The following is a 72,089-nucleotide window of genomic DNA, read 5'->3' as shown; positions in this document are numbered from 1 at the left end:
ATCAATAATAAAAAATCCCTTCCTGATCCCCACGGCTTAAAGCCTGTATACCAACCCCCCATGATGATATTGTCCATTACACTCCAGCACACGGTTTTACAGGATTTTACAACACACGTCAAAAGCATTTGAGGTTTGGGATTTCCACTTGTTACTATTTATGGTTTCAATGTTCACATTCCGTTGTTTTTTTTTTTCTCCTCTCCCTCTCCAAACCTAAATGTCAATTGTAATCTAAATTAATTTTCACTTGAAGTTGGCAAGGTGATAACTTCAGTCCACGTAGAGAAACCACAAAGCAGAGCAGAAGACTTTAACTGCAGTTCTTGATCCATCTTCCTGATACTTCTGACATCCCTCTTCAGTTACCCTAAAGCCAGTTAGATGCTTGTCATTGTCATCTGGGAAGCAGATTTGCGAGAACTGATACGTAAGTACGTAAGTTGATTTTGGGTTTAGAAATTTTATGTCCAGATTTCTCATAGAAGAAAAATTATGATGAATTTCCCATTGATAAACATGCATAAAACCAATTTTGGGAAGCAAAATATATACCTTTACTATGAAAAAAAATGGACATTGGAAGTTACAGGAATTTATTGGGCACCTGGATCTTGTGCTTTTGGCATCTTGAATCTCAAATACATGGCAGAGTGCCTGAAGCACTGAAGATACTTGGTAAACAAGTTGTAGACTATGTGAAAAAAATAATAATAGATGGAAATAAAAGGTGCCTGTCTCTTCAAATCCGAATGTGCAGTGCCCAAACAGACACTGTGAAATGGTATCACACGATCTCTTCAGAGACCAGGGGAGATACTGGAGACCAAGAGAGGGTCTTTGGACTTGATACCCTTTGCTGTGAGACAATGAGTAACAAGGGAAGATTTATAATAAGCTCCAAAGCATGTAATATAAAATATAAAGAGGCTAGGATGATAAATTCACAAAAAATGAGATTGAGGAATGCAAATGAAAGTAATATGAACTCTTGAGGCAAATGAGATGAGGGTGATGACGTAGAAAACTAGGAATATCACATCCCTGTGTGTGTTGTCCTTGACTTTAGATATTTTAAGAGAGCATGAAATGTTCACCTTGGTTTGCAATTTTTCCCAATGCCGCCTAGACACACTGACAACTGGTAAACTTAAGATTCCAGAGGGGGCTTGCAGCTTAACCACTTCCTTGGGGAAGAGAGTGGAGCCGGTGAAGGCCACTGGGACAGAAGAGGGAAGGAGGGTAAAATAAAGAGGGAGAGAGAAGAACATGAGAGTGGGCTCCCTGGGAAGACCTGGGAATGGGGCTCCCGCACCTCTGAATAGTGTAAGAAAGCAAAATCCTTAGAGTGGGAAGGAAGCTCATGCCCCATCCACCCACCCCAACTGAATTTAGTTTGTAGACTGTAAGGAAAGCCTTCGCGCCTGCATTGCTCTTAAGGTAGTGAGACTGCTGTTGTTATAGTCAGATGCTGAAGGGCGGAACCTAGGCGAAGCAGGTCGATGCTGTCCGTGAACAAAGTCTACGCGTTTACTTGTAAGATTCCAGCACAACGTCAGTGAAGCCGCAGACAGGCACTTGGCACCATTTCCCATCACAGATCCTTAAGTATGGCTCAGTGATGGTTACATTCGGGAAGAGTTAATGATAATTTTCAGTCTGGAGGTCCCAAGGAAACCTCTGAAAATGAAAGTCAGGATATTTTATAACATAATGAAGAATAGGCAGAAAGTGGACAGGAAGGGAATCTTTTTCCGTTTCCAGTTGTGGATTAAGGTCTGTGTTCTTCCGCTCTTCAAATAGTCCCCAGCTCTCATTCATATCTAACCAGACGTGAGGAGCTAGGTAAGAACAACGCTCCCCTGCGCACCAGGCTGCACCCCTCGGCCTCTCCAGGGTGCGTCAGTAGCAGCTGCTAAGGGAGGTAATTGCAGCCCCGGGCTTCAGCCGCCCTCTGGCCGGGGTGGAAATAAAGGCTATAAGGTTTGTCATTTGCTATCTGCACGGGATGGACACCTGAGGATTTGAGCAGAAGAGTCTGTGATCTTCCCTGTACCCTTGTGGGTCTTCCTACTTGCCAACGAAAAGCCAATTAGACAGTAACAAAGAGAAAGCGTGCCACCCTCCTTCGCATGATCATCAGTGGCTTCTGAAGCGCTGGCATCCTGGTACCACTTTTCTTATAAAAAATTTCCCTAAGACAGGTTTTATTGACCTAGTGAGAGTCTCAAAAATGCCATCTGTGGAGGACCATACTATTTAGTTCCCATGCTTTTAAACTCAGTCTTAGGTATCTGAATTTATTGTCCTTAGGTTAATTTAGACAAAATAAAGGTTGTGAAAATGGTTTGTAAACTGAGGAGCTCTGTAAAATAAAGAGAGTTTTCATGGGTTTTGTTTGTTTGTTTGTTTTTGTTTTTTAATGAAGAGGACAGTTTCCTCAAGGACGTCAGGGTACCATACTGAGTTGCTCACATTCTACAGTATCATCAGTCTAGACTGAGATTGTCTCTTATTTGACTTGATTTCCCTTCCTTTATTCTACATATGCAAACCTATCATCTTCTCTGTCATAGAAACACTCCCTAAAACATTTAAAATACATCCTTCCAGTCCAGATTCCATTTTTGTGAAAGTTTGTATATGTTTCAAAACATCTTATGGCTGTTAATTTTTCTGTCTTTGGTGCAATGCATAAATCTGATCAATTCTCTCAATCAACGTTTTGCATTTTGTTGATATGTATAGATCCAGTCCATAGCATCTAATTACTGTAGAGTATCTCCTTCAATGAATATATTTCACTCTGTGTATTAGTCTCTTCATTTCCATGTCTATTATCTAGTTTTATATATTTTTTCTACTCTGATAGTTAACAAAATTATTTAATTTTTAGTTTATCTGTTTTATCTTCTATTTCTGACTGTTTTCCTAGGAATAGGTCATGAGTTGCCGAGAGATAAGTGAGTTGCATGAGAGGTACCCCCCTCTATTCTCTCCAGCATTTCTAGCGTTTTATTAAGGGGTAGGATCCAGGAATCTGTGCTGACTCATCACCTCATGTAAGCGGAGAAAGTAGTTAACTTAAAAATACCTAAGATTCATTAGTAGGTGCTGTGATAACCTCCTGCTTCCTAAAGAGCATCCTTCAGATGTGCCATGTTTGTACTTTTCCCCAAATATCTGCTAAATTTAAAAGATCACAGTACAAAAAAATATCTAATGTGTTGACAAGAACGTAACTAAAGTATAAATAATTTGCTTTGGATGTTTACCCAGATATTAATTCCTTAGAGTGTTCTCTCTTCAAATAGACATGTACACACTTAAAATAGTTATTTACCCAATAAAACACACATGCATCGATGCAGAGGCCTTCAGCTGGGGGTGCTCATTAAAACGACTTTTGGTTCTATTTCCTAATGCCAGTCCCAGTGACACAAGTGTCATTGCCATCACTTGTGCAAACTAAGCTGAAGAGTCTCCCTCAAGAGAGAAACAGAAAATCGGGCAGGAAATGCTATCAGCATTACCAAAAGGGCCTGCTGACACAGCGGCCCTGTGCCCAAGGGCGTGAGTGGATGAGACGGCTTTCTTTATTATAATTATAATTATGGTCCTCACCACTTTCCCACGGTGCAGATGAATATTCCGCCCCGCCATATATGAGAGTTCCTTCTTATCCTTGATAACTGAATACTGAATTATACTTGGCCTTCCAATGTTTTCTGTCCTCTGTCTCTACTTAGAGAACTTCTGTTCTTATAGTTAACTACTCAGCATGAAGTTAAGGGCTCTAAGACTTTATCTCAAGGTCTGACCTCTCCATCAGCTCTGACTCAGTCCAAAGGGGCTTCTGAATTAGAACTCCCACTGTAAGTGCAAATGAATGTATGCACAAGTCAAACCCGTGAGCTTATTGTCCCAGTTTCTTGCCTTGGACAGTGACTCTGCTGTCTTCACTGTCCTTCAGTCTCAGTATTTGAATATATTTTTCTCTTTGCTCCATCTCCTTAATAGAATGCATCATTTTACCCTTGAAATGTATCTCAGGTGCGCGTTTTCTTCATCCTGACCACCATTTACCTGCATGGTTATGCTTGAACGAACGTGATGTATTCCTACACGTTATGCACAATTCTTCCAAATTCTTTATTGCGAAAGAAGAAGCAGGATGGTATAGTGCTTAAGACTGTGGGCTCCAAGGAAAGATGCCTGGATTCCTATACAGTTTCACTTCCACAACACTGTGGAGATTTGACAAAGTTAGTTAATGTTTCAACACCTCAATTTCTTCATCTATGAAGAGGGGGTGGTGATGTTGCAGCATAAGGTTACTTGCGGGTTTATCCACATAGCCCGCATTCGGCTAAGAGTAATTCAGGGTCTGCTCTAGAAGTGACAGCGATGATATTTGTGTGACTTTGAGACAATACACAGAACAAAATGCCACCCTGTTTCCTTCAATATCCGATAAAATTCCTTCTGCCAGCTTTCATGGCTTCTGCAGATTGGCCCCATCCTATGCTCAACACCAAAATTTGTTCTTTTGTTTCTGATTTAATTAAGTAAATTATTAAAAAGCTAAAATAATTGCTTACATCTTCTTAGTGAGCCATGCTAGCTAGCTTACTTTTTTTTTTTTTTTTTTTTTTTTGCATAGTTGATCTCATTTGATTCTCACTACAGTACGAGCTCATGTTGGGAGAGGAAAGAGATTAGGCCAATTACAGGCAGTTAAAAGAAGATCTAAGTCTTTAATTGAGAAACCCTGAGTATTTGATTTTTCTCCCTACAAGAGCATCCTCTTTTAGCAGAAGAATTTTCAAAACACTTACTATTATGAGTTTTGAGAAAAAAACATATAATTAATAAGGGATTTCTGAGAGCCTCTATTTGGAAAATAGTGAGTGTAGCAGTTTGAGTTTCATGCTCCGGGATGAGATAAATGCACTGATGTAATTCTTGTGAATATGAGTTAATATCATGCAAAGAAAGAAGTGCTTTCTCAAAACTTCAAAACAAGGAGAAATCTAAAATAAAACAAAAATTAATTGAAAAGAGAGATTACTTTTGTTTTCTGGGATGGGAAAAATAAAAACACTTGCACACAAATAATTTTAACATAATGTATTGTTTTACCAGGTAACTTGTGTATAAAATGTGTTCTTTTTTTTTTTTTTCAATTTATTTGGCTGCATACTCCTGGCCTCTTGATATAACAGCTATTTGTAACTCATTTTTTTTATAGGGAGATGGAAATGAAATTCAGTCTTCAAAGACATTTTCATGCAATTTATTTTTCAAGTTTAGATGAAAAGCTGCAGTGAAATTTTATTGTGACATTGAAAAAAATAATTATACAAGTTTTCAAAGAAACAAAGTGATAAATATAATTTTTTAAATAAATAGAAAAGAAAGATGAGACGCCAGATACTAGCACATGTCATAAAGAAGATGAACCTTACAGAACAAAAGCATGTGTTTAGTATTTCTTTATAACATAAAGTATAATGTGGTCTCCTGGAAAGATATATCATAAGAATAATTGGTCAAAATTAGACCTTACTATATATATAAATATAAAAATGGAAGTATCACTGATACTATAATGTGGAACATTAAGCAAACAATTCTCTTTCAGGTCAAGTGACTTGAAAAAATTTAGTCAAATTAGACCCTGAATTTACGTGGTAGACCAAAATGTACTGCAGCTCTACTTAATTCTTTTAAAAATAATGACATGCTATACAACTGTTAGGTCTGTTTTAATAAAGAAAATTAAAGGAAGTAATGATGGAAAAAATCCTGTCTGAAAATATTTTACACAATCATAAGCAAAATAGAAAAGCAAAGAAGGGTACAGGTGATACAAATGTAATAAAAATCTATTATTTTTATTACAAAAAATCAGGAAAATTAAAGGAAACCTGGTAGATGGAACATGCTTCAATTCTGCTCAGGCATTAAACCCCACTAAAATGTAAAAATACTTACAAAGCAATCAAAAAGGCATGAAACTATACGGACAAAAGAGACAGGATAGCAGATAGCAGAATCCAAAAGAAGTCAGCAAAACTTGGCATTACGGAAAGCGGTGGCCTAGAGGGGGCGGAGAGTTGACCTAGAAAATGCAGGTTGTAAAGGGAAAGGAGGTGGAGGAGGTGAGTCTTTATGGAGAAGGTGGTGTAGGAGAGAGATACGCTCAAATCCAAGTCTTGCGCCTTTGGTGACTGCCTGCTTCCTGGATCCCACATCATCCTTTTCATGGTATAACCCCCCAGTTTGGTGTAGAGCATCCTCCAAACACCCCAGAGGTAATGACCTCTAAATCTAGGGTGAATGAGCTCCCATTATATCTGCATTCAAATGGAGGCCAATACTGTACAAGCTGGTATGTAATTTGGGGGAAGCTTCTATTTATCTGTATCTGAATATTTGTCATATACTAGAAGCATATTGTATTTTATAATTAATTTTATGTCTCAATTTTAATAAAAGCCAAAAGTCAAGATAAATTATTTTTTCCCTAAGTAAACATCTTCTAGAAGTCTAACAGTGTGCTCTGAATTCTGATGACTTTTAAAACTACAAATAGAATGCACACTCTTTGCTTTTGTGAACATACATTGATCAGAAACTATTTATATCCTGAGGGAGAATGGATACTAAGAAGTCTAATTCTCTGCTTTTCTTTGTGTAGACACTTTATTCTTTATTTTTTTTTTAGCTCAAAGGAACTTCATGTGATATTTCAAATTAGAACTAAAATTAACTTATTCCAATTAATTTATATTTGCTTTTTTAAATTAGTCTGATAATATGTAAAGTAAACTCACATTCCCCAAGTGCTCTGAGACATTTCAGAGAGATGCACATTTCAGGAAAATACTGAACAAATAGTCTTGGATCACTCACCATGAAAGCATCCTGCCTTCAGAGAGAAAACAGAGCTGGAGAGATCTTAATACGATGACATCAAATGCTTTCAGTAATTCATTATTTGAATATATATTACTGAAAGCAGTTTCAACTGTATCTTACCTTTTTAAACAATAAATGGATGCCAAAGAAAGGTCCTTAAGAATAGGCCTGCTACCAGAAACCCTGACTCAGTGAGGGGCACAAGGTAACAAAAGGAAATTCAATTTCCCAAATGCCAAACAAAGCACGTCTCCCCGAGTGATCTCACACATCCACAACAATCCAAAGAGTGAGAAACAAAAATGAAAGCATCATTATGGAGAGTGCAGGCACCCTCATCCGTGTGCTCTGGAGCACAGCATTCTCCAGTCCAGACAGCAGTGTGTTTCCCTAGTCTATCTCCCAGGACAGAAGGATGTCTGGACAGCAGAAAGTGGCACCTCAATTCTGAGTCTCCTTTAGGCCCCTGGGTTTGGACATCTCAGAGCATCGTTTACCTCTCGTCATTATCTGATATGGCTTCATCATTGACCTTGAGCCAATCCACCCATCCATATTCTCTCTCTCTCAATCTTTCTTTTTTTTCTTTATTTCCTGCAGGTATTGGCTTGCTTAAAAAGCTGTCATAAATTCATTTCTAGTTTGATCTCAAGGGGAGAAATGTACTCATCACATCCAAACCCGTTTCCTTAGCATCAGATGGATAATAGCAATAATAGAGGATATTTACCCCAAGGCTGCTTCTGGGAACTTCAACAAAGTCATTCCTAAAAAACATGTCAGACAAAGACATGTTCAAACCGAGCTGCAGATAAGATAGAACCCACCCTCTCTGTCTCCCACAGAGTGAAGTCATGCAGCTCCACACTCTGCCAACTATTAGCGTTAAAGCTTGACAACCACCCTCAGTAGGAAAAAGTAAACAATGGTGCTTAACTCGTGTGGAAGAACATTGTCTACCACTCCTGAGACGACACCTTGAGAATATCCCGCCCTATGTGCACCACACACAAGGGCACATCGTGTTACAGAAAATGATTCCTGTAACTTGGCTATGTTTTAAAAAGTAATTTTTCCCCCACAATTTCACATCTAAATGCTCAGTGTATTATTTGGCCTGAAAGAGTTCAGTGACCTCTTTTCTTCTTTAAGCAGCTTTCTTAGAAAACATCCATTATATCAATAACAGATTGCTATAAATTATATGCATTTACTGAAAGCAAATGAAACAAAATTTATTGCAACTCACATTGTAATTTCACTATGTGTGCTCATAATGTTTTCTACCATATAATCTTCAGTTACAACCTGATAGCTTATAAAAGTGTATAGTTGAAAAATAATCTTGACAGTTGGAAGTGCATTAGGTTTTTCTAACCTAATTTGATTGGAGTATGTTTTTACTTTCTTTTAGAAATTCATTTTTAAAATTGATCCCCAGATCAGTTGTGGGTTCTTTCATTGCACCCTAAATTCAAACTTCAAAACATCTGCTTCTTCAGTTGGCCTTATGAGGGCGAGAATCGTACCATCATGATACCTTGAAGGAAGTTATCAAGTGTCATAAACAACTTAATTTAGATCTTAAGCTTGACTGTCAAAGAGAACGAGTGATTCAACTTTGCTCCCACTTGAAAGCTCCCTTCTAAGACCCTGGAGATTTATGTGGGACAGGTTGTTATACTTCACTTACTAATCAGAGCTCTCATTCCCTTGGCAATCTGCATACTTTGTTTCCCCCACACCAGCATTCCTGGGTCCCCCCTCCCCAAATGATTTATTTCCCTATTGCTACAGCCCATGGGCACACTACATACTTTAAAACAACACATTAATCTATAGTTTTCCAGCCCAGACAGCAGACACCGCCATCCTTCTTGATAACCACCTCTGTCTGTTACAAAGGAGCATTCCTGATTTAGGCCACAGTCAAGAAACTGTAGGGGAGGACGTGTCACACGCCAGTCCCCAAACTTAAGTTTAGGCAAATTGCCAGGTGAGTGCAAAAGCCACAGCTGCAAATTTTCACTGAAAACACCCTACACAAGTCTCTGATGCCTGATTTTGACTATTTGTGGCTGGCCTTCTTGGGAATTAATAGAAAATAAAAGGACCCACATGCGTAATGGTTCACGTTTATCAGATACAGAGGTGGATATGATTTAATGTGTGGTCCAGACCTTTCTCTCTTCGCCTCGGCTAGCATCAGTGAATCTGATCTCTTGGATCTCTGGTCTTCACCCCAGGTACCTTTTATATACACAGTAAAACCTTAAACTAAGAACTTTGGATTTATTTTCCATTTTCCATACACTAATTTGGGGGAAAAAAAAACCCCAAAACCTTTCAACTTTTTGCCAGAATAGGAGCAAATATAGTTAGTCTGTCTTTAAAGAAAAGCAGACCCACTCCAAGCACAAACATTCTTCTATGTTCAAATCGTTCTTTAACGTGTTTTATTCAGAATTATTTCATTGCCTAGAATGTAAGGTACATGCTCAGGGTCTCACACAACTCTCATCAAGCACAGATTCATATTGATTACAAGAACACACGGCATTTAAAGGAAAAATAATGAAGACATTTTCACTTCTAAGTTTTACTCGTCCACACTGTATCCACTGAGTAAAAGCAGCATGTGTGTGTGTGACAATTGATTTCATTCTATTGATATATATTTTTATGTTATTTTCAGAATTCTGCAATTCGGCTCACCAGCTTTCTTTTTTTTAATTCCTTCTTTATACATGTATATTTTAAAAAATGAAACATCATAATAAATAGCAAAAATGCCATTATCCATCACTGCTACCTTCTTCCTCTCTCTGCTTAGAGATAATCACATTCTTAAAGTTTTAAATGTTTCTTTCATGTCTTGAAGTTTTATTTTATGTTTGAAGTATGTATATTTACACATGAACATATTTGTATATCCATGTGTGTACATCCATATATACACATAATTTTAAATGTTTTAGTGTATATATATATATATAATTCTATTCCTTATTATTCTTCATAAAATGCTATTTTTTAAATTAAGCATTCAAATCTAAATTCATTTATTTTAATTAATTGCTGAATAAATGGCTCCCAAGGTCAGCCCTTGTAATCTCTATAAATAAAATTGATTTCAACAATTATATCTAAAACCAAAACCTTACAATATTAGGTCTGACCTACTTTAGAGGATTAAGAGTCTTTAACCAGGAGTCTAGAACCTGACTTCCAAGTTCTAATCACATAAACCTCAGTGTAATCCAATTAATTGAAATACTCCTGTAACCTAGATTGATGACCTAACACTTACCATTAACTCTAGGTGGCTGATGGTGAATGCTCAAGAAAAATGAGGCTCATAATTCACCTAAAGTGTGTAACACTAGACCAGAAGGAATTTTTCCTTCTGACCACATGTACCTTAATTTTTCACTCAGCGTAAATTGTGGGAACCTTCTTAGTCGCTCAGGCTGAGCCGCCACTTGACTTTCATGTTTCAGTGTTTAAGTCACTAAAAGAGTCATAGTTTTGCTCTGACTACAATTTTCTTTTTATAACTAAATTTCACTTACCCCAAATGGGCTTGTGTTAGTTTCTTGATACTTTCCTGTGCTGTGGCCTGTCTAGGTAGCTTGTAAGACTGAAAGTGTTTTAAAACACTTAAACTCTGCAGCAAAGGTGCAGTAAAAGAACATCCCTTACTGCTAATACCTGGAAGATTCTATCTTTGCAATGGGGGCTTTGCACAATCAGTGGGTTTTTTCAAGTTATTCAGGTGGAATAGGTTCATAGCTTACTTCCCATTGACAAATCACTCAAACAAGGATGTGAAATCATGAACACACAGACACACCACACAAGCATGACGTCAGTAAAACCAGGATCGCGGTGTGTCGTGTGTGTGTGTGTGTGTGTATGTTTTGTAATTTCTGCTTATTGGAAACCCTGCAAAAGCATCTTCCGGGTGAACAATTAAATATATTTGCAATGTGATTTCTTTCCAAATTTTGGACATTTCTTCTATTGCATCCATCCTAAGCTAGGCAGAGTGGTATAGCATCAACAAACATCCTTAAAACTTTCCAAGGCTGGCTTCAAGCTCTGCCTGATGTACTATTTACGGTTTGAATGGCGTCCAGTAAACTGCTTACCAAGTTGCTGACTATCGATCCCTCCCCAGCCCACTCCATCCAGTGGTTTCACCGACGACGTATTGCTCAGGCCAAGAAGGAGCGTCATCCTTGACGCAGCTCCTCCCCTCCTCCACCACCCGCAACTCACTAGCTCGTTCCTCCTCCAAACTGTTGTGAACGCGCTCACTTCTCTTCACAGCCACTGCTAAAACCCTGGCCCCAACCACAGCCGTCCTTTGCCTGGGCTTCTAGCTCATCTGTTCTCTTCAGTGTTTCCATGCCTCCCCATCTTCAAAAATCATTTCTCCCTCCAGCAGACAGACGGAGCTTTCTTCAGGCCACGTGACGGCCCTTTTGAAGAACTCCCAACATTTTCTCATTGACTTAGGAAGAAAATCCAGTCTCCTTTCATGGCCCAGCTGCTCAGCTTCCTGCCTGTGTCTCTGGCATGAAGTGCCTCTACTTTCCCATTTCTTATTGGGTGCAGATGACACCCTTTCTGCTGATCCCTGAAGCTTGACAGTTTGGTCTCCTTTGAGGCCATTTCTCTTTATTTCCCCACTCACTGTCATTATCTGAATGCAGACTTTCACACTGTTGGCTGTTTTCATTCAGGTCTTAGCTCCAAAGTCAGAGACTCTGAGTCCCGTGATCACCCAGTCTAAAGAAATCCTCCCTGCTCTGACACGATCACAACAACACTGCTCTATGCTCTCCATCACACTAGGACGCATTGAAACATTTACTTATATGTTAATTATTATATATGTACATGTCTTCCCACATTTATATGGTACGCATCGTATTTATATATTATTCATACACTGTGTGTCTTCACCCATTAAGCTCTATGAGAACAATTACTCAACATCGTTCCCACAGGGCCAGAATATAGGAAGCGTTTAAATATTTCTCGAATACATGCAGCTTTTGAGTCCTGGTGCCTTCATTTGTAACATGTGGTATAAGAGCCTCAGTGTTATAGCATGACTTGTAAGATTGGCTCTGCCTCAGAAGTACCTACTGTAAGGAGATGCTGCAGAAAAGAGGTGCTACATATGGACTCCTTGTTCCACAGTCTTCAGCATAAAGTCTTTACCAGGCCTGACCCTCCGCTCCTGAAGGCTGTCAGTCTTCCTCGGTCATCATAATCTTCATATAAGAGAGTAAGCGTACACAATTTGAGTGGCAAAACTCAGGCTATCTTCCACATTTCCTTTATTTTCTATTAGTGTGGTAGAGTTTATTTATTATTATCTGCCAGCCTTATCTCTAGTGAGCCCCGTGGGAAGGTGCCCTAACTGATGCTATTTAACACTTTTATTTTTACAATTGAATAGAAAGTAAGTACTTTAAAATAAACATTTGCTTAATTTATGAGAAAAATAACACCTGCAAAATAAAAAATTGACTAATGAAAAATTTTACGCCAGGATCTCTTTGAAAGGCCAGCTTCATTAAAGCATGTAAAAAAAAATTTTATGAAATACAGCAATGCAGTGATTCTATAAGAAAGATATATTTGTACTAATTAAGGCTCCAACATAGATAGTAGGTCCTCAGGAAAGCAAACGAAGAGGAAGATCATTGGACTGGCAGCAAGGTATTTCAATCACTCAGAAAAATGAGGGTAATAAGTGTGCCCATCCCCTAAGGATTAAGAGGATGACATCAAATAATTTTTTTGTACTTTGCTTAGCACAGTGCGAGCTCATGGTAAGAAACCAGAAATCCAGCAAGATAATTTAGCCAAACTGAAAACTACCAAAATGTCAAACACATGGGCATATAAACGCTGGGATGGTATTAACAGAATCTCCCATTTCTTCCTGATACCCATCATCCCTTTTGCTCTTTTCAGATAGTAAAGAAGCTTCCTATATATATTGATCCAGGGCAAACGAAAGAAAAGATAGCTGAGAATAAATATTCCTATTTTATTTATTTTTTTGTTTTGTTTTATCTTTCTGTGGGGTAAACATTCCAAGTAGGCACCAAAACTCATTACAAAGGCAACGCAAACACTCTTGATGTGACAGAGAAGTTTGTGGTAGAGACTAGTACGTTTCTCACTATCCCTGTCTCTTCTTCCTCCTGGGCACAGACATGGATTACATTCTCTAGCCTCCCTTGTCATTAAGTATGGCCCGGTGACTGACAGAAACCATCTGAAGGCTGGTCCCTAACCATGTTTCTTGTGATCCTCTACTCTGTCTTTATCACATACCAGCCAGCAGGCTGGATGGCAACACCTGGGGCAAACGTGGGAGCCACATGCTGAAGAAGGGAGAGCTGCCACCCGCTGAGAGCCTAGACCCTCTCCGTGAGTTAGCGGCTCCCTTGCTTCTGGACCCCCTCACTTCCCTCATCCTGATTAGACTTGATACAAATTAGAATCTTTCTATGTATCTTAAGTCATGGGGGTTTCTGGGTTTGATTGCCACTGTTGGTAACATTGCCTTGTGCACTGGGACATAAAAAATCTGTTTCTCTTGGGAGAGTTAAGCATTTTGGAGAGCAAGCAGCAAAGCTTTGAGTGCTCAGAAGAAGATGGTATTGATACGATGGGAATCTATGTGACTAGAACTCAAGTACTAGTTGGTGAGCAAGACCTGGTTTAGTATTTCACCCTGCAGAGTCAAGCTAAGAAAGGCGATAAGAATGAATTTTCAGAAAATTTGTGTGGTTCTATAGCATATAAAAGCACATATTAAATTTGTGAGGTATAGCCAAAAGACACAAGTTACTTCTAGGTGTCCCGTATCCAGCACTCTCCAAGATGGTAGAGGATCAGTGGCTGGGGAAGAATTTTAGGTGGATGGGTCCTACCTGGGGTGGCTTCTCTGTGCCTCATGCCCTCCATAGCAGTGGGAGAGGCTGGTTGGAAGTGTTCTATGTCCTGAGCAAGTTGTGAAGAGAGAGGTGTGTTGGCCAGATGTGGCTTAGCAGGAGGGGCGGACAGATTGGGACGTTCTCTACGTGGGAGGAGACGGGGGTGAAAATTCTGTGCTGCGGTGCTTTGAAAGTGCCGAGGAGGGAAGCACCTTTCCAAACAAAAGGGAGCGTAGCCTCCTGCCAAAGTGAGAAAGTGTGTAGTTAAATGAAATTATTCATGTAGGGCCTTTCCGTATGATTTTTTTTTTAATATGTTAAATCATTGGGATGACCATGTGTTCATACCCTTTGCAGTTCAATTCTTAACTGAGGCAACACTGGAGTACTTTACAGTTTGTTTAAAAAATGAGAAGAGACTCCACTGCCCTGTTACATAGTATGTGGTTTTCACTTAACAGTTCATGGTGTACATGGTACCTATTCCCCTGAATGTCTTTTATCACTGAAACATGAATACATTCACTTCCCAAGTAAAACCACACGTTTGGGCACATCAATATGGGGAATGGAAAGTCTCTAAACTAAGCCAGTAACTGTGGAACAGAATTCTCGAACCAAGTCCTAAAGTTGCTAAACATGAGCTCCTGGAGATGGCCAGAAGGAAGAGTAGACATAACATGGGGGCCTTACTCAAGATTACCTTCGTCTTTATTTAGTAATTCTTGGCCAGCCTGAGTCAGCGGCTGCTGGAAATTCTTCCAACGTAAGGCAGAGGAGTGTGCGTAAAAATTAACCATATACCAGTCTCAGCAAAATTCTCTTTGTTTTTACAAATAAACTATATCTCAGAAAATCAGGGTTTCTAATTGAGAGTTAATTTTGTGTCATTTTAAGGGGGGAAGAAAAGCCTTTCATTTGATGTGTTAAATGATGAGCATTTGGAGATATCATTGCTCAGCAAGGCCCTAAGTGACATGCAGACTTCTCTCCTGGTGAAGTAAGCCCAAAATGAAATCCTGAAGAGCAGATGAGCATTTTTAGGGATAAATTCTTATTAAGGGGTAAGTTTAAGGGGTGAGTTGGCTGAACATTGAGACTGGAAGGACACTTGGAAGGTACTTGTTAGAATTAAATGATGGCAAAGAGAGAAAAAGACTAGACATGACTAGATTTTGAAAACAGAGAAGCTCTTTCTTATGAACGAGGGAAATAAAACGCAAAAAGATGAGCTGCTACCGAAGAAGACAGACTGGATGTATGGTCATTGTGTTTTTAAGGGCCGAAAACTGAATGTCCATCCTGTGGATGCTTCTGGGAGGTGGAGGGCCAGAAGGGAGGCTGATTTCTGCTTCATACTGAAGCAAGTGATAGTTTGCATAGTTCTAATGGAAATGTCTATATGTGCTGGTTTTCCAAGTTGACTTTATTGACAAGCCCTGTGTTGATTCTTCACTGTGACTTCCTATGCAGCAGGTTACAGTTGGGAGAAATAAAGGTGACAGGTGAAATAGATAAACTCTATAGTGTTGTGCCTGGCATAAAGTCAGTGATAAATACACAGTGGTTCTCTTCTCTCCACCCCCAGATTCCACTAGATCCTGTGTTTGTAATTTCAAATAAAGAGAGTGATGGTGATTTTACACTAGACCAAACCAAAATTTAAAATCTACTTATTTCAAGTGGTCAAGTAATGATCTAAAGACTTTTCTAAACAACACTTGGAGTTAGCCACTTGTGTTTACTTAGCCTTCTCCGAATCCAAGCCTGCTGCCTTCAAACTTGATGACAAAATGAGAAAGAACAGTTCACCCATAGGTTGAGTGAGTCATCCTTTCTCATTGAAGAAGCAACTAGGTGGGAGTCTTTAGGTATTTTGGGAAATTATATCTACGCCTACCTTCACATTTAATAATAAAATGTACTAATTTCTTTTTTCCAACTGTGCATCAAATAGGTGCAATTTTGTTGGAATTTTCCAAAGGATTGTAAAGATCTATTTAATCTGACACTGAGGGGAGGATAAAACTCTAAATTAGCTGGGATATATTTTAAATAATTGACTCCCCAACTGTTACAGAAGGGCAACAAATTCTGACCAACCCAACAAAACAGGCTGGGATTACCAAGCCCAATAAAAATGCCCATAGACTTCCAATCACTGCCTTCACCACTCACAATGCCCGTAAACATTATATACCCAACGCTTTTAGAAATAATAGTTTTAGAAGTTGTTCTGTTAAGGATGAATTTATTTTGTCTGAGTTTGAAAACTTAAATATTTATGGATCTTTGAACTTAGTCAAAGGACAATGGGGTCAAACTAGAGGCAGAGCCATGTACCTTACTAAGTTTCTCTCTTTCTGTGGATTCAATTGTATCCAGAGTAATTTGTGTAGATATTCCTGGAGAATTTTTGTTTTTAAATAAGTAACGAAAGACAAAGAGGTGTAGGAAGAGGGCTTGCAATGGTTCTTTTATCTACAACCATTACCCACACAACTGAATTAGAAGGCTGCATTACAAAAATTCGCTGTCAAATATACTAATAGTGACCAGGAAAGTGTTGATTAAAATGTTGTTTAATTTTCCTTTTCTCATCAGGATGGGTAGTTTTCAAAATATGGTTGCTTTTTTTTTCCCCCTATGCCTATTTCTTTATTTTCAGTCTTAGTTGATCTGTTCTGGATATTTTTAGATCATAAAAAAAAAAAAAAAGAGAAAGAGAAAGAAATTTAAAGTGCTCGGCAGGCAGAGAGTTCACACAGCGGCATCTTATTTCATCCACTTCTTTACGTAATTTTTAAGTTAGGTTCCTGCTGCTCTCATAAGTGTTTCAACTTTAGAATTCCTGCCAACACAGACAGACTATTGACAAGGAAATACAACAAGAACGTTTCTTCTTTAATTTACTTCCTAATAATTGGATTCAGGGTAGAGGCTGGAAAAAAAGTGAAATATGGGCAGAAACGGTGCCCAGTAGGGAAAGAGAAGTGAGAGAAAAAACTATTTTTTGCAACTCTCTAGCTTTCTTTATTATATATGCCAAAGATTTGAGTTCTATCCTGGCTTCATTTGGCAAACATGGACCTGTTGCTCATAACAGGAAGATACCAGGATAAAGTTCGTCTTTCTGTGTTCCTGGGAAATTCCCTTACTTGTTTCATTGTTGTAAAAATGTGGTTATTTACTCCGTAGGAGTGAGGCAGAGATTATTAGCTGTTGTTTGGAAAGCACTGTATAGTTATTACCCTAAAAATTCCTTCATTGATTCCCTAAGTCAAACAAAAAGCTTAATAGAATTAGTTTAATACCCTGATATTTAATACTCTTACTATTCTTTCTTCTACTCAATTCATAGTTGAAATGACAGCAAATTAAAAAGAAGGTCATTTGGGGACCATGTATACACTAAGGGGAATTTCCAATTTACAGCTGTTTGTGTTTTGTAGCTCAATTAATTGAAACTCGGAATATATAATTTTAAAAATGAAGTGGTGTTATTTCACAAGAAGTTAGCTTCCCCTTAATAAATCACAGCACCGACTCCAAAGGGAATCTAATAAAGGGAAAATGTCTCTAAAATGCTAACACAGAAATATCTGATGCCATTCCAACGTGGAATTGGGGGCCTCACTCTAACATAACCTTTTTGAGAGCTTCTGAGTGATGACCTGGGGATTTGGGGTGACCTGTGGATTGGAACCAGAGTTTGCAGAATGCTAGCAAATCAGAGAAGAAAATCCACACCTATTTTGCAGAGGAAGAAACAGCCCTGGACCACCTGGTGGCTTTCCCTCTCTCTCTCTCTCTCTCTCTTTTTTTTTTTTTCTTTTCTTATTTATCTTTTATTTCTTTAATGAAGGAAATTGTATTCGTTTTTCACTGCTGTTGTATCACACTGTCACAAGTTCAGTGGCTTAAAACCACCACCATTTATGATCCTCCAGGTAGGCAGGTCAAAGTCCAAGATGTTGAACCTGGATTCCTGGCTGAGAGTCTCATGAGGCTGAATTCAGGGGCCAGCTAGCGGGGCTCCTCACTGGGGCCCCCAGCCTTCTTACAGCTCTTGTGTGTTACTGTCGGGACTCAGATTCTTGAGATTAGAGGGCTGAGACCCTTGTATCCTTGTTGGCTGTCAGTCAGGGAAGCTCTCAGTTCCTGAGACCGCCCTCTTTCTTTATCAAGTGGTCCTCTCCTAACAAGGCAGTAGGCAAACGCCTCACCCTTGGAATCCCTCTGATTTCTGCAACCAGCCGGGGACAGTCTGGTCCTCTCAAGGAGCAGCCTGATGGGGCTGTGCGCAGTTCGATAATCTCCACACTTTAAGATTAAGTCATTTGGGACCTTAATTATATACGTAAAATTCCTTCCCAGAAACCCCTAGATTAGTGTTTGAATAACCCGGGAGAACCTTGGAGACCATTTTCAGGTCTTCCCACCGCAGGAAGTTAGCGCCCCCTGTGGACGATAGTTGCCTTACCTGCTGACCTTGTAAGTGTCCTTGCCTGCTGTTCCCTTTGATCTTTTCCAAAGAAGCAGTATGTCCTCTGTCCTCTAATCTTGAAAAAAAATATGCATAATCTTCATGATATCCTCTAAAGCTTTTTCTTTTCCTGGAAAAATCAATATAAACCTCCTAATAAAGGCTGTCCTTGGTATTTGTTAGCACACCAATAAAAATTTAAGTAAATATGGTTAGAGTCTAGCCTTTCTTGCTCCAGTCCAAGATTCTTTAGGCTCATTTTCCAAATTCCCAGAGGCCTCGCTTTTCTCTGAGTAGCTCTAAACCCTAAGTTTATCCAAGACAACTCAGGTTTAGAGAACATTCTCCCTTACCTCATTTTTGCATTTCCAACTTTTTAAGGAACATCCACAATGCAATAAGCAACATGCATCCAGAGGCAGGGCCAGAGTGTCTGACTCCTTTCCTCACAGCTTTTCTAACTTTTTTCTCATTCCTTTTTCAGGGTTTCCTCCAAAAGAGCATGTGGGGGAGGAGGCACTGCCCCCATTCCTGGAGCAGGAGAGCAGCTGGATAGACTTTATAACTCCAAGTCCATCATCTTTAGCTCTTGTCCCTTCATTTACAGACCCCATGCTTCCTTTTGCTCAAACTGGGAATTAGAAGAAGAAGGGAGATGGCTCAGCAATTATTAGGCCAGAATCTATTTCAGGTTGAGGGTAGATTAGACTAATTTTATTGACATTTTTGGCCCCCAGCCTTGCCCACCCCCATTCTGGACACTTCTCTAGGGCAGCCGCTTATTAATCATGCTGTTTGATTGAATAACCTTTGTCTTCAAGGGTGAGGTTTCTAAGGCAGGTGTGAGGAATTACACGCTGCCCCACCTACACCCCCTGCTGAAACCAGCTCACCATCTCCTGACACACACCCAGCACGACTTCAGGAAAGTGAAATGGGAGCCCACACCCTCTCCACATGACCACCCAAGCCCAACACAACACCCCCAATAGGATCCATTTAAATTGGGAACTAGAACAGTTCAGAAATTTAACATTTCCACATATGATTCATCTCTGCACACCTCTTCTCTTTTTTCTCTATTTCTGTTTTTTTTTAATCCCTTACTTTCCTTCCTGTTCTCATAAGTCCAAAAACAAAAATTCTGAATTCTGATACTGCGCAGTTTGAGTAAGGGAGCTTCCCCCAAACTCCTGAACTAGAATAGGATAAAAGTTGGAGGAGGTTAAAAAAAAAAAAAAAAAAAAAAAGGCCTCTAAGAGGGAGAAAGAAAAAGAGGGTGAGTGTGAGTCATGTGCTGTCCTGAGTGGCCTCGGGCTGCAGAAAAGTTGCTGTGAGGCCCTTTTACCTCCAACTGGCAAGGACCCGGTTTTGACAGTTAGGGGAGAGCTTGGGGGTAACTTTAAGTTAGTTTTGTAACATGATCGTCTCGGGAGATTGCCATTATTACAGCCCCTGCTTCTTTGGCTGGCAATATCATTCCCTTCTGAATTTTTGTGCTTTTCTTTTATGATCACATAGGGCCCCCCTACACACACACGCACACACATGCACACAGCGCACACACACCGGGAGTTCTGCAGAGCCCTGCCCCTGCACTTCAGTGGCTGGAACTCACTGTGGAGAGGAGTAACGCAGGGAAACACTTAGGTGAGGAGCTCCCACTGGTGGTGGAGAAAACCTCACCGTTCTCATAGAGCGCTGCTCCTTGTTAGTGCTCTGAGAATGTGTCTCTGAGTCACAGATGAAGAGCGTGCCAAGAGTGCTGTTTCACCCTGTGATGAAACAAACCAAAAGAATGCCATTGTTCTTTGAGGTGGTCGCGGGGATTAGTCACAGCTGATAACAACCGGGAGGCGCGGGCTGCGCCGCCAGCACCGAGCGCGCCCTCGGGAGCCTGGGCGGGCTCCCCGTGCGCCACTGTCAAGTGTCTCCAGTGCTCGCAGGCTGCGAGGGCTTCCCGAGCAGCGCCCAAGCCCTGCGGTCCCCTGAGCTCAGCGCGCCCTTTATCGCTTTTATTGCTAGTTCGACATTGAACCAGAGAGAGCACGGCTTTTCCAAGTGCAAGCTTCTCTAAACTGCTTTTGAGGGAGAACGGGGATTTATTGCATTTGAGATAAATTGTCAGATATTCAACTTGACTATGGAATCGAGCCACGTGAATTGGCAGGAACAGGCAGCCTGCTTCGCTGAGGCAGACATAAGCGGCTTCTTTGTTCCAGGGCCCTCCCTTTACATCATACGTTCCCACAAATAATATTTCAGCAGCCACATCGCAAGTGACCGTCGTGATGGCAATCCGAGAATGTGTTCATTAAAATCTGTGAATATACGTGGAGCCCAAGTTACCCAAGTAATAGAAGGGAAACGGCGGTGGTGTATGGGAGGAAACGCAGATTCTTCTTTTAGCCGGTGTCTTAGATGAAGGTATTTTGATACACCTGAGCAAACAGACTTTGACAGCAGGGAAAGCTGGGGCTGGTACAGACTGAAAGTAACAGGAACCATTTCAAGGAAAGAGTGAAGCAATTAGGTAATTAGGCCAAAAGTGAAATTCCATATATATGCAACTTACTCTCAAATCCAGAGCGCAGGTCCTTTTGTAATCAGAGCTCGATACAAAATTTCAGTTGGATAGCCTCGTGATCTGGGTTGGGTAAACCTGGGATTTCTGAAACAACTAGAGAACTAGACTTCTGTCCTACAGATCACACCTGCAGTGACACTTCATCAAATGTACAAAGTATTCTGCTCTGTTATTCCTAGTGCCTGAAAGTCACAAGCCTGGGTTGCATAAGTAGTGACTTAGTTAAATTAACTTAAGGTGTAGTTTTAAGGGGAACTGCACCGGCTCCTTAATCATCACTTGAAATTTGAGCGCTCATGTCCCATACCATTTTTTGTAAACACCATGTCTAGCTCCTTAAGTCACTTAGATCAGAAAAGGCAAATCAGGAAGACAGAAAAGGCGAGGCAGACCACGGTGAGGAGAGATCTGTTGGGAAGACTTAATTGGAAAAAGAATTTTTTTTTCTTTTAAAACATATTTTCTGGCACTGCCTGGTGTTTAAAAAGCACCGAATGATGACCTTGATGCCCTCTCCTTTTTTAAGTCGGCTCATTTGCTCATCGCTTAGTTCAAATTCCCGTGATGAGTGCGATGCTCAGCGTGTCCGCGCGAAGCTCGTTACGCACCACGCGCAACTGGCAAGGCTGTTCGGAAAACGCTGCCCCAGGACTGCGAGCAGGGCCCTGTAGAGAGTCGGAAAGGCCAAGAAAGATCATGTCTTATTCTTTGATTCTTCCTGTAGTCACCGAAACACAAAGGGGAAAGCAGCTGCAAAGGCACCAGCTCCTTTCCCCCGGCGGGCCTGCTGCCGCTGGGTGGGACGCCGGCACATCTCTCCGCGTTGCGCGCTCCCTGCCGGGTGAAACAGGCGGCCGAGGTCTAAACTGTGGGGAAGTGGGTCACAGGGCAGGCTGGCTTTCCCGGGCAACTGGCTTTACTCTCAGCAGTGCCCTCTGTTACCCAGAAAGGGCCACATGGTAGCAGCTTCAATATCCGTCATAGAGCTGTAATTCTGGGTGCCTTTTTTATGAAATGGTACATTTTCCGAAGGTTTTAGGATGTACTAAAACTTGATTGAATCTGAATTGGGGTTCATGGACATGCACACATGCACACACAGGTATTTTTTATGTATATGTTATTTTAATAGCTGTCACTTGAGTTCTCAGGAAAGAGATGTCTTTGTTTAGGCAAATGCACTGCCAAGCACTTAGAAGTTGGAAAGGGTGATTCTAAAATTAAGGGCTTAAGGGAGACAAAAAAGATGGTCAAATTGAACAGAAATGAGGGGGTGCCAAAGAGAAAAGTGGAAAAAAAGGGGTAGGCAGCGTGGCAAGAGACTGGAAATTACAGAGTCAAGTGCCCAGAAATAACGTCCCCTTGGAGGAACAGCAGAGGGATGCTGAGAACAGTGAACCCTGCGACATGGACACGTGGCTTGTATAGAATGTTGTTTATAATATAGTTTGTAACAGGCAAGGTATTATGTTTCAAAGTAAATGTGAAAGTACCATTTGTTCTGCTGTCTTGGAGGCAATGGAGGAAAAGAGGCTCAGCCCCAGTTCTGGGCTGGGAAACAAACAAGAAAATAGCTGGAGAGAAACTCAGAACCAGAGGTTACCTTGTGCGTGTCAGCTTCTGGGAAGCTACAGAATCCTTGGGCAGGGCAATCCACTTGTTCCCAGAATTGAGGTAGTGGGTGGTTTCAATTAAATTGACCTGAATCCCAAAGGACTAGAAAGCCATTGCTGATATCTGGATAATTAATGATTTCCTAATATAGATGGTATAAATATTTTAAATGAAAGCAGAAACCAATTCATCATTTTATTGAGCATAAAAATCACTCCCACCCTCCCCTCCGAAAACCCCCACACCCCTACACCCTAAATTGACGGAGAATGTTGTGCTTCTTCCATCTTCTTTCATTCTTAGGGCCATGAGGTGGGTTCATCTGACTTCCTGCATGTTTAGCCTATTACATGGCATAACCTAGAACCCGGTGCTGCCAGAACCAGCAGAACAGGTTACCAGAAGGTGGTGATTTCTACACAGCACGTGGGATTTTTTTTTTTATTATCTCCCCAAAGAGGTCAATGAGATGGGGATAGACTTTGTAAAACATTTTTCTGTTTAACAGGAGAGAGCAAACAGATTATTTTCTCTGCAAGTCTTTTTTATATATAGTCAGACACATCCATAAAAATGGAAAAGTACTTAAGAAATTATATGGCCAAACCTCCTCATGTCAGCGATGAGAAAGCAAAGGCCAGAGAAGTTTACTAACCCGTTCATCCAAGTTTGGGAGTTTGAGAGGATTGTATAGTGAGACACGTGGAGAGCTTTAAGTTTATTGTGATTTATTATTTTGCTGCTCTGACGTTTTTGTGAAATACAATGTAGCTATCCAATACAAACTTATTTGTGATTGCAAATGTAATTCAACTTGTTTCACAACAGGGTTTACTATAAAGCAGGGTCTGTTTTTCACAGTGATGTAGAGACTCTGCTTTCGTACGCACACACTTATCCACATGACTACCCACGCGTGTTCCACCTCCCCTGCCTGACGATCATTATCTCGATGGAGTAATTTAGGAAGAACAACTTACAGAAGATCTCAGAGTTAAGCACTCTACATGGATTGTGATGGATAAAATTTCAGGGACATACAAAATAACTGGGGAAAATACAAGTAGAAGCTTTATGAAAGTATATTCTGGAGCTTTAGTCAATAAAATTAAAAGGTGACTCATTTATTCCCCATTATGAAAGTCCCCCTCTGCATGGGTCTTGTTTTTTGTTCATGCCCCCATGAACTTCACAAGAGCTGATTTTTGAGACCCCATGTACCTGTCTGTTATTTAGATTTCTCACATTCCAACTTCCTCTAAGCATTTGTTAAATACTGTTTACTTTTCAAAACAACAACAACAAAAATAAAAGCCACCAAAACCAAAAAGACAAAACAAAACACAACAAAATCTACTTCCCTTGTCTCAATCAAGTCCTTTTGCTTTAAACCTGGAACATCACAGTAGAATTCCCACCAGCACACCCATCTCTGCATTCTTCCTCCTTTAGCTGTTCCATCTGGGAATGGGGATCACTTTGTGTTATTCACTATTAATTCCTGGGTCATATACACTGTCTGAAACAGTTGGAGGATCATTATTTCCTTAACATGTGATTTTATACACACTTGCCTGGTTAATTCTTCTAAATGTCTATAGCATCAAACTATAGATTTGGTGCCTACAAACCTCCCATTGGTCCCCACTGTGGATGTCATAAGCTACATACTTTTTTATCTTGGAATTTTCACCGTCCCCTCTCCTGTCTTGTCAGGGTGGTCTCAATTCACTTTTCCTTTAATTGTTAAGATGCCCTTAGTCCTTGCTTTCAAATATAAATATATATATTTTTTTTTTTTAACTGAAGTATAGTCAGTTACAATATGTCAATTTCTGGTGTACAGCATAATGTCCCAATCATGCATACATTATATATATATATATATATATATATATATATATATATATATATATATATATACACACACATGTATTTGTTTTAATATTCTTTTTCATTAAGGTTATTAAAATATTGAATATAGTTCCCTGTACTATACAGAAGAAATTTGTTTTTACCCGTTTTTGTACATAGTGATTAACATTTGCAAATCTCAGACTCACAGACATAGTAAACAAACATGGTAACGGGGGGGAATGGGGGTGGGGAGGGATAAATTTGGAAGTGTGAGATTTCCAAATATATCTTTGATGGTGCCATTTTGTGCACGAGGAATGCACCCCTTACACTTTACCTCTCTCGGGTCGGGTCTGGTGACACCACCTACCTCCGAACTTCCTCGTGCGCAGGCCCCCCAGGCTCACACCCTGCACCTCTGCTCTCCCACAGGTGGCTTTCCTGCTCCGTCTCCTTTCGCTTCTTCCCATCCTGATGTGAAGACTTCTGCTCATTGTGTTTCTTCTCTTCCGCCCCCTCCAGCCACCCACCAACGCTGCTCTTTGCTACCTGAACTTTCACTTTTTACAGGTTTGACACCAATTCCAGTCTAGATTCAGGGGCTCACCGTGTGCTGCCTGCAGTATCAAGCTATCTTTAATCTCTGCTCACTGGGGACCATTTCGCCCTGTGCTGCTTAGCACAGGTCAGGCCCTGGGAAACAAAGAACGAACTGAAGCCATTGCTCTGCCCACCAGGATCTTAGGTGCTTTTATCACAGAAACAGCCAAGCGTGCTGGTGAGTGTTAGTCACGGCCTCTCCAACGCCAGCTCCTTTAATCTATCTTCTGTCCTAGCCCCAGTGCTACCTTCCTTCAGTGAATGCACTCTTAATGATAAATGTGTCATTTTCTGCATCTAGACGCTGGTGGAAGGTGGGTATTCACCATTGCATAGTTTGAATACCTATTTGAGATCATAATGGATACATTTTTAAATTGACAATTTTTTTGCAAATTATGATTACAATGTTAACACCTGGAGGCAAAAACTTTATTATATAATGAAAAAGAAGGAATTGGAAACGCCTCCCCTCCCTCAGGAAACTTTCAGTTGGATTGCACACCCAAAAAGGTGTAGCCTACAAAATCTAATCAGTGATTTATAACCATTAGATCTTGGTATTTTTGGTTTGTATGTTTTTCCACGCTTAATTCTTTCAAACAAACAATTATTGATATATTCCCTGCCAGTCTTTTTCTTTTCTTTTCTTTCTTTCTTTCTTTTTCTCTTTGTTTCTTTCTTCCTTTCTTTCTTCCTTCCTTCCTTCCTTCCTTCCTTCCTTCCTTTCTTTCTTTCTTTCTTTCTTTCTTTCTTTCTTTCTTTCTTTCTTTCTTTCTTTCTTTCTTTCTTTCTTTCTTTCTTTCTTTCTTCCATTTTAAATAAGCTTCAACAAAACATGCTTTTTCACACATTCAGAAAACATCTAAAGGATGGAGAAATTATTTTCTTTTCCTTTGCTCCAGCATCTGGAAAAATATGGCTAGAAATCTGTATCAACTGAAAAAATTATTTTAAAAATACAAAATAGTAAACAAATGAGAGGAGGAATGTCATGATATCTTAATTTAAAGGTTCCGGGGCAGAGTTCTGTGATCTCAGGTGAGCAGTTTGAATGTAAGGAGAGTTAGTTACAGTGCACAGCCTACTCAAAATCTTGCCAACACAACCAAACAAAAATTTTCTTCCTTGATCCTGAACAGGGGACAGAGTTTGTGTTTAACAGCTATGCTATGAACTGATGGAATTCATTAAATATTTAAGCCCCACCTGAAGCTATTACAAGACAAACAAAATCCTTGTCAGTGGTTCTAAAACAGAACTAGAAGGCGATGGAGAGGCATTTCCTTATACGAGGGAACACACTTCTTATTACAGCTTTTGCAATGTTGGACACCAGGGCTGATCAGGGAATGAATATACAAGGATTCCTCTCCTTTACTTTATGGAAGAGATTTTCTCATACGTGCTGCCTAAATGTCTGCGCTCAGTGACCGTGTGTGCTGGGGCAGAGCTTTTAACAATGTGTACGTAAGTGCCTAAGAAAGTGATTTTCTCTGAGAGTAAATAAATGCTCAGCCTCAGCAGATTCTTGACAATCACAAGGCAGGAGACTCTCTGAAAGGCTTGATTGAAACACAAATTAGTCTGTAAGGCTAAGAGGATGAGGAGTAGACTGTCCAGGCTACGGCTGTGGGTGAGACCCAGGATTTTGACTCTGAGCTGATTTCCTCTCCAGGAAGAGACAGGGACCAGAACCCTGCGGCATCTCCATCACCCCCACCTCCGTGCATGGGGCCAAACGAGTCTTGAAGGCGGGATATGATGAAGTGACTCTTTTCAGCATTGTTGGAGCTCACTCCCTGATCCCTTTTTATAGGCCGCCAGTGAACTGGTTCAGAGCCAGGTGACAAGGAAGGGAGGGTGGAGAGGCTTTAGTCTCAGTTTGGTCAGACGTTAGCTATGTGACTGTATAATCTGTATGAAATAATAGCCTTTTAAACTAGTTTTGTTTATGAGATAATTACTTCTTTCGGACATCAGTATTTTACAGGTAAGGGTTGGATGCACCAGCGAGGGTGAGCGACACAGCCCAGCTCACCCAGCTAGTGGGCCCTGGAACCTGGTTTTTCTCTGGTTGGTGAGTTGGATAGGCACCTGTTGGTCCCTGTCCCAGGAACAGTGACCGTCACATGTTACCGACTTACAGCAACTTGTAGAAACACGCAGCAGAGCTCATTGGGAAGCCCTGATCCGAGGGAAGCAGGTATGAAAAACAAAGGCTGGTTTGAGGACTCAAGGGCACGGTGTAAACAGAAATTAAAAAGTGATCAAAATGTGAGGAATCCTCAGTAGAAAACTCTTGTGTACAACTGGGATATGACTTGTGTTGGATGTCTCACCAGTTACTGTGGGATGAAATCACAGCAGGTCACACTGAGGAAAATTTCCTGAAACTTAAAAATGTAAAGTAAAATCAAAAGTATTAATTTTAAGAAAAAGTAGTAATTATCGCATCCCTTAAACACTTACTTTAAGGTGGTAAAATTCTAAATGTAGAATCACATTGCTATGTATGAAATTGTTCAGTTTTGTTTTCCTTTGTGTTCAAGTCTGATTTCCTTAAGGTAGAGATGCTCTGAAGAATCTCATAATACAGAGGAATCTGAAATCAGAAACTGCACGTGTGAAGATGGCTGGCTTCACATATTATAGAGTATTTTTATATTACTTTTCCATTACAACAAGATTTTATATCAACCCTTACCTCACAAACCGTTCTCCATCTAGAATTTTCTCACATAGAGCAGTTTGGTTCAAATATAATTCTACTCATGTCTCCTTTCCATTTTCAATTTGTGCATCAGAGGCAGTACTCCAGAACCACGAGAACTATATTCTAAGAAAAATACATGTAAAAGTTTTAGCAGAAATGTAGAGGTTAATACCTGGAGTGAGATAAATAGGAAAAGAACATTTGTTTTAATGAAATCGTCCTGGACATTGGCAGACCCTGCTTGCTGCTTACTGATTCTCTGCCATACAATACCAGGCTCTTTTGCTTTTATTTTTTTAAAAACAGACTATTGGGGGTAAAGTAGGATTCTACCCTCTTTCCTGTTGCTTTTCCCTTTAGTAGTGGGAGGGGTTAGCTCAGGATGGAGTAGCTACTTGAAGAAAGTCATACATTTAAATCCAGTATTTCTATTTTCCTGAGAACTCTTTTGTCAGTTAAATATCTTCTACCATGAAATAAAAGGGGAAAATAAGTAGATAAATCTTCACACTGACTCCAAATGGATTAAAATGTTTTCTCACTCTCCTGTGGATAATTTCATGGGAAGAGAAGATTGCTGTGCAACGAGGAAGAGCAGTCCAGAAAGGAGGTGAGCGGGACCACTGCAGCCAGTGCCTGGGTGCAGCAGCTGACATCAGAGAGGCTCCCAGTGAGGAGGGCAAAAGGCCACACACAGGAATTTCGTGTCCTGTGACACCTACCACTGATTCTCATGTTCTTTCATTTTTCCATCAGAAGGAGTTGGGTGTTTTTAATGTTATATAATCTATCCATTCTATTTGAGGATGCAAATGAATTAGTCAATATTTCAATAAAATTTCCTAATATTGCTTAAGTTTTAAATTAATAATAATATAGCCTTAAATTATTGAGTACATACCATGTGTCAAACACTATCCTGTGTGTTTTGCATGCAACTTCTCATTTATGTTGTGAAATAAACCTGATAGCTAGGCAGTCATAATATACTTGTCTACACATGGAGAAATTGAGGCTTAGAAAGGTTCGTTAGCTGGAGGCAATACAGAGTCAGGATTTTAAACTAAATAGTCTAACTCTGAAGCCCATCCAACTAGCCATTAGACCCAGGGCTGTAATTTATTTTTAATCTTTCCTTTTAAGTGTAAATTGGTGTTCGTAAGAAGTGCACATACAGGACAATCTTGAGATTTATAGAGTCTTTATTAAATTCACCTAAATTCATAATGACTGAAAAAAAACAAAAAATTTGAGGATTGGGTAAGAAAAAAATACAAAAGATTTACTCTTCTGGAGTAAATTCTGTAATATGGATACTTTTAAACACCTATTTTAAGCAGGGTGGTTTGGCACTGAATAATTACCTAAGTTAATTAAAGCAGATTAATAATGGGCCCAAGTTACCAATACCTGGGCTCTGATTATGTGCAGCAACATGTAAGCTATGAGTTACACAGGGCTGTTGGGTTTGCATGCACGTCTTGTGCACTACTCAAGGGCTCTTGACTCATGAAGCTGGCAGAGCTGAAACCCAGCCGCCTCTCTGTTTATCAAGCCTTATGACTGAAGGTCTATATCCACTCCAGCAAGGTGCCTTTTGTTTTGCAAGAGTACCAGTTTGGCTAGTAGCCTCCTGAGGTCACAAAAGAGCAGAGCTGGTGCGTTACAAAGTGTAGCGATGGTGATGATATTCAAGAAACCTCTCCAATGGGCCATTTGGTGGGTCAGCTGAGAGACAGGTTTTTACAACAGCAAGCATAAGACAATGCATGAATATGAACAGAACCAAACAAAGGTTAGGTTAGTAAAGGTAGAGAAGGATGAGTCAGATTGAAGCAAGGGCATTCATACAATGGGATTTGGAGAATAATTTGAACTGAGTATTTCCTAGGGTCCATTCTTTACTACCATAAGGTTTCATTATTGGAGTAGCTTTCTCAAAAGTCAGTACTGAGATAAATCAGGTTTTAGTCATGTATTGTCATAGGTTCCTCATTAGGACGGCTGTTCAATGACTTTTGTTCAGGAAATTCTGTCTCCCGATATCTAAGACTTTCTAACAGTCCTTGAAAGCACAGTGCTAATAAAGGAAACACAATTTATTATATACACACACACACACACACACACACACACACACACACACACACATACATACACTTAACATAATATTAAGGTTAGACTCTGAAATACTGCAGTGTATTTCTCAAGCCATCTCTGTATCCTCAAATTGGAGTGTTATAGGTAAAGTCAAAGTGTACTAGACAAACATATACACTGATTTTCTACTCTTAAATTCACTTTCCATATTCATATTTAAATAAATGTTTACCAGCTCTGCTGTATATACAAGAAGGCTAAATATAGAAGCAGTCAGTAATATAGAAAAATAAGTCTTTCATCTCCTTATATTCTGCTGTAAGTAAATTCAGGAAGAAAAATATTACACTGCAATATGTGTTCGATAAAATTATCTAAACACTGTTTAAAATCATCTGTTTAAGAAGGAGGGATATGAGTACTCCTTAAATTAAAGAAGAATAATGGATGAGAAAGTCCAAGGGGACCTCAATTTGGAAATGTGCACAAAGTAAATGACTGTTCATTGATTTTTTATTATAGTGACTCACCGGTGGTCTGGTGGCTAGAATTTCTTCTTCTTATTAAAACTCCAGGATATTGCAACTTTGAAACATACATCTCAGCAAATAACAGTAATTTCAGGGAGAATCAGAACAAGTGATTTGTTAAAAATCAAAATATATCATGTTTGTGCTTCAGTTTTCTCAGTGTCGCTGTGCAAATAATTCTTCTTTTCTCTTATTATAAAACTGGCTTAATTCCTTTAATGAACTTAGTACCAACTGGGTTCCCATAGGGAAGGAAATCTTTTTTCTATATTTTTTTCATGTTTCTTTTTCCTGTAAAGAGAGAAACAACAGAGTTTGTGATACATATATGTTTTTACTAATTATGGCTTGTAGATTCGATTCCAGCTGTGGCCCAGCTGGATATGAAGCGATGTGTGGTTCGTTAGGTTCTAATCGGCCTTTCCGTATGACTTTCCTGTAAAGCCCGGTATCGACATACCTGATTCCCCATGGATGCTTTCAGTTAAATAAGTAAGCAGACAGAAGTCATTAGGTAGACTGAAAGTCAAATATTTTATTTATCTTTTTATAGCTGAAGAGTTGTGTGATTTTATCAACTTCAAAGAGCAACCTTTTACACTAACCTTTGTATAAACTTCAATAAAGCCTAGATTTTCTTGACTCAGAGAAGGAAAAATATGTATAACCTGGGATAAAATGTCTCATTAACCTTTTAACAAATTAAATATCATGTATTTTAACAAAGAAATGAATTGTCAACTATATAAAACTTACAATATTTAGTAAGAGCTTAAGTGTCTATTCTTTAATAATAACTAGTATTTTGGGGGGCATTTAAAATGAGCTAGGTCTTGTTCTATGTAGTTATATGTTTAAAGTCATTTCTTCCTCATACGTCTTGATGAATGAAAGAGGAAACTGAGGCACAGATGGGTTAAGGGATTCATCCAACATTACACAAATAGTAAATGATAGAACTAGGTTTAGATCACAAGTCATCCAGGTCTGGAAAAGAAACCCTTAGTCACTCCACCCCAGCAGCTTCTCATAAGGTAGAAGTTTTCAAACAAAGTTCTAAGAGTCAAATCCTAATTTCTTATGTTGTTGGCAGCATGGATAATACTAAATAGTCAAGAATCCTTCTTCCAAAAAGGTAAACACCAAATGCATAAAAATAGGGAAAACATGAATTACTTATTGAAACAGCATTCATCATTTAATGAACAAATCTGAAAAGTGAGATTCCACTTAAATTCCAGTAGGGAAAGGCAGAAAGTAATCAGTCTTAACAACCCATCCATGATAAGTGCGATGTGGGAAATAAAGGAGAGCGCTGTCAGAGGGAGAGGAATTCTGGGGAGGTGAGGGGTGGGGCTGGCGGAATAGCGGCTGAGATGGCATTCCCAGTCCCTGAGATAGAAGACCCCAATACGTGTCACCTGAGTTTAGTCGAGAAAGAGCAGAGGACCCAAGGCTGTGAGTGAGGTGCAGGCACTTGAAGAGCAGTGGGGAGGAGAGCAGGTCTAGAGCATTCCAGGTGATCAGGTGTTGTTGGGGGGAGGTTGGAGAGGAGGTCTGAGCCAGATCCCGTGGACCTCACAGATGATAGTGGAGAGGTGAGGCAGGCTGGACAGGGGCACAGTTGGCTGTTTGTTTTAAATGACCACTCTGCTTGCAGGGTATGGAATGGGTGGGGCTGGGCCAAGAGCAAAGGAGAGCCAGGCTGGGAATTAGTGCCGAAGGAGAAAAGCGATGGAGTCAGGACACACTGAGATGCAGAATGCAGCATCCAGATGGCACTTGACAGTGCCCAAAGCACTTTCCATCCCACACAGCCGACAATCAAGCTGTGAGAAGAAGTAACATCTCATTGAGGGGAGCAGTTCGCTCTTTGAAAAGTGCAGGACAAAACACCCAATAGGTCTGATTCAGCTGGAACACTACCTAAAGATGAAAAGCAAACATTGCCTGGATTCACCGCAAGGGCTAGCTGTTTATTCGATTAGCACAAGAGTGGAAATAGATGCATTACTGTTTCTCAACACTCAACACCCTCGAATCAGAGAGTCAGGGTGCAGGGAAAGTGATGCATACATATTGACAGCTCTCATTACAGAGCACACTTTGTTTTTCCTCCTTGTAATCAGCAGGTCCCTGGTTTGGTGGCCTCCGGAGCATGTGAAGGAGATCAAGGCTGATAAGCTTCTCCCTAGGCAAAAATACAAATGGGAAAAATGTAGCCTGCACTTTCACAGAGCACAGAAGGGACAGAATCAAAGTGTCCTGTGCCAGGAAGTGGGCTGGCCCTTCCCTTCTGAGTCCAACCCACCATTAATATATTGATCTCCACAGACTCCTAGTTATTTCGTTTCTAACAATAAATGTTTTCAATTTACTCTTGTTTTTTCTACTGTAGGCAAGGGCATGTTCTAAGCTCTAAAAGTAGAAATGGCAATGATAATAAAAGTGGTACTCTGGGCAGGTGTTTGGAGAACCCAGATGATCTAGGTGACATGAGCATCACCCGTGCTCCTCTCAGGCAGCTCTTGTGATGTGGACGTTTGTCTTGAGATTAATCATGTAAAGATACACAGAAGTGTCCTTTATCATATCTACACTTAATTACAAACATCTTTCCATATTCACTGACTCTCCACTCTCAAACAGCATGCTTAAGACGCATCAGGTAGAAGAGACGACCAATTCTTCTCTTTGCTGTTACGTGCATAATGTTTTGAACCTTTCTTGATTGTCCAGTGTCCCTTCCCTCCTGCTCAAATGCTACCCTATCCATCAACATCACTTCCACATCCTCTAATGTATTCCGTCCCTTTCTTTTGTGCATCCATAGACCTTAGTTGAAGCGTTATTTAAATTTGGGTTAGAGTTCTCGTACTAGATTACACGTCACCGTTCCCTACACCCACTACAAGACTTCTCATCCTACTGTCCACAAAATTATTTCCTGACAGATGTCCGTGAAATCAGATAATGTGAATGCAGTGCTTAGCTTAGTGCCTGTCACAGGAAAACCCTCAGTAAGCAATACCTGCTATTATTGCACGAATTGATGGTTGGGTGGATAAATCTGTTGTAGATACATGTTTTTCATGTATATTTAACGAAACTAGAACCTTTGCCTTGACCAGCAATAATCTGCAAAAAGCCTATAATAAGGGAGAAGGGCTTTTACTTTGAAGATTTCTAGGGGAGAAAGAGGTGTTGTAATTGCAAGAGAAGCAAGAAAATAGAAAGAAGCTCTTGAGGAGGGAGACTTCGCCAGCGGAGGGAGGCTGGGAGAGCGGATATAAAAAGCCCCGCACAGCGCCTGGCACAGAAATAGCTGTAGGAAAACTCCTGTCAATTGAATGTTCTCCACACAGAAGAATTTAATTAAAATTCATGAATTCATGGATTTTTTTTTTTTTTATTATTTGAGTTGGAGAGACCATAAAAGTGTTTGGAAGTCACAGAAAGAAAGAGCCTTTCTTCTTACGTGGAACGTTGGAGTTGCAGGGATGAAGCTTTTGCTTGGCGCGCGGGTAGACTCGGCACAGAGCTAGAAGAAGAGAAAGGGGACGCGGGCAGCTGGACGCCTCATGCCTGCGACAGGAGTCGGTACCATCGCTGCTTACTTTCAATTTGGTCACTGGGTCGCAGATATTACACTATAAATCTGACATTGTAGGAACGTGATCTACTAAACTCTCAGTGCTCATTTCAGTTGCACACAATGGAGAGGTAACTGAAGAGACTGCAAGGGGCAGATCTGTGTCGCACAGGCAGCGGCTGCTGTTATAGGAAAACTCCAGTGCCGCTGATGCTGTCTGCTTATTTTGGGTGGGGAGCGCTTTGTTTTGTTTTGTTTTGTTTTTGAAGCATTGATTAAGGAGGCTGAATAATGTCCCTTCAAAGATACCCTTTCCTAATTCCTGGAACCTGTAAATCTTATAGATCAAAAGGAACTTTGAGGTATGATTAAGTTACAGGTCTTGAGGTGATGAGATTTGTCCTCATTTAACTTCAGGTGAGCCCTGAATGTTATCACAAGGGTCCTTATGAGAGGGAAGCAAAAATGTCAAAGGAGGATGTAGGAGATACGATGGCAGAATCATGAGACTGGGGTGGGAGGGAGGGGTCATGAGCCAAGGAAAGCAGGTGTCCTCCAGAAGCTAGAAAACCAATGAAAGATTCTCCTCTACAGACTCCAGAGGGAACCAGCCCTGCCAAGACCTTGACTTTAGCCCAGAAAGACTGATTTGGGGCTTGCGGCTTCCGGAACAGTGAAAGAATCAATGTGCATGGCTGTGGTCATTTGTTACAGCAGCTGTAGGACACTAATACAAATGCCTAAGGAGGGAATCACATTAAATGTCGTTCTTGTGTTATGAAGAGTATGGTGAGAAATTTAAGGACGCTGCCTTTACACAACCAATCTGAGTGGCCTGAGATCAAAGGAAGTCAGTGTCTTGGGTGGAGTGGCCTCATAGTTTTCCATATAACTGGAAAAAGAGAGGATCTAGGTGAAGAGAGCATATCACCACTTTTCCCGTTGGATGCAGTTCTTATGACTTGGGAATTTATATTCAGAGTAATCTGGTCAAAATGCACAGAAGTAGCCTCATCACATACCTCCATCTATTTACTGATGTCTTACCAAAGAGGCATGAGGACATGTGAAGGTTGACAGCAAATGTTTCTCCTACATTTAATTCAGTTTTAAGCTGGCCCTACAGATGTTACTTCAGGATAGAGAACAGATGTGTTTTGCATGCCATCAAGACTACTAGAATATTCCGAGAACAACCTGAATTCCAGTTTTATTACTGTGCAAGTATATGCTGCCAAGTTTTGACTTTAACATATATTTAGGTTGCGGTAATTGGGGTATTTGATTCACCTTCCAATCAGATGTGTTCACTCTATTCAATAAACAGTAGCTGTTTCCTGCCTCCTATAGGGAACCTCTGTGCTAGGTTCAGGAATAAGAAACTCCTTATTTTTAAGAATCTCAGAGATTAGGGAGGGAAATAGATAAGCATATGGGGATATTCAAGGATGAAGGCAGGGTGTTGCAGGAGCACAAGTATGAGGGCTGGGGGAAGACTTAAATTAGATAGACTCCCACAGTGATCGAAGGGAGGGCAAGAAGGTTGTAAAAAAATTATACAAATACAGCTTAAACATAATCAATCCTCCTGCTACTTTTTAAAATAGCTTTCAGAAGACGTTTATTTAATGTGTGATTGTTCAAAAAGCACACTGTTCATGTGTTCAATAAAACCCTTGGGAGGTTTTCTGCCTGGCAACCATTGATGTTAATGGCGTCCTGTGGTTAAATCTGCATGTGTTACTTTGACAAACTACCATGACACACTAAATGCTATATGTTGGATTGTAGGATGGCAATTGCTGATTTCAGTGACCTGGAGTAAACAATTTTAGGGAGAAACTCTTCCCTATTTCACTTCTTCCATTTCACATACCAAGAATTAATACCAACAGAAAACTGTGGTGAACTTGGCATACTGAAATAATTCTCACCTTCAAATTTGTAAAGCCACAATATATTTCCTTTAGGAAGCTTTCATAACCTCAAAGAGAACTCTAAAACACCAAAATCCCTGAAACCCCAACACAGTTCACAGAGGAATATGTGCCTTCCAGCAATCTTTAGGTTTTGCCAGGAATGTAAATATGACAGACTTTGGAGCCATCCCACATTTTAATTCAAATTCAATAAATCCTATGCCAGGGCCTCTGTATAAATAGAACTCTTTCACGGGGGAATCAAATATAGAAGTAATTTGAAAAGAAACCTGAATTATTCCTTTAAATAATCTCTTGAAGTGAAACTAAATTAAACACTTGGGTCTTATTTTCTCACTAAGGCTCTAGATTCTAAGATGAAATTTAAGGAAATCACATGACAGGTTATTGTGACGATTGTTGATCATGGCAGTTTATTTGAAACCAATTTACCAGCTTGTTGTATCTTCAACCTAAATTGACCGGTTGTTGGAACTGGCTGCATCTACCACATATTTCCTTGTCGTTAACTTGTAGCTTTTCCAAATCAACTCAAATGGCTGGGCTAATTTTATGGAAACCACTTTAGAGGAGAAAATATAAATTGCTATTTTTCAATGTTGCCATTTGTTCTGAGATCTTTAAACATAAACATATCCTGAGAACACCAAAATTAACTTCTAAAGAGATTTATGTATATTTTATGTCTTTCAGAAAATATTTCAAGCAATTTGGAAACTAGAGATTAAGATGATCGTACACACGCTGAGAAATCCTATCCATATAAGACATTTGAATGATTTTTAATTAGGTAATTAAGTGTTTTGATGACTTCAGTTTCCCTCCTGTACGAGTTGTACAGTGGACTGAACAACACGGTTGTTAAGAGCACTGATCCAATTTGATAAAAATTCACTCTGTTTTCAGGGAGGGAAATGAACTAAAGGCAGTAAGTCAGCAGGCAGGAAAATGAGTTGGAAGGACTTTGATAAGGTACAGTTGACACTTGAACAAGGGTTTGAACTACATGGGTCACTTACACAAGGAGTTTTTTCAGTGTAAATACTACAGTACCACACTATCTGTGGCTGGTTCAATCAATGTCCAACTAGGGAAGGAGAGGCTCCAAGCAAGGGGACAGCAGGCAGAGGGAACTGGGTCAAAGATCACTGAAAACAAAGTGCAAAGATGAATAACTAGCACAGACTGATTGAGATGCTAAGATACATTTCTGCCACATGAAAGGTATTCTTAAGCAACAAGGATAGATTTTTTATTTTTAATTTGGTGGAACCTCTAGACTTCTTAAAGGGAAGCACTATAAAATCAAAGGAACTGGACTGTGAATCAGGAAAAAGCTGGAATCTGTAATTTGATTTGGGGCAATTTAGTTACTTTTACTGGGTTTTTATCCATCTTTAGTTGAAAGATAGAAAGAAAAAGAAAGAAAGAAAGAAAGAAAGAAAGAAAGAAAGAAAGAAAGAAAGAAAGAAAGAAAGAAAGAAAGAAAGAAAGAAAGAAAGGAAGGAAGGAAGGAAGGAAGGAAGGAAGGAAGGAAGGAAGACATGAAGGAAGACATGAAGGAAGGAAGGAAAGAAGGAAGAAAGGAAGGAAAGAAGGAAGGAAGGAAGGAAGGAAGGAAGGAAGGAAGGAAGAAAGAAAGAAAGAAAGAAAGAAAGAAAGAAAGAAAGAAAGAAAGAAAGGAAGGAAGGAAGGAAGGAAGAGAGGGAGGAAGGAAGGAAGGAAGGAAGGAAGGAAGGAAGGAAGAAAGAAAGAAAGAAAGAAAGAAAGAAAGAAAGAAAGAAAGAAAGAAAGAAAGAAAGAAAAGAAAAGAAAAGAAAAGAAAAGGAAGGAAGGAAGAAAGAAAGAGAGGGAGGAAGAGAGGGAGGAAGGGAGGAAGGAAGGGAGGAAGGAAGAAAGAAAGAAAGAGAAAGAAAGAAAGAAAGAAAGAAAGAAAGAAAGAAAGAAAGAAAGAAAGAAAGAAAGAGAGAAAGAAAGAAAGAAAGAAAGAAAGAAAGAAAGAAAAGGAAGGAAAGGGTTCTGTAACTCTCTGTGTCCTTATATTTCTAATATAACTGACCATCCCATCTTATCTTGCAGTTGCAAAGTCCTCCTCACTCATTTTCTTGCCTACTGACTTATTGCCTTTATTGGATCCTTTCCTAACAACTTTCTTCAACACCCTCTACCTCCCCCATTATTTCATTCTCTGCACTGTATTCCAATGAACTGCTTAGTACCTTACTTTCCTGGAAGTTCTGTTACAGTTGGGGGTTGTCTGCATCACTCATGGTCACTCCGGTGCTCAGCACAGAGCGTGACACCCAGAGAGCTTTCAATACTTCATAGTTGAATATGTGAACAAATGAATAGAAAAATTATATGACTTCTAAGGAGTCAAATAAGGAGTAACAAGCATGGATTGATTCCTATTATTTCCTCATTGCTAAAAAGAAAATTCTACTCTTTTCTTACCTTGTAGACCAAAGAATAATAGTAAGATTTTAAAAACTACTTACTTTGCGTTTTCCAACAAGATTCCTCCTGAGAGAATCTGACAAAAAAGAAGGAAAAAAAAGTATGATTGGAACATTGCACAAAACCCCAGTGAAATCCATACATGTTATATCCAAAGTTTTGGATATAGTAGCCTACTAATCTGACGGGAAAAAAAATGGATAGCTGATAAAAAAAAATCTACTCAGATTTCTTCCATAATATTAGTAAATATTAAAGGCATTTAAAACTATATTCAATATCTTATAGTAGCTTATTTGTGAAAAAGAATATGAAAATGAGTATATGTATGTTCATGTATGACTGAAGCATGACGCTGTACACCAGAGATTGACACAACATAGTAAACTGACTATACTTCAATAACATATATATATATACAAAAAAAACTAATTTTAATAATAATTTAATAGAACTAATATAATTGACTAATATAACCGATATAACTGACCCACCAAATAACCACAATAAATTATCAATCTAGATGAACAATCTGACTTGTTCAAAATTATATAATTGCCGAACATTTCTAGTTGTGCATTTGGGGTAATGAGGCCTCATTAAACTACTGTCTTCACTTTATATACATTTGAAATTTTTCATAATAAAAAATTAAACACTATGTGACCAAACTTTTAAAATAAGACAAAAATATGAGAAGACACAAAAATGACCTTTCTCTTATTTATATTTGTTTAAAACTTGTATTTCTATATGAACATTCTGAACACTTTCAAGGATCCATCCATTAATATTCAATTTTAATTTGAGATTGACCAGGTAAGGATAGACGAGATTACAACATATCTGTGATGTTTTTCAGTATTTTGACAGTGGAGTCTGTCAAAATGCTATTAGTCTGAAAACACTACGTTAATTCTTACTCTGTGACTCTAGCAGAGATGCTGCAGTCTTCAAAGGGCCCAGCTCACCACTAGCACATGGCTTACCTGCAAGTGAGGTTTGGGCACTTAAAATATAATTACCATAGCTTTTAGCAGCGCATTCTTTTCATTTATTTTTACAGAAGAAAAATGTCAACACCAAGAGATTATACATACAATGCACTGAAATCTATGGCCTATTTTGCATGGCAGCTTAAAAGATAACCCAAGCGAAATGCAGGCAGTAACTTGACTTGTAACTCGGCTGGATGAGAGCAAATCTGTTCTTATCCAGAATACATACGGGAGTGTTTGTGTTAGATATGCCTGGTCCAAGGAACGTCTCTGACCAGCAATTTGACTTCCCATAATAGCAGCTCGCTTGAGGCATATATCAAGAAAAATACGCTTCCTGGATCAATTTAGATATGGTAAAACAAGGCTGCACGCGCAGTACTACGAGGAGGGAACTCAGCCTCCGTAAACCACGCGGCCTGGTAGCGTGGTTACTGTGCCGCAAAGCGGAGCTGTGGGGAAACATTCACTGAGGAGCCTGTGTTTGTGGGGCTCAACCCCAGATGCTGCCCCAGGTACAGCGTGAATTAAAGGACGTGCATTGCCCTCTAGTCCCTTTTAATCTATTTGAGAGCTGTCATACATAAATGAATTTAACAGCCCTCATAAAATGAAATAGGTTAAGTGGAATTATAGTAACTTTCTGTGCTAAAACCATGTTTCCACTATAATATGGCGTTGGTGCCTATCCAGCAAAAACCGATTTTGGAGTCCAGGGTGATTAGCCAAAATCTACGTTTTTGCTTTGTTTGGTTTTTATGAAAATAAGGGTTTTAGCTTCACCAGCATATAATAATGAAGACAAGATGAGATTGGCATGTGAGATTGTGCGGTCAAATAGTGGAAAAGATATGCCAAAAATTATGAGATACAATCTCAGTGCGGAAGGGAAAATAAATGAAGTGGATTCATTATAAGTGCTATCCTGAGATGGATCAGATGCAGATGAGATCTCGGGTTACACATACTCTGGTTTATTATTCTTTTCTCTACTATTTGTCTTCATGAGTTATCTTCCTAACTACTACAAACACAAAAATATCCAACAGATATTAGAACCGGATTAAATTCTTGAACACAAACAGGGCCTCTTGCTTCGTAAGTAATTATTACGAGCTGATTGTGCCCTCTCAAATTTCTATGATAAAGTGCTAACCCCCAGCACCTCAGAATATGACTGCATATGAATACAAGATCTTTAAATAAATTATTAAAATCCCAAGTCCCATTTGCCTCCTGTCCTTATAAGAAGGGAACATCTGGGCACAGCCATGGGCAGAGGGAAGATGACATGGAGACGCAGAGAGGAGACAGCCATCTACAAGTCAGGGATGAAGGTCTGAACAGATCCCCCGGTGGCCCTCAGAAGGACTCAACCTGCAGACACACCCCGATCACAGACTTCTAGCCTCTGGGATGGGAGAAAATAAACGTCTGTTGTTGAAGCCATCCGGCCTGCAGTACATTGCTAGGGCAGCGCTAGCAAACGAATTCAGGAGTTAAGATACATGCACCTGCCAACAACCGGAAAGCAGGTTAAGATGTAAGATCACGCACTGGGGGTGTCTATCCTGTCTATCTTTGTACGTTACTCAGCGCAGCACAGTGGAGCAAACTGAGAACTGACAGTGCGCCATCTAGGTCCGTCCATTCTGCTGAGATACGTGCCTCGGTCTTCTGTGCTCAGTTTCTCTGAAGCACTATATTAATAACTGACCTTCAGCACAGGAGGAGGTACCTCGTCAGGCTGTGTGTGATGTGCAGTAGACTGACGTAGAGAACACGCACCCACGTGCGGTGAGACTGCACTCCGCAGGGAGGCAAAGTTTTGCTAACAAATATTTATTTTTTTATGATAATGAGTTGATGTTTATTCACTGGGAGAGGAAAAAAAGAACTTAATTGTGCTGTCTTAAAATATTAAATGATTTTCCTTTCATTCTGCTGGGGAAAATACGGGGTCAGCTGAATTTCTGAAAGGTACATTCAACATACCGTGTTGGATTCTTGAAGGTATCGTATTTGATGACAAACTGAAGATGCAAATGAGCCTAGCAGCCATGTTCACTGCAGGAATGGTATCCTTCTGTTTATATTTGTTGCAAATGATTTTTTTTTTTAAATCAGATGGGACATCTGCAAATTTTTAGGCACTAATTTTCAAAGACCATGAAGCCCTCTGGGTGGATTTTGCATTTCCTTAGCAGATAGTTTAGTTTTAAACCACATACTTTCCCTTGGCAAAGTGAGAGATGAAAAGCCTGCTATAAAATCGATTTGGCATCTGCAGCGAGCCCCCCTTATCTGTGAGGCATACGTTCCAAGCCCCCCCAGTGGATTCTGAAACCATGGCTGGTACCACACTGTATCCTATGTCTTTCCCTAGCTATGTGCACCTATGATAAAGTGTAATTTATAAATTAAGCACAGTAAAAGCTTAACAGCAATAACTAATGATAAAATAGAACAATTAGAACAATATCCCATAATAAAAGCCATATAAATGTGGCGTGCATCTCTCTCAAAGTGTCTTATCAGACAAGGTAGTTCCTTTTCCATCTTCGCTAAGCACTCACTGTGCACCATGGCCGTCACTTCCGCAGTTTGAGGAACAACGACAAAACTAGTACAGGCTTATTCTTCCTTCTTCACAATTTCATGGATGGGAGATCGGTTCTTCACATAGATTTTAGCAACTTCAACACAGAATATTTTTTCTTTCTTTGTGACGTTAGGGACTTCCACTTTTTTATGTAGAGGAAGCATCTTACATCTTCTCTTTGGCATGTCCTCATTGCCAGCATCACTGCCCTTGGGTTTGGGGCCATGATTAAGTAAAATGAGGGTGACCTGAACACAAGCTCTGCAATCTGATAACCAAGCCGTCTACTAGGTGTCCACGTGGTGGGTTGTACTGGACAAAGGGATGATTCAGGACCTGTCAGAACAGAGCAGAGCCACCTGAGAGCTCATCATGCTACTCAGAATGGCTTGCATTTTAAAGCTGATGAATGGTTTATTTTCTGGAATTTTCCATTTAATATTTTCACACGACAGTTGACTCAAAGCCGTGTAACCTAAGTAACTGAAACCATGGGATGTGAAACTGAGGGTAAGGGGTGGAGGGTAACTATACCTCAAGGAGAGCTTTGGAAGCAGCAAGACTAACCAAGAAGCTCTCTTCACCGGCAAGTGTCCAAAATTATACTGTCACTCATATATGAAGAGCCTTCCCTGCCCAAGCATTCCCAACCAGACTACAGTCACACTCTTAATTGTCATGTTTTAGAAAGAAAAACTATATACTTTTACTTGTGGCATTATTTATTTATTTATTTATTTATTTTGCAAGACTCCAAGTTCCTCAGATTGTGTGTTGGGCATATCCATTTTAACCTAATAAAACATGTAGATGTTTTCAACATTTTTCAATAAATTTTGGCTGTTCCTCCAATAAATAACCAGGAACGTGCCCTCACAATGTTTACACAAAGAAGAATAAAATATTTGGTCATGTGTTCTTAGTCTTATTCTCTAGATGTGATCTTAAACATTTTAATTGGCAAGATGATTTATTAAAAATTAATTAGTTAATTAGTGTCTAAATTTAGCCCAAAATATAGCATCTTCCTACAATAAATGCAAATAACATCTATATATCTAATATTAAAAAAAGAGACAAATCTTTAGATAATATAAACTATACCTTAAGGAATTCAAATATTTCAAGGAAAATGTGCTATTTTATTTTTTTAGGAACACAATTAGAATTCTTTAATCAAAATTTAGTTAACATGAAATAAAAAGCAGTTAGAAAGCATATAATACACTATATCATTCCATCTCTTTTTATATGTTTGAGCCAAGCATGTTTGACCCATAGTTTAAATGGTTCTGAATGCTTGTTAACTTGTCCTGATTTAACAGTGATGGTTTAAGGGTAAATAGGAAAAAGGATGTGATTCCAAGGATTTTAACTTCGTGGAATTTGCTTACAAGTATTTGCTTCACTGAATGTTGTTTAAACGGGAGTTCCGTACATCGTGAGCAATAAAAATATTTAACAAGGAAGGAAACTGTCACTGAAGAGCATTTCAAGCTATCTCTAGAGACTAAGAGCCAAGCTTCCTTCAAACAGCCAGTGACAACTTTTTAGCTATCATGCTAGTCAAGACTTGACCACATGTGTGCAATTATGAAGCCTGAAATCTCTCATGATCTTTCCGCTCCACATTGAATGGATTCTGCAGGCATTTCAACACAGTGTGAGACGCACATTTTATTCTTCTCCAATTAGTTCATTCAAGTTACTCGTATACAATTTTATTATATTGCCTTTTTAAAAAGTCTCGGCTACCTAAGACCCATTTTTTAATTGATAAGACTTGTTGTATATTTTGATGCTAATATTAATTACAATGGTAATATATCCAAAATTTAATTTGATATATTCTATTGACTTAAAGATAGAGGTTCATATTTTGGAAAAAGCCGTAATGGTGAAACCAATCTGCTTAAAAGCGTGGACTCTTAGGTTTGGAGAATTGCCCTGCATAAATAAACATCCTAACCTCCTACTGAGGGCAGTCATCTGTGATGTCACAGCCTAGCAGAAGATCATTCTGACCCTGCTTGAATTCTCCTGAACTCAGTCATTTCATAGCCAGCAAATCCATTCTTGGAGTATTCTCAGGGCTACAGAGCATTTCCTCACATGAAGTTAAATCCTGTCTTCCTGTAACTCCTGCCCTTGGTCCAATTTCTGAAACTTACAGCTGCAGAGTTAATCTAGTCTTCCCTCCACATGACAGCTCTGCACGCATTTGGAGACAGTTGTATGAAGCAGTTTCTCTTTGATCAGGTCACTCTTTCCAGTGCATTGAGTCAGTGCTAATGCAAATTGATAGTAAACTTTCTTTCTCACTAGTGTTATAAGCCCCAAGCGTCAGGGTCTACTTTGGTCTATTCATAGACTATTGGAAATTATGAATGCCATTGGATCTGTTAGACTACTCAGACGAAAAGCACATTCTTGACCGAGTTGTACTCTGGAAGACCAGCTGGACATGTGTGCAGAGATTGAAGCAGACCAAAATCTCAAATGGAGATTTGCAAAGAATTTTCATGCCTTAGGAGATCAGCCAGTATTGCGTTCTGCCAAATAGGCTGAGGATTTCTGCTGGTTGGAATATTTTTTTTTTCCAGCAAACTTTTTGACATTCTGTTCTAATTTTTCCATGTTGTGTATGTTTCTGTGCTACCATCATTTTATTCCCTTTTAATTGCCTTATCATATCTTTGATTAGATACACTCCCAGTATAAAATAAGGCATTTACCGTCTTTAACATTGTTTTCCTATATTTTGAAATTATCTTTCCATCTTTCCAAAAACTATGAATCCTAAAGCCATCATCATGGACAGTCCAGACTCAGAGTAAACTGAAGATTGTTATCAGTGAGACAGTCATAATGTGATTCCTCTGATAATGTGATGGAAATTTTGGAATCTTAGTGTCTCTTGGGCAGTATTATATCAAAATTCCTTGGGAAGGAATCATGTCACTTGAACACTCTTCCATACATGCAGTGACATGCAGCTAGTAAGTTATAAAAGAATGTGGATTCCACAGATGACATGTGCCACCCTCCATGTCTATATACGTATGTATGTGGACATACAGATACAGGTATGCATATATCATTGTTTGTTTCTCCATTTTCAAAATACTTTTCTTGTACATTCTAGTATCTTTGGTTATGATCATACAGTATGGCAATTAATTGTAAACTGAAAAATTCAGTTGTTCAAGGCATTACTTGGCGCACAGTATCAACTCATTACAGATGCATTTTCATTTCACTTGATTTAAATGATCTCTTATTTGAGCACTGGGTACTCAATGTTTTGTTTTTTTCCTGAGATTTCAGCTTAACTGATTAGGATGTTTACTGTGTGTGGTATTAGTAGCTTTATCTGTTTTTAAGATATTTTATTTTTGCCCAGAATTTATTTTTTAAAAAGGAAAAGAAGAAAGGAATTTCAGCATGTTCTTGTTTACCCCGAGCTATCCCAGCAATGCTTTGTTCTTTCTGAGTCACGTAATCACGAGATGAGCTAATTAATTTATCAAGTTCTATGAAAACAGCAGATTCTGTGGGTGCCCGCACAGTCCCCGGCTCTTAATCAGAATTATTCATTCAGCAGCAGCTGAGACTGGCTGATGAATAGCTCTACACATTTTCAGAATTATTTTCTAGTAAACTGACATTCTGCTTTCTAAATGTAAACTAGACAGTATATAACCATGACGGCATTTTAGAAGTCATGATAAGGGTGTATAACATATGGAAAATTGTTTTTACCTGCAGTGATGAGATAAAATAGATGATTTCATTAATGGGGCACAAACAAGATTTAGTACTGCTTGGTGTTGAGAACTGTGATTTATCATATGCGACCCAGAATGGGATGAATGGCTTAATGCCCTGGGGAATCGTGTTAAGGGCCAGAAATTCAACATCAAGATGTGCCAGAAGTAGCAGGTGAAGGGGAGAAAACTTGGCAAGATGAAAAAGAAAGAAGGGGCTGTGAAAACACATCTCAGCCATTGTTTTTTTCAGCGACATCACTCCAGCATGCTACGGTCAGAGAGAACACTTTTTGAAAAGAAGGCACTTAAGCTTTACAGCTTCCTTCCCTAGCTGGGGTTACACTTAAATTATTCTTTGAGCCCTCAGCGAAAATACACAAGTTGCTCTTTTACATCTGGAGTTACGGTAATATGGAAAGAAACATCACAAATGGAGGTATCACAAATGATGCTGTGTTCTTACTAGTGGCAACAGAGAGAAAATCAAAGCTATGTTAGTAGCATCGGTGACACTGAGGGGTGCAGCCTCGAGAACGCCTTCAGGAAGAAAGAAAACAAATCACCCTAACTTCATGGAATTCTGATCAACCCAGGACGGCGGGGAGAAATAAGTGGTGGGGAGCAGCTGTGCTACCATCGAAGTCTGCTCATGAGAAAGTCCTACGAGGGCGATTTCAAAAATTACACGTTCTAAAATTCTTTGATCTCCCCTCTGCTTAACTTTTCTTCCTTCCTTCTTTCCACTTTACCTCTTGTCCACCTAGATATCTAAACACAAAAGCCACCAGGATTGGCCTTTACTGCTCTTTGCCTGGAGAGAGCCCTGCCCTCAGAACTCTGTGTGACAAGCCAATTAGTCTCTGCAGAGAAGCTCTTTCTGGCCATCCTCTCACTCCCCACTGCCTGCATTCTCTAAGAACATTACCCTGCCACCTTCCTTATCAGGCTTACAGCTCTCTGAGATAACCTTCATCTTAGTTTCCTATTTAATTGTCCATTTCCCTCCACAGAAAAGGCAGTTCTATGAACACAGGGACATCATGTTTTGTTCCGCCCTTATCGCCCCCGCCTAGAACAGTGCCTGACCTGTAGCAGGTACTCCATAAAAATGTGATGAGCAAATAGGCACAAGGAAAACTAACCACAGAAATGAATGGTGCTTCTGTCTTTTTTTTTTTTTTTTTTTTTTACCTCGAGTATCTTAAGAACAAATAGAGCGAGCTGTTCCCTCTTTAAAGGGAACAAAATGTTACTTCGCTACACCTGGAGACATCGCAAATGATGTATTCTTACTAGTGGCAAACATTAGACTTTATCACGTAGTTTAATCAGGGAATGCATGGCACTCAAAATATCTGAAGGCATGAAAATATGGTTTATAAAATAATTGCATGCCACAGGTTGAAGCTCAGCAAGCAAGAGTCACTGGAAAACGCATTACACATCACTGCATTATCCAGGCTTTGAATTCAAGAGTAGGGATGATTAAGGTGTATAATCCTCTTCTTGCCTTTCAGTGAAAGCCTAGTCTCTTAAACGGAAAAATGGTGGCTGAAGTCAGCACTTTCTTAAGAACCAGTTTTCATAAACACTGCTACCCATCCATTCAGTCAGAATATGGGAAGGCAGAACAATGTTTAGGTTCTTTGTACAGAGGCCTCCTGCAGCGACACAGAAGTGGTGGAAGGGAACGTACGATGCTCCCTCCCTTCACCAACTGTGCCTGATTCGAGTGGGGCCCAAACTGTCTCCCCAGCTGCAGAGGCATTTTCTTTATTTTGAAAGTTAATTCCACTCACAGCTGGAACTCAAAGCAGAAAGTGAACACTGGGGGAGGCAAAAAAAAAAAAAAAAAAGTTTCCTTGAATTTGATCTTGTACTCGTTACAATGACAAAAAGTAATATTCCTCAAGCCAAAAGGAGCCTCATTATTTAGTTTCAGATTACAGGCTTGAAAGCAGTGATCTGAGGAGGAGCGCCATGCTTTAACGCCTGCAGACGCATTCCCTATCTGGGTGGAGTCCCACGGTGCCAGACAACTAGTGTCATTTTACAAATACGCTGCACCCTTCATGGCACAGAGAATAAAGTAGGATGAGATCTAATCACGATCAGAACCTCGCTAGATGCATTATCGCCCTTCTTTCGCACTTGTCATAAACCAGTTTGAATGTTTCTTTCACCTTTAAAGCACCAGTTAGAGACCATAAAGGTGAATATGGTTTAAGCCTGGTCTTTGTTTTAGTAAGTTCTATGAACTACGAAAGTTACACTCCTAAAATATATGAGAGAAAAGTACGTACTGAATATAAATACTATTCTAAAATTAATGTTCTCTAAAATCCTGAAAGGGTAATTTCAATTGATTGCTTTTTCAGAGGAAGCTATTCTGTTTGCTTCCAATCATACTCCTTGAAAGCTATGATCAACTTGTTTGTGTGGTGGATATGCATCGAACAGGCTCCAAGCAAAACCTGGTTCTCCTCTTCCACCTCTAGAGGAGAGAATTAAGATTATTTGTTGTTATTACTTTTTTTTTTAAAATATTTTAGAATTTCATCCTGTCTTCTGCCATATTAATACAATTTACCAGGTGTATGGTTCCTCTTTTCACTATAAAAATTACCCCAAGCTTAGTGGTATAAGACAACACGAATGTATCTGTTTGCAGTTCTGGACATCAGAAGTCTAAAATGCATTCTACGGTCCTAAAATCAAGATGGCCACAGGGCTCCTTACTTTCGGAGTCTCTAGGGGAGAATATATCTGTTCCTCGCCTCTTCCGGCTGCTGGCAGCAGTCGGCCTTCTCTGCCTTAGGGCCCCATCATGCCGATCTCTGCCTCCTTTCTCACGTGGCCTTTCTCTCTGACCTCCTGCTTCCCTCTCTGATGCCACCGGGCCTGTCCAGGACAATCCAGGATAATGTCCCCATCACAAGATCCTTAATTTAGTAAAATGTACAAGGACCCTTTTACCACATAGGGTAACACAGTCACAGGTTCTGGGGATTAGACATCTTGGTAGGGTACACTTTTCAGTCTAGCACAGCATGTAAACTATAAACATAAAATATATATATATATATTTCTCACCAAATAATCTTGCAATGCTGGGAAGATCAAGTTGTAATTGTTAACTGTCACTCTGAAACCATATTACTAGAAGAAAGTAATGTTCAATTTCATCCATAAGTCCATCATCATTACATACATGCTTTTTTGGCAGTATTTCTGAATAATAATTATTAGATGCAAAATATTGATAAGCATGCTAAATATGAATGATGTTATTTAAATTCTAGATATAAAGAATATATTTTATTTTGTTAGGGAATGCTTTTGGAAAAGAATTGGATCCTTAAATCTTTTAAAAGATTGTCATGTTATTATTTCAAGAATTTTCAAAATTCAGCATCTATACTGAATATATTTATATGTAAAGAAAGTTATAGCACACACTGCAGTGAGTTTTCATGGACAGAAAATATTAATCATAGGTCTGTACATGCACATACAGTCAATAAAACTATACTGTTTATCTCTCATAAAGGAGGTTTGAAAATTGAATCCTAGATCCGTGTTCACATTCAATGTAATATAACATAGGTTAACCGTAGCAATTAAACTTTCGGAGCAGCACTTAAAAACTATGTGTAGATGGAGCTTGAATAAGATTGCTGGAAGTAAATTTTTAGGACCACCTTAGAGGTTACTCATAGAATTTTTGAGTGAGTTGATACGATTAGCTGTCTATCTTTCCCTTAGATTTTTTCGTCCAAAGACACATCTCCGGATCTGTTTGTATCATGACAATGAAAACAAAGCCCACATTGCTCGGTGGCACCAAGAACACTGTGTCTTATTGGCACTCTAGTTTTACAGCTATCACCTCTGATTTGTCATTCCGGGTGTGTGTGGGTGCGTGTGTTTGTGAATACTGCAATGCAAGAATCGTTTCTCTCCTGTTGATGTTCATACATAAACCACACCATCGTCCTGGCCTGTTACAGCTCTCCTGTGGCTCCTTCACCACGACCTGTGTCTCTGTGTGAACTGGTTCTGCTTCCCACTCAAGTCGTATATGCTCCCGCCCCTCCTCCTTTTAATCGTACCCCATGACACCAACACACTGGCCTCCGTTTTGTGCTTCAAAAACATCAAAGCTGTTGGTGACAGAGGGTCTGTGCCCTGGCTGTCCCCTTCGTCTGTCATTCTCACACCCAAATCTTCCCATAGGTAGTGGGTCCTTTCACCACTCAGATCCAGACCCTGCAGACACCCCGCGTGCTTTCATTCTCCTTTCGATGTAGTGCCCTAGTTTCATTTCTTCCTAGCCCTCCTGGCCCTCCGAGGTGATTTCTTATACTGGTCATCATCTATCTTCCTAACTGGAAGGAAATCTCCAGGAAAGCAAGGACATTACCACTTGCTTCATTGTGCTGTCCCAGCACGCGGAGCAGTGCTTAGCATGTGTGACACTGAATATATAGCTTTTAAAAATGATTTTATATTGCATCCACAAGCTCTCCTGCTGTCCCTAAGCACAAACAGCTTGGCCAGTAAAACTGCCAAGTAAGTTTTGGAAAACACACCACAGAATAGGTCTTAAATGGTTTTGAGAAGAAGGGAGTATCTATCACTTCTTCTCTTGACGTTATGTTTCCAATTGTTCTACTACAGGTGGAAATATTTGATTTACCATAACTTGTATCTAAAATGTAAAAGTATGTGGAAAACACTATATGGTATATTCATGTACCATATAAACGAGTATAATTTCCACAACCTCCAACAACCCACAACCTACTACTACTATTATTATTGTTGTTATTATTATTATTATTATTATTATTATTATTATTATTATTATATAAAATTTAACCTCAACTTTTTACTTTTCTGCTTGTGTTACCAGAACAAAGGCAGATAATCTTTCTAATCAAGGAATGAGAATTGCAGCGTGGCTCTTTCTGTCCTCCCCACCCCCACCAAAACATAAAAAAGTCAATCCAGTGGCAAGACTTGGTTTGGAGCACAGTGACAGGGCCACTAATGAAAGGAATAGTGTTCAGCATGACTAGGAGATGAGGGAGTATCTAAAATTTGGCATCGATAGAGAAAATGCCCTTTGATTACTGATAACTCAGGAATTCTGCCCATCAGCCTCTTTGAGTTACTCTTGTCTTCATCTCTTGAAATTTGTTTGTCTCCAAATGGTACAATGTTTGTCTCTGAATTGACTTTTTTTTTAATTTTTCATCATAACATTTAGTCATAATGAAAAAACAAAAAGAGGATGAAAAGGAATGTGAGCTCTCAAAAAATAATCTATTCCCTGTTGTTCAGTAAATGCACAGTTGTAGTAAACAGCACGCTTCATTTGCACTGGGCCGTATCCATGTATTCCTTGCTCTAGTTTTTTTGGAATAGGCATTTATCTTGTCCCTATTTTAAAGGTGCGAATAGTGATGCATAGGCATCCAATTCTGCCCTAAAAGGATGGTAACTCTGACTTGAGTAAAACACATGAAAATACTACCTTTAACTGGATTGAGTGGGAACCTATGAAGGCACTAGCTGGCTGAGGGTCTGTGCAAAAGATCACCCACTCAGTGACTTGGAAAACACCTGCATGACCTTTAGTTACTCCAGTTCAAGGTTATGATGGCCAAACAGGTAGACCGGCCTGCAGTGTGAACGGGAGGATGCTGCCTGCATCTTGACAAGGTTCAGTTCCTTTCCTGAAATTGAAAGGGAAGTAATTAACCATGAAAATTCACCTATTTTTCAAGTTAGTAAATTTGAATCATTCTTCTTCCCTAAGACCCTTTCTTTGAAAGCAATGACCCTGAAATAGGAAAAATATATATATATTTTAATGCTTAGTTAGTGTTGAAATTTAAAGGCTTCTTTTTTGAAATTATGTGAAAAATGTACTAAATGAGCACTGAGAAATAATTTTGGCTAAGGATTTTAGGCTTCCTTTAAGCTTGATATTTTTTCTGCACTAATCAAAATCCCAGAAATAAACCTATCTAAATAGTATGAGAAAGGAAAAATATGTAATAAATAAAGAAGAAGAAAATTAATTTTTAGACTACCCACAGAACAAATTATAATCATCCTTTGACTGTCACGTACAGAAGTTGAGATATTAACTTCAGACATTTTCCCCCACTATGAATCCCAGTTTTATTAAGTTTTCAATAGTAGATGAAAGTTTCACATTTTATTAAGTCTTCAGAAAATATCCCAGGAAACACTGTGCTTCAGTGAGTATCAAACAGAGGCACATGTAAATACTCACACTGTGCATATAAAGCAAATTAATTTAATTTTATTTTAAAATACAGCTTGCTTCAGTGCTGCTTGCAAAAGATATGCTTTTCATTTACTGGAAATTAAACGCGAGTCTCCAGAAAATAAAGCGCAATTATCTCAACATCACAACTCACACACTCATCTGGAGAGGAACGTTTCTCATAATTAGAGGAATCGTGAAGAGTACCTGTCACATGCAGATGCCTTCATTGATTCGCTGCTTATATAACATAAAGAAAAATCGTTACGAGGCTCCTATGTATGCACCACAACTGTGAAAACTTCCAGATGTCACTTTTGCTAGGTCTTTCGCAATCTTTGATTATCAATTTTGTCCACCTAGGCAAATTTTTTATTAAAATATTTTCTTTCTCATTTTACAAGGGACCCTGGTCACTTATATGAAAAAGAATAATTTCAGGAGGCTGTCAGTGTTTGGAGGGAAAGTGAATAAAAGTAAAGAAAGTGATAGAAGATGATAGATTTTTTGTTGAAAACAGCAAATTGTGGTAAGTTGTCACTAGCAATTTAGCCATGAATTCTGATACTAAATGCAGCCTTTCATACTGACTAAAGAAATTTAAAAAAAAACAAGGATGAGAGTGTAATGGTAAACACTTGTTTTATCACAACAAGAATTCTGTCAGACCAAATCTTACCCAAAAAACCTGATTAAAATTGCGAATAATAAACATCACTGCTTTGAAGGGATAGCATACTAGTAGTCAAATATTTTGTCCCAAGCTTGTACAACAATTTGGAATCAGACCTAAAACATGATAAAAATAACTTACATATTAATATTGGATCAGATTACTGTCTTTTTAAGGAATGATCTGGGTTCATGCATCATAATTTATATAAATGAAGGTAATCATGACATAACCATTTTTTAGCTTTCTTTTTTATATGGGTGATAATAATAAAAATGTGAAGTGTGAAACATTTCCTTTGTCTCATGTCTTGGGTTCCTGAAGATTAAAATTAGCCTGGGAAGCATTGCCCTACCTCAAAGCTGAGATCCACACATTTATTTCTTGGTGACTCTGGAGTCAGAGGAGCATTTAGTGGAATTGGGGAATTGCTGTCCTCATAAAGGGCGCCCTGGCATAGTCTGTATTTGGGCTTCCTCCAGGTGGGGACCGTGTCTAAACTGTCGTCAGGTCCCACATGATCCTTTGCACCTCTTCAAGTAGAACTGGACATAGAGTCTGTCCTCCATAACCGTCTGCTAAAGGATGACTTTCATCACGTGCATTAATACATATATGCACTTGTTCTGTTCATGCCTAGCAAAAGATTCCAAATCTAAGAATACGTGACTGTAAGAATTTTAAGTGAGTTCATTTCTTCTAGCCAGACTTAACATAGTACCTTTGAGACAGGAAGAGGGCAGGGCACAGCCATTCAAGGAACAACACAATGATTAACACCAAAATGGCGAAAGATTCAACCCCCAGGAGGCCTTGAGGCTCAAGATGGTGGGAGATTTGACTTCCCTAAGCTTCATTTTATGCTCACTGTAACACATTAGCATGGTAAATAACACAGCCACAGGCACCATGGCAGTCCCAAGGCTAGCCACAAAAGGTCAAAGAGTGGGAAATGGCCAACTTCCTGGGAATCCCAGCCCCTTCCTCAGGCTAGTTAGACTGGTCCTTCCACTCATTAGCATATGAAGCTATGAAGCCCATAAAAACTGGCAACACTGTCCCTCAAGGCCCCCTCTCTCTCTCCTCCTTTCAAAATGACCCACACTCTGTCTATGGAGTGTGTACCTACTTTTACTCTAATCTGAGCACCCAACCCCCACACCTTGTGGCCTTTCTCTTGCCTTTTGATGTATCTAAATAAATATACTTTTACTCAATTGTGGCTCACTCTTGAATTCTTTCCTGTGCCAAGCCAAGGACCCCCACTTGGCAGGGCACATCCCAGGGGCTCAACTGAGGCCTGGGACATTGCCCTCCTCGTGCCCCACACCCGTTTTTCCTGCATCACCTTTATATAAAATAACACCACCATCACCCAGTGATGTAAGTACTAAGTACAAAAAAGATCTATAATCACTAAAATATCTATCATTATGATATGAGCCAATAAATACCTACCAAATACAGCTATTGAAGTCAATCTCTACCTCAAAAGCCTCATCCCAGCCATGTTTTAATTGAAATCATATCTTCCAAAGCCAATTGTGTATGTTTTTTTACACTGACATAGTTTATTTCCACAACTGTTTCCTTTTAGTTATTCTATGAAATTGGATAAAATATTAAGTCGGATTTGGCACCACATTTTGGACTTAGCCACATTTGTTGCATAGTTTTTGAGCTCTTGCATTTGTAAAAGTCATACTTTTGCACATAATTCAGAAAGGGTGCTGAAAATGAGCAAATAAGGGTGCTTGGTGCTTGGGCCCTAGTGTTTAAAACGTCTGTTTCACTAAAAAGAGTTACCAAGAACACATCAGATACTTCAGCTTAAAATTAAATGAAAGCTCTCTGCCTCACATTATCACAGCCAATCCAAACAGGCTACTGTGGTATCCATAAATCCCTCTGAATTAGGTCAAACATGCATAAAATCAGGCTTCCTTTGTGATAAAAATTTCTTCCAGCTGAGCCCAAGGAGAAAATAAAAATTTATCCAAATACCTATTGTTAAACTGAGGAAGACTTTACAAAAGAAATGCCATGCCTCTGCTGGAGTCTTCCTGACAACTTCCTAATTTTAATAAATTGTCTGTGAGGACTGTCATCAGCCTTTTTTCCATTCAAAAGTGAGGAGCATGGCTGCCAATGTCATTGTATTAGCCTAAAGTAGCGTCAAGATGTTTAGTGTTTTAGGTGGGAGTCTATTTGCTTCATTAAGATTCAGGTAATTCACACTGAAGTAAACAAAAGGCCTACAGTCTCCAAAAAGGCCTGGTGTTCTCTTGAAAGAAAAAAGTACAATTTATTATGCTTCTGTGAATAGAAGATGAATATGGTTTGCAAAGACAAGGTCCATTCCCCCAAATATATAAAAGATGATGTTGTAAAGTTATCTAACATATGATTATTTAAAGGAAGCTGTGTTTCAATTTTGGATTAGATTTACTAGGAGAAAAGAAAGGCTATTCTTAATATAAAATTTGAGAGTGAGGACAAAAACAATTACAATTGCAAAAACAAAAGATATGCAAAACGTAAAGGTTGAGGAAGCTGTGTATCCTTTACAAGCCAATAAACAACCACCAAACTTCCTACTAAGACTGAGGTAAAGATAAACAAGATGTATTTTCCATTTCCAGATATTATGTTATTGGAACTGAGCAGAACCCTGTAGGGCCCCCACCCAAGTACAGAACCAAGCAGTTGATGACTAAGACAATAGATTCACAGACCCAGTGTGTGATACACATTTCTGAGTTGTTTTATAGATACTGCCACCAGAGGGGAAAAGCTAACTGTATGAAGACCAGACTGCAGACATGACATTAGCTGCTCCATCTTGAGCAGGACTTAACCTATGGCTAGCATGATTCTAAGAACTGGCCTCAAGAGAACTGGATTAACACTACTGCTCACAATAATCTATATGTTTGTGGACATCAAAATAATTGTAGCTTGCTCTGCCTATATATGTAAGGAGGCAAGTAAAACTGTCAGCAAAAAGGTGGTACAGACCCAGGTTGACGTCTTCCACTCTGAGAATACAGTGCCTTATGTCAGCAAGAAGTTACAGAAGACAGACCTTCATTCTTAATCCAGTAGAAATGGAATGATGTTTGACAGTGAGGCATTGAAAGCAGCTCTTTTGTCTCTTTCCTGTTTGCTCATTTCTGTCTCCGTCTAAACTAAGTATAGAAATGAGGTCACTAAGCAATTGAAACTAACTCCTGACTTTCCCTTTCCTGAATGCACACCACGCCTTGCCTAACCTGTTGATTCTTTTCCTAGATTAAAAGAAGTGAAGTAAGAATGAAGAATTCAACAGTTAAAGAAAGATTAGCTCTCCACCCCCAACAGCCCCCTTGGCAATCCTGCAGGCAGATCACACAGGCAAGATAAGGGTCAGCCAGTCTGCACGCAATGGAGAATGAGTTAGAGCTCAACTTCCTCCTCAATGATTTACTGCGATTCTTGCCCCCCTTTCCCATTTTTCCCTTTAAAAACTGTCATGGCTGAGCAAAATTTTCAGAGTTGGTCTCTGGACCACCTTCTCCAAGATTGCCAGCTTTTCTGATTAAAGCATTTTTCCTTTCTACTGACACTTGCCTCAAATTATTGGCTACTGAGTGACAAGCAGCCAAACCTGCAATTGGTACTGGCATCTGAACATATGGCTTATCTAATGGCACCAAAGGGAAGCAGAATTTGTCACCCCAAAATATATCTCTTTGGCATCATAATTATTTTAAGCTGATTATTTTTAAGAAACAGCAGACACAGGGAAAACTCTTAAAATCAAGATATGCTATTGTAAGAGATATCTGTATTTATAAGGGAAATCTCCATTTGTAAGAGTGTCTCCCTCTCTGTACCAAGAGAAGTGTGACTAAATCTCTAGAAATTCTCACCAGTGGAGAAGGCACTTAAACTGGCATAACAACCATACCCTTGATTATTGTATTTTGCCTGATAATCTCCCACAAATGGCCTCCCTGCATCTGCTTTTGTCTTTAGCTGAAGATGATATTTAAGGTGGTGGCTTGGCCCTTTCAGAGCATTACTCAAGTTTTCCTGGGTATCTCTCACATATATAGAAGGTATTTGTGCTATTAAAATTCTGTTTTCCTTCTGTTAAGCTGTCTTTTACTACTAGAGATTCTTAGCCAAGAACCTAGAAGGGTAGAGGGAATATTCTTTTTCCTCCCCTACATCACTGATTATATCTTTTCATTTCCCTAAGTTACAGAGGGGAATAAATGATAACCCAGTAATTTTTTACCAAACAAACTGAGTTTGGGCTTTGTAGAAGGCAGCCTCCTCATTTCAGTTACATGGATCACAATCAACTCCAAAATATTTTGTCAATGCAACTTTCTGATAATCTCAGAAATTGTGTGCACTGTAACTGAACATTTAATTCAAGTCTTCTTCATTTTTACTTTAGCCATTGAGATGGTAACTTGAAAGAATGATTTTTCTGTAGAAAGATCTGTCTTTCTTTATAAGAGGTAGTACTTTGCTAAAGGTTAGCAACAAGTCTTTCTAAAATGTTTAAATTATATTTTACATTCTAGTAACCTCATTTCTACCTTGTGGTTGCCATTCTTTTTAATATGCAGTAGGGCTTTATAGGAGTGGGCTATTTTATAGCAGAATAGAAAGAGTAAGTATTAAAATATTTGTTAACATCATCTGCATGATATATGAACCTTCCAAGTTAGAAATTCAGATTTTTCACAATAGGGGAAATTCCACTGCGGAGTATGCAATGGAGTCGATTAACTCACCAGTGAGAACTACAACTCCTTTTATATAAATGTTCTTCACAGTCTAAGATATATGTTGCTGGCCCACAAATGAAAACTATATAAATCTACAAATGGAAATATAAACTTGAACCAAGAGGAAAAAAAAAAAAAAAAAAAGAAGAAGTTGCTGACTCAGTGTTAAAAATCCCAGGGACTATTACTCCACTTGAGACTCATTAGATTCTTCTGTCCAGGGATGAATGTTGAGAAATTTTTCCAAATTGTAGGACTCTATTGAGTTGATTTAAAACACAGTAGTACTTAGAGACTTCCTTCCTTGACCTCTGTGATTAAAGGAATGAAGAAGGCAATTAAAGGACAGTGTGTTGAACAATTAATATATGCAATGTCTCAAGGAAGAATTCAAGATTCTAAAGAACTAGTAGCCCTGTCTTGTAGAGGTTTGTAACATAAGGTTGGAGACAGATGCATAAATCACTGACATAAGAAACACTTTTAAGTGATGAATAGAATCTCAACATTGCTCTCAGCACAGGGAATTAAAGATATATTTGTTATTTGCAATAGATGCATGTAGGTTGAGTCTCTAAAAGTGCAGAGCACTTATAGAGCAAATCAAAAAGAAGTTAAAGGTTCACCACATAGTGAGGTGGGGTGGGTGTTACTGTTCTTAACTCAGGTTGGTTTCTTCCCCCTCATTCTCAACATTCAGTCCACAGTGCCCTGGTCTCAAGAAATCGCCTGGTATGTAACATATTTTAACAGTTACTTTTCAAGTTTATGGTTAGAAGTCATGTTATGTAGAAACTCAAGGGTCTCAATTTAGGGTATATTAAAAAAACAAGGAAGGAGGGTATAGCTCAGTAGTAGAGCACATGCTTAGCATGCATGAGGTCTTGGGTTCAATCGTCAGTACCTCCATTAAATAAATAAATAAACCAAATTACCTCCCTCCAAAATAGAAAAAAAATAAACGTTTTTAAAAAGCAAAGGTATTATGTCATCAGGGCTAAAAGTTAATTCTTAGCTATTAGAGAATATTCTGGAAAAGTAGAGACATGGAAAAATGTATTTCAGTTTGGAACTCATTCTGAACATGGAGGGGAAATAGTCAGAGGTTATACAGCAGTGTCATAACCAGACATACATACATTTTGGAACCTAGATCTCCTTAAAGCAGATGAAAGGATTTAGGGAAAAGAACTGGAGAGAAAGGGTCCACTTACAAAGGAATCACAATCACAGATCTCCTGCCGCCAACAGCTACCAGAAGATAACAGCTGGGGTGTTGAATAGAAGAATGAGTCCAAGTTAGGACATGTTGAGTTTGATAGAATGATCCATCGAAGTTTGGGAACTTAGATCTAGAAATTAGTAAGTCTGCAATACTACTTACAATAAATTTGGTTCTCATAGTATATATACGGTGGTTAAAAATCATGGTGTTTAAAATCATAGGCATAAAATGAGTCAATGTTTTGAACAAGGTGATGCAGTGTTGTATAAAGAAAATGCCAAAGAAGAAAATTTGAAGAGTGTATTTAAGGGACAGGATGAGAGACAGAGTGAGGTTGAGAGAGAGAGAAACAGAGAGATAGAGAGAGCAAGTGAGGAGAGAATGTAGACAGGAGTTTATTTCACAGAATCCAAAAGAACAGACTATTTCAGGAAGAAACAGCTTTGAGTTCTATAAGGAGACTTCTACAGCAACTTAAAATCCTTCACTTCCCCTAACTCCGTAATGCCATTCTGCATACCTGTTCAACAGTCTCCATGCTAATAACAACAAGCTAAACCAGACTAAAATTTCTTCTAATAAGGATAGCCAAGTAAGCCTCTAATATTTTTGTTAATTTCTTTCTTTTCCTAAATATTAAAAATAGTAACACCAATAATAACAATAAATCTACACCCCTCTCTAATTCCGTTTCTGTTACTCATACTTCAACCCCTTTCAAACTGTCTTCAGTCACCACCGCTTCAATTCTGAATGGCCCTCCCGGTTAACAATAACCAGCAGCTCACCATGTGCAAATTCCTTTTGTATAAATCATCTGCCATAAAATATAAGAAATGCTTTACACATTTTTACAACCACCTCCTTGAAATTTCTCTCCCCTGACTTGGCATTATACTCTTCTGTTTCTTCCATTGCCTTTATACATAATCATTCCTTTGGAGTTTTTAAACCTGTCTTCCACCTTTTTTCCTTTTTTTTTTTATAATGGTATAACAGAACATGGATTATACATAGATATTTTAAGTAAGGACATCTTCAGTGCCTGCCCATGAAAAGGTAGTGCTATACTGTAGGTTGAGGTATAAACCTAAATCACTATAATATGGAACAGTCATTCTTGAACCTGGCTGAATGTTTGAATCAATGGGTGGCTTTAAAATGACCAATTCCTGGCCCCACTCAAGATAAACATAATGTGAGACAAGTGGATATTTTATATTTTTCAAAGTTCTCCATATGATTCAAATATGCAGCCAGAGTTGAGAACCACAGATTTTGTGGGAGAAGATTCTGATAGAAAAACCTATGCTGATGGTTATGAGTTAATTTGGATTAAAAATTTACCTTCCTGGGAGGAAAAAGGAACATTCTAGAAAGGGCTAAACATTTGAGGTTGCTGTTTAAATCTAGAAAGGAAAGGATTAAAATAATAAGTGATGTGTTTGGGTTTGGCAAGGATTCAGAATTATAATCTGTAAGATGATTGGGTGATACAAAGAAATTTTATAGAAGTGGATGGACCAGTGGCATAGTGGGTAAAAAAGCTCCCCCCCACCAAGAATGAGTGGGGGTGGAAGGCGTGCAGAGAATGATTTCCCTGATTTCCAAGTATCTCCAGACCTTGGTCCCAGCATAACCACTGCCTTTCCTTAGGACAGCATGCTCTTGTGCTGGAGACTAGCTAAAATCACGCTGACTCAGAACCCCCACATCCTGAGTCTTGGTTCTGCTTCTTTTTTGGTTTGTGATTTAAGGAAACTTAATTCATATGTATTATTCTGAATTTTATTATCTGTGAAATCACAATGACTGTACCTAAGGTCATTACCATGACTGAGTGAGATAATTTCTATGAAATTACTAGTGCATATTAAGAACTCAATATAGAGTTATCTTTTCAGTCATTTGTTTTCCACTAGAAGTGAAGCACTTTGCCCATCTAATCCACTGGCTATCTTTGAACATAAACTGTGCATTTCCATCTTTCTAATTTTATTTATCTTATTCTCACCTCCTTCTTCCAGTCGCCACATACAGATGCCTTTTGTATCCTCAGAGACGCAAATCAAGTGCACCTTTCCTGGTTGCACAGTGTTCTGGCTTTGCTAAAGGTAGACATAAAAATTCTAATCAAAATTATTTTTTTCCCACATAGTAATTTGATAAATTCTTATTGGATAAATGTTAAATATTTCATTCATGCTAAATTATCTGAAAACCACAGAGTAGGTGTGTGTAAAACTATAGACTATGAAATAGTTGTATAAATAAAGGTTTTAAAGAATAACAATTAATTATACTATATACTTTTGCAGGGGCAGCTGGCATGGGGAAAAGAGAGAACAATGAACATCCACCATAAGAATTTACCACAGTAAATATAAATCGTCATACTTTTCATTTTAAAGTCCCCATTATTTTGAAAGGGGGAGCGAAGGAAATTGGGTTCAGAAACTTGTTTAAAACATGCCTTCCAAGGCCACCCACCCAATATTCTAACCTCAAACGGACGAATTAGGTACCTTGCTTTATGAGGCATGTGCTTTAAGAACTAGGCTAATTTTTAATAGCACAGCCAGGAAAAACAACCGAAGTAGAAAAATATTTTTATAGTTGAAAAACTTGGCACCGCTTTTTCTGCAACTGAGAACATATTTTGGCTCTCCTTATTATGAACGTCTGGAAAGACAAAAAGAATTAAGATGCACACAGAAGGCTTTTGAAATGAAGTTTTAAATAATTTGCATATCGGCACAGAAATGAGACCATACTCTTGACTGCTAATTTAAATAATCAAACATATACAGCATAATAAAAAAAGGAACAATGAGCCCTGAGGGATGTATAATGCAGCATAAAATTAAAAAGAGGTTGACCTGACTGACACTAAATTTGATTGAGAAGCTTCTCTCAAAGGGCACCTGCCCTTTCATTCTTACAAACAACTTACAGGTCAAGTGAATTCCTTGTATTAGTGGAAGACTTTCATGTCAGGAAAGATCCACATTCTCTGATTTAGCCCTCAAACCCATTTATTTATTTGAATTGAATTAAAACCTATAAGACTATGATTATGTCATATTCCAAGCCAGATGTACCTAACGTTTAATTACTATACACTTTACTTAAGGTTAAAATTATTATGGATTTTGATGGTGATTGGAGGTTTATAGATGTTGGTCAAGTCATTCAGAGAGCAGAATGAGATTTAGATTTTAATTTCATTTCTTTTAAACTTTAAGACTCCAAACCTTAGTAACATAAAAATAGGACATTTTATTCTAGTTGTAAAAGAAAGTTTATTTTTTATTTAAAACACATACATTTTATTTCTAATATATATTTGTATATACAACTTGCAATGTATGAGATAGACATGCAAATTCTAAAAATGTTATTTTTCCCACATAGTAATGTAGTAAACAATTGCTAAAGTCTTATTGGATAAATGCTAAATATTTTATTCATGCTGACTGTCTTAAAATTGCAGAATAGGTGTGTGTAAAACTATGGGCTATGGAATATTTGTATAAAGATTTCAAAGCACATATACATATATAAAATGGTACATCTAAATATATAATATATCTAAACATTGATGTACATAATATATATGTCATATATATGATATATTATATATTATAATGTGTACATGTTATGAGCATAAAATATAATACATAAAATTTGTGTTTATATGCAGAAAACCTGAGAACACAGACGTTTGTGTGTATGTAAGAGAGAGAAAGATGCAGAGAGAGACCTTGTACAGAATCGGGCTCACCCTGTTTGAGAGTCATTGCTTCAACAAGATAGAGATGCTCTCTGTATGGGGTGACAGACTTTGGGCTGTCTGTGTCAGCACAGGGGGGTACTTTCACTGTCCCATGGAGCGTCCTGTGGGTTGGAGACTTAGGCAGTGCCACCAGCAAACCTGGGGCTCAGAAAAGAGGAGTGTCAGGAAGAGCACAGCCAGCTCTGCTGAGAACACACGGAGGAGAATTAGGGAACACCCAGGAATGTTACTGGGGTAGGCGCTCTGGAAGAGGGTGCTGAAGCCCATCAGTTATAAAGCTCAGGGACCTGGAGCTGGCAGATCTGAACGTTATTTCTAGCCGCTGACTGATGTGTCCTGGCAACATATGAATTGCTTTAGCAACCAAGTCCCTAAAGGAAGAAGTGAGAATCCAGGATGAGACTGGATTAAACTAAAACTGCTTGGAGCAGAAGAATATCTGGACTGGATTAGAACAGACCCTGCTCCCTGAGCTACTTTGATGAAGAATTACCATCACTGCCTTAGCCGTGAGACCCTTGAAATCAATATTAAAACTCAGAACCCACCTGCTTTGTGTTCTGAGTCTGGTGGTAAACTGTGTCAATAGTCCCCTTTCCAAAGGCCTTTTTTTGGGGTGGTTGTTTCTTTGCTTGCTTTTATTAAAATACAAAAGTATGTCAGTCCACATATAGTCACAGTTAATATATTTTTGTGTCTATTTAAGTGCCTTATTTTAATAAATATATTTGTAAAGCAAAACATCAAGTAAGCTTTTTCTATTATTTTCTTGTATATTCTATCAAATTTACTTCTTTACCAAGAGGTTTCATTGAAAGATTTATCGATAGTTTGAAATATTCTAAATGGCAACGTTGGAATTTCAAACTTAAATATTCAGTGCTCAAATGGAAATAGTTCAGCTTCTCACTTGCTTTTTTTAAAGTATAAATTTAAGTATCATTTTGTTTGCAAGATTTATTTTATTCGTTGCAATTAACTAATATTAAATTGTCAAACAGTCATCTTTGGGCACATTGTTAAAGTAATCATTAACTTTTGGCAAAAGCAATTTACAAAGAATATCCTGGTATTATGGTCACCCCTCCTACCCTCCAAAGGTAGGCGTCACCTTGCATCAACCCCAAAGGTAGGCTGCACCTTACATCAACCCCAAAGCTAGGCTGCACCTTACATCCAAAATAGTTTCCAGTATTGAGCCTAATGATCCCACACCTGCAGCAAGAGGCTATGAATATATTTACTACTACTTGATGAGGCTTTTTGGAGAGAGCAGGGTCATTTTAAGAAGATCCTGAAATGGTTTGAGGATTTGGGGTGGTTAGGACGTAGGACTGGGATGAGGGTTCCCCAGTAAAGGCTTGTGTGGTTGGAACATTTGGAATTTCTTATGAGCTCACAATACGTAGGACAGAAAGAGAAAGTGGTGAGGTCGGAAGAGGGCTTGAAAGCAGTTAGCATCAAACATGAAAACTGCAGTCTGATTCTACTATGTTTCACTATTCTTACATTATAAAACTGTGCTTGGGTTGTTCTGACCTTGCGTTGTAGCCTGACTTGTGGTCCCCCCCAAATCTTTATGTTAATGCCCTAACCCCCAGTACCTCCGATGGGACTGCATTTGGAGACAGGGCCTTTATAAAGTTAAAATGGAGTCCTCAGGGTGGGGCTTAATTCAGTTTGACTGATGTCTTTATAGAAAGAGGAGATCATGACAAAGATGACATAGACAGAAGAATGACCTGGGAGGTCAAAGCAAGAAGGTGGCCAGCTGCAAACCAAGAAAGAGGCCTTGGAAGAAATTAAACTTTCTGACACCTTGATCTTGGGCGTTCATCCTTCAAAATTTTGTGAGAAGTGAAGTAAATACCTATTCTGTGGTGTTTTGCTGTGGCAGCCCCAGCAAGCGTATGCACCAGGACTGTCAGGCACAGCGTCCTGCTAAAAATCAACAGCATCCATCAATTCTTTGGGAAAAAACTTACCATTTCTGGGGGGACTCTATGTGGTTCAAAATGCATTCAAGGAAATGCAAATAAAAGCCATGATGAGAGACCACTGTCCACCTACTAAGACGGCTCAAATCGAAAACCCTAACATATCAAGTGTCAGCAAGAATTTCGAGCAACTCGAACAAAGGTTCATACACTGCTGGTTAAAAGTAAAATGGTATAGCCCTGGGCAATTAGTATACATTTACATACATATACATTATACCACCAATCAAGTGCATCCCTAGCTATTTCTCTAAGAAAATGAAACATTTGTTTCACAAAGATTTGCACTTGGATTTTCACAGTAGCTTTATTCCATCAGGAACAACTGAACTGTCCACCTGAAGACAGAACGTAAGGCTGGGAGACTGGAACGTGGGACGGAATGGGCATCAGATGTCATCCCTTCGCTCTTACAACCTCCTTGTAAAGAAAAGTTTGTGTGTAGGCTTTCTGTCATGATTCAGTACGTTCTGTCGATGGCCACCTCTGCTTAGGCATCGTGTGGTTAGAAGACACTACAGTTATTTTAACAATGACCATTATCTAATCTCTTTTTTACTTCAGTAGTAAGAAAAGGATTATCTGCAATGGATAAAAGCCATGTTAGAGAAAAGCAGAGCATTTTACAAATGCATTGTATTACGAAGAGTGTCCTGGTCACAATGTAGGTCTTTAATTTGAGTCCTTGGACAAGACAACATACCAAAAGTTCTTTGATTCTTATCCTAATTCTGTTTGGTTCTATTTGTTGCCTCACAGGGACAGTTTCACAATTTCTCAAGGCCATTATAATGTCAAAGTGTAGCTTTCTAGGCTCCATCTGCTTTTGCTCCTACATCATAATAACACAACTGGGACCTGTTTTGAATGCTACTGACAGTTTGAGAATTCTGGCATATTATTTTGGATATTTCTGCTAATTTATGTCACCAAAATTACTGATTTGAGACTGAGCATTTGCCCACAGGCATTGCATAATGAATTTTTTATCAGTTACTTATTGCATTTATAGATTGAACTTGTTTTTCCTACCAAATTTTGAGATGTACTATTTGGTAATTAATCATAATCCCCTTAAAATGTAGTACAATGGTATAGAAACATTGTGGTTTAAGAATGACATTAAATCTGCGACTTTAATTTTCAGAGTTAACAAGATATGTTTTAGATAAAAGATTGAGACTGAGTTTATATAATTCACATCAATTCAGATTGGTCGGCTATTTCTTGATAATAAATTAAGACAGTTGATAATTTTTTTCTTAAAGAAATATTATTTAAAATGTATTTACATAGTATAGATCTTCCAGGTAAAGAGTTCATTAATGGATTTATAATGAAAGTAATGGCTGGAAGTTAGACTTGTGTTCATATCTAGCCTCTTCTATTTGACACTAATATTTTGACAAGGCATAGGATTTCTTGGTTCATTTGTTGTCTTCTAAAAATCTGAATATAATGATAGAACCTCCATCTTATGGGTTTTATGCAATTCAAATGAGGTATTACATGCAAAGTTTGCAACAAAAATTATAGTAACCCTGTTTTTTAAAAACTCCATTCCAGGCATTGTGATACAAACAATTAGACATGAAGGTATTTAAGCAAATGCACTGGTAGCTAGATAAATCTATAGCAAACTTCAAAACAAGGAGATGAGGATGAACAGCCCTAATAAAGTGTAAATTAAGTACTAAATGCAGGTCAGGGTAGAGAGCTAGAGGTTCATCAAAGCTGAGTGCCTGTGTGATGTGAGGTGAGATGAAGTCAGGGGCGAAGTCACGAGGCAGGGAGCCAGACACTCGGGGTTAGGGGATGGTGACTCATGGAGTTGTTCATTTTCATGTAGGGTATTAGAATATGGAAATAATTTGAATCTGTTTTCTGCTTTCCCAAAATTCTCCAAATTTTGCAGAGTGACATTGGGTTACACGATGGAATTTGAAATAGATATACATACATACAGAGAAATAAACATAGATATACATACACACATATTTACACATACTCTATGATCTTTGAACATTGGAATTTATCAACATCACAATTTCATAAACTTCAAAAATATATAGCATTTTCACACCATTCTGCAATGATAACATAACCAGAAAAAAGTTGAAAAAGTACTGTCTTTATGGCTCAATGATAACATATGTTATTTTCTAGAAAGTGGGAAAAATGCATCTCAGCTACAAATATTTATTTCTACATGACTGCTGTCAATCCCAAGGGATGAAATTTTTTAAAACAGCTTTTGTCACAGGATATTTGGACAATATTATTTTAAAAATCAATATACTTTAAAAATTTATTAATCATTTAGAAATGGGTATATTTGAATAAGTTTTAAAATATAATATTTGGAAAATAAAATTAATATTTAATGGTCAGTAATTTTATCATTGTCCACACTTGTAGACTTAATAGATTTAATGACAATTAAAGGAGTTTTGTTAAGGTAAAATAAAATTTGATGAAATAAGTAAACTGGTCTGAAAACTTCCTTTAAAGCATTTAATGATACTATAAATTGAATAATTTTTGAAGCTACACTATTTTTGTGCTTTTTGTGCCTTATGTGTACTAAGCTTATTAAATAGTAGGACTGACATAATTGTAGGTACAGATTACATATTTTTGAAATAAATAAATGACACGTTAGCTGTGGAACATGTATTTCAGGAACCAAGTGGTGCAATTGTTTCCATTTTTTCATGAGATCTAGGTTGCAAAAACTACAGCATTAGTTGATGCATTTTTGCAGCCCTGTGTGGACATCAGTACATTCAGTACATCTCTTCTGGTTCAAATTGAATTCAATTAAATTTAATTCATTATTTTAATTGAAACTTTGTGTGGAGTTAGAAAGTAAAACAATTCTATAGACCGAGAAACTCAAGCTTACAGTTTGGCTGGGTCCCAACAACTAAAACGATGTCCTCTAATTAATAAGGGAAACTTTCTGATTCTATTGCCTTTTTCTGGGAAGTAATACTTTTTCTATTTTTCATCCAATAATAAAGCATACTGCTCAAGGAAAGTGAAATGCATTGCAATTACAACATGCGAAACTGAAAATAATCTAAACATTTTCTCATCTTGGTTTTAAACAGAGTCAACTTTCTTCAGTGGAAATATTCATATTAGAAGGATGAGAAAGCAAATTATTATATAACCAAATGATCAAATCTTCAGAATATTCCTTATATCAAAGAGGGCACAATAGGAAAGAAGTTTTAAAAACCAGATAACCTGAAATTACATAGACAGCTCAATAAAACCCACTCACCACCATAGCATTAAGTACCAACATATGACCTGATAATTAGTATTTTGGTCTATGCTAATTATATAACCTTTAAAAAATGGAAAGGAAACGGTTTATACCAATCTTGCCATGAACATTTCCACAGTCAGTATTTACATCCTAAATGATAATCGCAGCTGACAGATTTTGTTGTGATTTTAGCCATAAGGTAATTCACTTATTGCACCAAGCACTAAATATATATTTCTATTAAAAAAAAAAAAGGAATTACATCAAAACATATCTGGAAAATTAAAACAATGTTCAAGTTGACTTAAGTTCCAAAAATATTACCACTTGTCAAAATTTCCCAGGCTATAGGCTGGGCACTGAAGAGTGTCTAGAATAGTGTCTTTTTTAGAAATTTAATTTAAGGGTCCAATTTACTTCTTTTTAAACTAAACATTTCTAAACTCTTATCAAGCAAAATAGTCAAACAACAATGACAAATATTTTCACACACCCAGGCCACCCAGGAGAAGCAATATAATTGAGGTTTTCAGACTTCAGACTTACTTATACAGCGTGGTGTGTTCTCCCAGAGGTCCCCCAGTGAAGCGATACCGGTATTTTTTCTCTGGTTCTTGAAAGTATTCTAAATTAGAATGAGGCATTTTACATGATAAACCAGCAATTTAAAATGTTAAGTATATTTCACAGTTTACTGTGACTTCATGTGTACAAAGTCGTTTCAGGTCACCCTGAGAATGACTGAGCCTGAGAGCAACTGGAGGCTTTAACTATAAAGGGTTTTCCCTCCACCAGCTTTATACGGAATAATGACTTTTCGCAGGTTGCCTTGGCAATTATCTAACAGTTTGGCTCATTGACTTGAAGCTGGTCAAAAAGCCAATTTAATAAACTACAAAAATGTCTTTGGCTAAATGATGGTCTTAGATGAAGGCAATGGGAACCAGTGAAGTGGCTCTGATGACAGCCCTCAGTTCACGGTGCTTTGTCCCCAGTCCAACACAAGTGCCCTCCAGCTGCAAAGCTTCAGGTCACTCAGAGCAAACCCTTGACTTCAAAACAGGTTGCTATTTACCAAAAAGTAAGGCTTAAAGCATTTCAAGTATAATTGTTTTCTGTAGCCTTAAAAATATACCAATCACTTTTCCTGCATACAATTATATATAATGGTCTGGAATTTAAATATATATATATGCATATACACACACAAATTATATATATTTGTCCCCAAGAGGGGAAGTCTATCCAATAAATAATACATGTTCCATAAAGTGCTAAATTATGGTAAATCAATCAATATAGCAATCCATAACATCAATACATAACATTTGATAACTTTCTAGATCGTTTTCAAATGAATCTAGTTAACTGACACTGTATAAAAGTACATTCTGATTTGTGGTAGCTTAAAACATCAGTGATGTGTAACTTCTCACCATTCAGCAAACTGCCGGGGCTTCTGTGCTGTTTTCACCTGCCCTTCCTCGTGCAGTTTTGAGGTGACGGGACTGGAAGCCAACACCTTTTTCTTGTAAATCTGGCAGTAAGTGTAGATAATTCCTTCGCAGTCTTCAGGTCTCTTTCCTGGGGCCTCTCGCCCTCTGGGAAGCTAGTCCAGTTTCCCACTATGGGGTTTCAGGGAAGTGTTCCAAGACGGGAAGGCTGAAAACGGCGAAGCTTCTTGCCACCTGGGCCCAGAACTTGCACAGCATCTTTTCTACTGTTTTCTGTCGGTAAATCCAGTCACTTGTTCAGGCAGATTCAATGAGAAGAGAAATACACTCCAAATTTCATGAGACGAGCAGCAAAATCCCATTGTAAAAGAGCGTAGGAACCACTGGGCCCACTTTGAGAATACCGTAGTCTTCCTAAGTTTGCTCATAAACTGAGAAACAAACATACCTAATATTTTCCCGACTTCTTCATCCATTCATCCGTCGGTGGACACTTAGGTTGCTTCCATGGCCTGGCTGTTGTAAATAGTGCTGCTGTGAACACGGGGATTCATGTATCTTTTCGAATTAGAGTTTTTGTCTCCTCTGGATATATGCTTAGAAGTGGGATTGCTGGATCCTATGGTAACTCTGTTTTTAGTTTTAAAGAACATCCATACTGTTCTCCATAGTGGCTGCACAAATTTACATTCCCACCAACAGTGTAGGAGGGTTCCCTTTTCTCCACACCCTCTCTCCAGCGTTTATCATTTGTATACTTTTTGATGAAGGCCATTCTGACCCATGTGAGATGATAGATACCTCATTGTAGTTTTGATTTGCATTTCTCTAATAATTAGCGATGTTGAGCATCTTTTCATGTGCCTGTCGGCCATCTGGATGTCTTCTTTGGATAAATGGATACTTGGTATTCTGCTCATTTTTGATGGGGTTTTTTGATATTGATATTGATTTGTGTAAGCAGTTTGCATATTTTAGAAATTAAGCCCTTGCTGGCCTCATCACTTGTGAATATTTCCTCCCAGTCCCTATGTTGTCTTTTAATTTTTTTTATAGTTCCCTTTGTTGTGCAAAAGCTTGTAAGTTTGATTAGGTCTCATTTGTTTATTTTTGCTCTTCTTTTGCCCTGGGATTCTAACTTTTGGACTATCTACCCAGAAGCCCTAACTAGCCAATTACTTCAAGTTATAATACACCCTTTCTCTGTGTGCCACCTAGTTCACAGCATTGATCTATTTCAAAACACTTTTCGTCAGTGTTCTCTCTGCTGATATTTTAGGTGATTTACTGGAGTAAACAGCAATCTATCAGTCATTAGATTAATCCTGTTTGATCATCTTTATAGACAATAATCCATTCTGTCTGGTCTACTTTTGTTTATAAAATGACTAGTTTAAAATGGGTAAAAAGTCCACGTAAGAGCAATAGCAAATTTAAATGCTTCTTTCAGGGATTGATACTGCACTCCCTATGTTCACGGTTAATGATCTAAACTTCATTAAAACCTTGCTGTAACCAACTGAGATGAATAACCAAAGATAATCAGGTTTGGAATGATATCCATATACCGCCCGTGAGAGGCGACTTCACATTTCCATCCAGGGAGATAATTGGGCCAAGGGTATAGATTTTCCACTTTACCCTAAATTGGAATTAACATTAGATTAGGAAACAAAGAAAGTAAATTAAATCATGAAAGCAATTGCGCTGAGATTCTACCGTAGCAGGCAAAGTGGAATATGTCATCTCACTTCCTCTCTGAGAATTTATTTTGTTGCCAAACTGTGTCCCCTTTATCCCAAAGAGGTCTTTCTTGCTTTGTGTACTAGACATAGAACAAAATAACAAAATTACTTGCTCCCATGTACAACCCAGAAACGGGACATACATATATTACTGAGTGGCTAGATATCCGTATCAGTTAAATTATTTAAATTTTTCCCCATAAATAGTTATATAAGAATTCAGGGGAAAAAAACATTCTAGACAATTGTATTTACCTATTTATTTTTATTTAGTTTCAACTGAATGAAAAGTTTTCAACAGTATATTCTTGACATTGGGCTAAGCCTGGTTTTCAAAATATAAACTGTTTCCCTAACTTCTAATGAGTCACTTTATTTCTTTTTTATTAACTATTTGAGTCTGATTTGAATGTGAGGTTCGCAATGTTTGGGGCTTATGTACATATTTGGTATAGTTCCAAGAAATCAATTTCTCTTTCATTCCTCTGTGCCCGTAGGTATGTCCGTACTTTGAAGTCGTTTTATAGAGGAAGCAGCCACCATTTTCCCTGATTTCTCTGGAATCAGAGGGCAGGTTTTATTTGCCTAGAAACGGTGAATGTTTTGCTTTGGATCATTTAACTAGAGAAATAATTTGACTTTCTAACTTAATAACTATTCAAAAAATTCAGTTACACTTTTTAAAAGATGGTATATAAAATATAATTTTTCCTTTAAAGAACTCTGTTATTTCCTATGGGACTGTCTCTAATCACCACTAAACACAGGTAACCAAGGTTAAAGGGAATGTTTGACTAAAACGGAGAAATTTTACATATATACATCACTTTATGTAATTGATTCCACCCACTCCCTGAGTGAGGTTTTTAAATAATGTGTATTTTAAAAATTAAGATATGTTTTTAAACGGCAATGAAACCAGCTTTCTCCCTGCCAAAGCAAATAGAACAGAGACAGCAGATAACCTAGCATTTGTTTTTTTTGTATAAAAAACTCTCAGTAATGTCTTAAAAATAGCCATTGTTATAGAAAAACATAGAGAGATCATAGAAGATTACCTGTAAATTTAATTTGACACTTAAAACTGCTATTATTTACT

At 38.6% G+C, this 72,089-nt stretch overlaps 1 long non-coding RNA gene across 1 annotated transcript; it reads right to left on the bottom strand.

The window, feature by feature from the left end:
* Positions 1-23,308: 23,308 nt before the first annotated feature.
* Positions 23,309-68,531, bottom strand: LOC123617729 (uncharacterized). Its single transcript, XR_012511833.1, has 5 exons — positions 68,338-68,531; positions 38,410-38,444; positions 30,380-30,670; positions 27,741-27,872; positions 23,309-27,638 (listed from the first exon to the last, which is right to left on the bottom strand). It is a non-coding gene; the product is annotated as an uncharacterized LOC123617729 (long non-coding RNA).
* Positions 68,532-72,089: the final 3,558 nt, after the last annotated feature.

This window comes from Camelus bactrianus, chromosome 14, assembly GCF_048773025.1.
Source record: "Camelus bactrianus isolate YW-2024 breed Bactrian camel chromosome 14, ASM4877302v1, whole genome shotgun sequence".
NCBI lineage: Eukaryota > Metazoa > Chordata > Mammalia > Artiodactyla > Camelidae > Camelus > Camelus bactrianus.
This window is presented reverse-complemented; position numbering and strand designations above follow the sequence as displayed.